Source organism: Mytilus californianus, unplaced genomic scaffold (assembly GCF_021869535.1).
Source record: "Mytilus californianus isolate M0D057914Y unplaced genomic scaffold, xbMytCali1.0.p SCAF_46, whole genome shotgun sequence".
Lineage (NCBI taxonomy): Eukaryota > Metazoa > Mollusca > Bivalvia > Mytilida > Mytilidae > Mytilus > Mytilus californianus.
The window spans coordinates 13,811-74,758 of record NW_026262697.1 but is presented as its reverse complement, the minus strand read 5'-3'; the positions used below and the strand labels follow the sequence as shown (position 1 = coordinate 74,758).

The 60,948-nt window shown below is 31.1% G+C and overlaps 1 protein-coding gene across 6 annotated transcripts; it reads right to left on the bottom strand.

Moving 5' to 3' along the window:
* Positions 1-7,297: 7,297 nt before the first annotated feature.
* LOC127699979 (uncharacterized) lies at positions 7,298-23,275 on the bottom strand. Of its 6 annotated transcripts, XM_052203350.1 has the most exons (13): positions 22,641-23,275; positions 17,656-17,808; positions 16,794-16,994; positions 15,959-15,997; positions 15,258-15,415; positions 14,872-15,052; positions 13,700-13,836; positions 13,102-13,265; positions 11,970-12,240; positions 11,642-11,693; positions 10,892-11,011; positions 10,577-10,657; positions 7,298-9,859 (listed from the first exon to the last, which is right to left on the bottom strand). In XM_052203350.1, exons 8-13 carry the CDS (start codon positions 13,103-13,105, stop codon positions 9,854-9,856), a joined length of 534 nt encoding a protein of 177 aa, XP_052059310.1. In that variant the 5' UTR covers positions 13,106-13,265; positions 13,700-13,836; positions 14,872-15,052; positions 15,258-15,415; positions 15,959-15,997; positions 16,794-16,994; positions 17,656-17,808; positions 22,641-23,275; the 3' UTR covers positions 7,298-9,853. The 6 variants fall into 6 exon arrangements, 1 of the variants encoding a protein (XP_052059310.1); XR_007981328.1 differs by lacking the exons at positions 7,298-9,859; positions 10,577-10,657; positions 10,892-11,011; positions 11,642-11,693; positions 11,970-12,240 and having other exon boundaries at positions 13,107-13,265; positions 22,641-23,268; XR_007981330.1 differs by lacking the exons at positions 7,298-9,859; positions 10,577-10,657; positions 10,892-11,011; positions 11,642-11,693; positions 11,970-12,240 and having other exon boundaries at positions 13,107-13,265; positions 23,092-23,268.
* Between the last annotated feature and the right edge of the window lie 37,673 nt (positions 23,276-60,948).

The window sequence follows — 60,948 nt, the reverse complement described above, 5'->3', positions numbered from 1 at the left end:
GGTATAAACCTTATTTTACATTCATACACCAATGAGACGGAGTTATACGATGGGTATAAACCTTATATAACATTCATACACCAATGAGACAGAGTAATTGGGGGGGTATAAACCCTATATAACGTTCATACACCAATGAGACAGAGTAATTCGATGGGTATATACCCTATATAACATTCATACACCAATGAGACAGAGTTATTCGATGGGTATATACCCTATATAACATTCATACACCAATGAGACAGAGTTATTCGATGGGTATATACCCTATAAACCATTTATACACCAATGAGACAGAGTAATTCAATTGGTATATACCCTATATAACATTCATACACCAATGAGACAGAGTTATTCGATGGGTATAAACCTTATTTTACATTCATACACCAATGAGACGGAGTTATACGATGGGTATAAACCTTATATAACATTCATACACCAATAAGACAGAGTTATTCGATGGGTATAAACCCTATATAACATTTATACACCAGTGAGACAAAGTTATTCGATGGCTATATACCCTATATAACATTCATACACCAATGAGACGGAGTTATTCAATGGGTATAAACCCTATATAACATTCATACACCAATGAGACAGAGTTATTCGATGGGTATAAACCCTATATAACATTTATACACCAATGAGACAGAGTAATTCAATTGGTATATACCCTATATAACATTCATACACCAATGAGACAGAGTTATTCGATGGGTATATACCCTATATAACATTCATACACCAATGAGACAGAGTTATTCGATGGGTATATACCCTATATAACATTCATACACCAATGTGACAGAGTTATTCGATGGGTATATACCCTATAAACCATTTATACACCAATGAGACAGAGTAATTCAATTGGTATATACCCTATATAACATTCATACACCAATGAGACAGAGTTATTCGATGGGTATAAACCTTATTTTACATTCATACACCAATGAGACGGAGTTATACGATGGGTATAAACCTTATATAACATTCATACACCAATGAGACAGAGTAATTGGGGGGGTATAAACCCTATATAACGTTCATACACCAATGAGACAGAGTAATTCGATGGGTATATACCCTATATAACATTCATACACCAATGAGACAGAGTTATTCGATGGGTATATACCCTATATAACATTCATACACCAATGAGACAGAGTTATTCGATGGGTATATACCCTATAAACCATTTATACACCAATGAGACAGAGTAATTCAATTGGTATATACCCTATATAACATTCATACACCAATGAGACAGAGTTATTCGATGGGTATAAACCTTATTTTACATTCATACACCAATGAGACGGAGTTATACGATGGGTATAAACCTTATATAACATTCATACACCAATAAGACAGAGTTATTCGATGGGTATAAACCCTATATAACATTTATACACCAGTGAGACAAAGTTATTCGATGGCTATATACCCTATATAACATTCATACACCAATGAGACGGAGTTATTCAATGGGTATAAACCCTATATAACATTCATACACCAATGAGACAGAGTTATTCGATGGGTATAAACCCTATATAACATTTATACACCAATGAGACAGAGTAATTCAATTGGTATATACCCTATATAACATTCATACACCAATGAGACAGAGTTATTCGGTGGGTATAAACCCTATATAACATTCATACACCAATGAGACAGAGTTATTCGATGGGTATATACCCTATATAACATTCATACACCAACGAGACAGAGTTATTCGATGGGTATATACCCTATATAACGTTTATACACCAATGAGACAGTTATTCGATGGCTATATACCCTATATAACGTTCAAACACCAATGAGACAGAGTTATTCGATTGGTATAAACCCTATATAACATTTATACACCAATGAGACAGAGTAATTCAATTGGTATATACCCTATATAACATTCATACACCAATGAGACAGAGTTATTCGGTGGGTATAAACCCTATATAACGTTCATACACCAATGAGACAGAGTTATTCGATGGGTATATACCCTATATAACATTCATACACCAATGAGACAGAGTTATTCGATGGGTATATACCCTATATAACATTCATACACCAATGTGACAGAGTTATTCGATGGGTATATACCCTATAAACCATTTATACACCAATGAGACAGAGTAATTCAATTGGTATATACCCTATATAACATTCATACACCAATGAGACAGAGTTATTCGATGGGTATAAACCTTATTTTACATTCATACACCAATGAGACGGAGTTATTCAATTGGTATATACCCTATATAACATTCATACACTATTGAGACGGAGTTATTCGATGGGTATATACCCTATATAACGTTCATACACCAATGAGACAGAGTTATTCAATTGGTATATACCCTATATAACATTCATACACTATTGAGACGGAGTTATTCGATGGGTATATACCCTATATAACGTTCATACACCAATGAGACAGAGTTATTCGATGGGTATAAACCCTATTTTACGTTCATACACCAATGAGACGGAGTTATACGATGGGTATATACCCTATATAACATTCATACACCAATGAGACAGAGTTATTCAATGGGTATATACCCTATATAACATTCATACACCAATGAGACAGAGTTATTCGATGGGTATAAACCCTATTTTACGTTCATACACCAATGAGACGGAGTTATACGATGGGTATATACCCTATATAACATTCATACACCAATGAGACAGAGTTATTCAATGGGTATATACCCTATATAACATTCATACACCAATGAGACAGAGTTATTCGATGGGTATAAACCCTATTTTACGTTCATACACCAATGAGACGGAGTTATTCGATGGATATATACCCTATATAACATTCATACACCAATGAGACAGAGTTATTCGATGGGTATAAACCCTATATAACGTTCATACACCAATGAGATAAAGTGAGACAGAGTTATTCGATTGGTATTTGTAAACCCTATATAACATTCATACACCAATGAGACGGAGTTATTCAATTGGTATAAACCCTATATAACATTCATACACCAATGAGACAGAGTTATTCGATGGGTATATACCCTCTATAACATTTTTACACCAATGAGACAGAGTTATTTAATTGGTATAAACCCTATATAACATTCATACACCAATGAGATGGAGTTATTCAATTGGTATAAACCCTATATAACATTCATACACCAATGAGACAGAGTTATTCGATGGGTATATATTGTTCAATGTGGTATTATGCTAATCTGTAGTTGACGTTTTGCACCTGGTACAATATAGTTTCATTTGATACCATGTCATACATATAGAATATTGGCATTTTTGTTTCATGCCCCACTTAGGGGCATTATGTTTTTTCGGTTGTGCGTCCTTTCATTTTTTTGTACCGCTTCAGGTTTAAGTTTTTGGTCAAGGTAATTTTTGTTGAAGTTGAATAATAGTAGGTTTGACACCTGTCAAGTGAAGCCATATAATTATACTGAGTTCTTTGCTTTACAGATAAAAATTAACTTCATCATTGACACAAAAACTTTATTATGTTGACATCGATGGGTATAAAACAAGAGACTCTCAAGAGCCTGAATCGCTCACCTGTATTTCAGACGAGAAGATTTTTAAATGTTAGCAAACTTGATGAACAAATTGTGTAAAATTGTCTTTAAAGGGCAATAACTCCTTAAGGGGTCAATTGACAATTATGGTCATATTCACTTTTTTGTAGATCTTACTTTGCTGAACATTATTGCTGCTTACAGTTTATATATATCTATAATAATATTCAAAATAATAACAAATAAAATGCTTCGCTGGGCGCAGCTTGATACGACCGCAGAGGTCGAACCCTGAACAGTTGGGGCAAGTATGGACACAACATTCAAGCTTGATACAGCTCTGAATTTGGATTGTGATTAAATATTTGACACAGCATAGGTTTCTGACACAGAAAGAATGTGGTCTAAGAACTTCAATTTTTTTAATTTACCTATTATGGTCCAATGTCCAAAATCAAAATACATGGTTAGATTCAGCATATCAAAGAACCCCATATATTCAATTTTTGTTGAAATCAAACAAAGTTTAATTTTGGACCCCAACTTGGACAAACTTGAAAACTGGTCCCATAATCAAAAATCTAAACACATGTTTAGATTCAGCATATCAAAGTACCCCAAGAATTCAATTTTTGTTAAAATCAAACTAAGTTTAATTTTGGACCCTTTGGACCTTAATGTAGACCATTTTAAAAAACGGGACCCAAAATTAAAAGTCTAAAAACACGGTTAGATTTGGCATATCAAAGAACCCCAATAATACAATTTTTGATGAAATCAAACAAAGTTTAATTTTGGACCCTTTTGACCTCAATATGAACCAATTTGATAGCGGGCCCACAAAATAAAAAATCTAAATACATGGTAAGATTCAGCATATCAAAGAACCCCATATATTCAATTTTTGTTGAAATCAAACAAAGTTTAATTTTGGACCCCAATTTGGACCAACTTGAAAACTGGGCCAAAAATCTAAAATCTAAATACATGTTTAGATTCAGCATATCAAAGAACCCCATATATTCAATTTTTGTTGAAATCAAACAAAGTTTAATTTTGGACCCCAACTTGGACCAACTTGAAAACTGGGCCCATAATCAAAAATCTAAACACATGTTTAGATTCAGCATATCAAAGAACCCCAAGAATTCAATTTTTGATGAAATCAAACAAAGTTTAATTTTGGACCCTTTTGACCTCAATGTGGACAAAGTTGATAACGGGGCCCAAAACTCAAAAATCTAAATACATGGTTAGATTCAGCATATCAAAGAACCCCATATATTCAATTTTTGTTGAAATCAAACAAAGTTTAATTTTGGACCCCGATTTGGACCAACTTGAAAACTGGGCCCATAATCAAAAATCTAAATACATGTTTAGATTCAGCATATCAAAGAACCCTAAAAATTTAATTTTTGTTAAAATCAAACTAAGTTTAATTTTGGACCCTTTTGACCTTAATGTAGACCAATTTGAAAACAGAACCAAAAATTAAGAATCTAAATACACGGTTAGATTCGGCATATCAAAGAACCCCAATAATTCAATTTTTGAAGAAATCAAACAAAGTTAAATTTTGGACCCTTTTGACCTCAATATGGACCAATTTAAAAACGGGGCCCAAAATCCAAAAACTTAATACTTGGTTAGATTCAGCATATTAAAGAACCCCAAGAATTCAAGAATAAAACCCCATTGAAATTGATCAAGAAATAAGCAATTTATACGAAGTATCTTCTTTTGAACAATACTGTGTAATTGAATATTTCTTGCTATTGTGCAATACTGTACAATTGACAATTTCTTGCTATTGCGCAATATTGTGCTATTGGATATTTCTTGCTATTGCGCAATACTGTGCAATTGAAGATTTCTTGCTATTGCGCAATACTGTGCAATTGAAGATTTCTTGCAATTGTGCAATACTGTGCAATTGAAAATTTCTTGCTATTGCACAATACTTATTATATAATAATTTACACATCCTGTTTGGTGTGTATCTCCTACCATATCATTATTATTTGCTTTTAAATATTAATCAGAAATAACCAACTTAAAATGGAAAATTTTAAAAGAAAAAAAAAAGGAAAAAAAGAAAAAAAAAGAAAAAAAAAAAATCCCCCCCCCCCCCCCCCCAAATTTTTTGAACCCCCTTATGATTCATCACCCCCAAACTCAATCCCAGCCTTCCCTTTGTGGTATGGTACCTTGCAGTACAATTTCAGAGAGATCCATACACTTGAACACAAGTTATTGTCTGGAAACTAGAAAAATGCTTACTTTTGGCCCCTTTTTGGCCCCCTATTCCTAAATGTTTCGGGCAATTACCCACAAACTCAATTCCAGCTTTCCCTTTGTGATATGGAACCTTGTAGTACAATTTCAGAAATATCCAAACACTTACACACAAGTTATTGTCATGAAACTAGAAAAATGCTTGTTTTTTGCCCCTTTTTTTGCCCCTAATTCCTAAAATTTTGAGGCAATTACCCCCAAAATCAATTACAGCCTTCCCTTTGTGATATGGAACCTTGTGGTACAATGTCAGAGAGATCCATACACTTACACACAAGTTATTGTCTGGAAGTTACAAAAATGCTTATTTTTGGCCCCTTTTTGGCCCCTAATTCCTTAACTGTTGGTACCATAACCCCCAAAATCAATCCCAACCTTCCTTTCATGGTATTGAACCTTATGGTAAAATTTCATGGAGATCCATTCACTTAAACTAAAGTTAGAGTGCGAAAACCAATGTGTCTTCGGACGACGCCGGACGACGACGACGACGACGACGACGCCAACGTCATACCAATATACGACCAAAAAATTTTCAATTTTTGCGGTCGTATAAAAACTGCAAAATTTTGTTAAAACTACCGATTCGGTGGCAGCAACCCAACAATGGGTTGTTCGATTCGTCTGAAAATTTCAGAGCTGATAGATCTTGACCAATTGAACAATTTTACCCCATGTCAGATTTGCTCTAAAAGCTTTAGTTTTTGAGATATAAGCCAAAAACTGCATTTGACCCCTATGTTCTATTTTTAGCCATGGCGGCCATGTTTGTCGATGGATCAAAACTTCGGATACAATTTATAAACTAGATACCCTAAGGAACATTTAGTTAAAGTTTGAAGGTATTTGGCCCAGTAGTTTCAGAGGAGAAGATTTTTGAAATAGTCTACGATGACAGACGACGGACACCAAGTGATGGCATAAGCTCACATAGGGCCCTTTGGGCCCCGGTGAGCTAAAAAGGGACTGACAAATTTTTTGGGGCTGAAATTTTGAAAAAAAAAAGAAGATTTGATTTACATCTGCTTAACTGTAGTTTTTTTTTGGTTGAGAATATAAAGTAAAAAGAAATGGTCGTTTGGTTGTATGAATGAAGTTGAATGCATTTCATTGAATTTTTGGTGCGATGAACGCTTAAGACATGAATTTGATGCACTGATTCATGAAGTCATTGGCTTTTATTTTCAAGTATGGAGTCCTGTCCATGTTCTTAAGAATATTATGACATGCAGTATTTTAATTTTGGTAAATACATGTATATTTACCACCATTTTTGGAATATTTGGAGCGATCTGCCAGTTTGTAATTGATAGAAAGAACAGATGAAAAAGATATCTGTAAATGATGTTGCCCTTTTCATAACTTATTATGTAAGGTTATCTTCTTTACATTTGGATACATTTGCAGCACAAATAATAAACAAATAAATTTAAAAAATATTTATTCATAATTATAAAAAAAAAAAAGTTTATACATGCCCAACAGATGAACTAACAGTCCTAAACTTAAAATTCAATATTTTACAAAGAAATATAATTAATTAAATATAATTAATCATGTTTGATGGAAAAAAATTGATTAAAACATTTCCAACAAATTTTCTTATGTTATTGTAGTTGATGGATTCCTATTAGGAATAACAGTAATAAGATCTAAGCTTCTGATGTTTATTAATAGTTATATTATAAATAAAACAAATTTGAATAGCAATATAACATATGTAAATAACTAGTTATTTCATAAAACATTGGTGTGTACTTGTATGATATATCACTGATTGTATAATATATGGTCAATATAAATGAGATACCACTGTCAATTTCAACTATTTCAACGATTGTAGACATTGAACAATACATATTACTTAGTTAATAACAGGTAAAACATATTTTCTGTATTATTCATGGTAAAATAGTAATTAGACAAATGATTTTTACAATTAAAAAATAGACATAAACTTTAATATATACACGCACATATGACTCCTACCTTGTAAATTTAAACTGAATATGAATGAATGAATGAATGAATGAATGAGTTTATTTGCAAAAAACATTTACATGCTATGGCAATCAAAACATATATTACACAATGATAAACAGCAGAAAACAACACAAATGATACAATGTTAAGAAATAATTTGACATCTCATTTTCCATGCTGCATTTAGATAATTACTTAATTTTATAGTCAAGAGTTTTAACAATTATATTTTTAACTATAATGGAAATCAAAGCATCGTTGATGTTGTGATCCAGCCATTGTATTTATAGCTAGTCTGATATTCTTTCTGACCATACTTTTTTCAATATTTTCTTCTCTTTTCATTTTCAATCTTACTGTAAAATTTCTATGTTATTTTCCAAAGGAAAAAAAAATATTAATGCAAATATTGATATATATATTGATATTTCAATTTTAGACTCTGTCAGATTTTTTTTGACAAGAATGGAAAGGGAAATCGTCAAATAATATATTTTTTTATATGCCATTTATAATAACTGGCTTTATAATTTCCAGAAAGAGGCCTTAGAAATGCACTTTCTCAACAACAAAAATTAAAAAAAATAACTATTTTTTTATCTTAATTGGTGTTCATTCTTCATTAAGAAAAAATACATTTCCTGTATTCAAATCTGAATGTACAAATACCTAATGATGAGATATTTCCAATTACTGTTAAATAGCAATATAATGGGATATAAATGGAGAACAAACAAATAAATTTTATTGCAGAAAATGCTCAAGTAAGAGTTATGCAATTTTGTATATTATTTCAACCAAATTTCTGATAATTGCAACTAATTAATTTGAACTTGATTATTGACTTATGTCAGATGATAATGACACTCTGATATTACAAGTGAAATAAAATTAGCTTGCATTTTGATACATATTTTTTTGAATTTTTTGTCTTTTCTTTGAAAAAAACCCACATCTGATTAATCATTCAGCTAGCTAGCATAAACTAACAGAATATTTTATTGTAGATTAAAATAAATATACATTTTTAGGTTTACTATTGAGAATGTGTGTATTCAGTTAGGTGTGTAATAAATTGTGTCTATTTAATTATGTAACAGGTCATGAGACATTAACTGTGGTGAATTAAGGCTGGGGTCGTTTCCATTTAATACTTACACCTTTGATTGTAATTATTTAAAATTCATGACAGTTGATAATCATACTGACTCTTACTTGCCTTTGGAAAAATTGGAGTAATACCATTTCAAAAAAAGTGTGGGAATCAACTGATATATATTAATACAGATGTTGACCTACATTTCATTGAACAACAACTTACACAAGCATAAGATACTAATATAATACTTTCAAAATTCTTATCAACTGATTCAATTGATGTACAAATACTTTTTCAAATTAATTCATAACTAGTAAATCATTATAAATTTTGATTTACAAAGGAACTATATGCAAGTGTATATCTAAAATAAAAGGGTTGTTCGACCAATCTTTTCCTGATTTAAGAACAGTTCATGATTAAAATGGTGCAGAAAATTTCTGCAAGTCATAAAAACACATAATTAGTTTTATATCATGTCTTCAACTTAGTAGTCTTCACCATCTACAAAAACAGAGTGATCGCATAGATCCAGCATGGCTGAATCAAAAATGAGTCATATATATGTTATCAATTATTGGGTTCCCAAAAAGGTTTTGTGTGAAAAATTTGAGTGACATTTTCAGCTAAGGATTAATATTTTCGAATAAAAAAGTAGATATTAGAGATTAAAAATCATAAAACAAATTTAAACATATGGATCGTCACTTTAGATATAGGTTTTTCATCAATATGTTTTGCTACAAATATCTACAGATAAAAAGTTTTTTGAAGAAAAAAAAATGAAAATGAAAATGGAAGTAACAATGATATACAGTGGTTATCATGATTTATGTCTCAGAAGAACAAGGTTCATCCACAAGCCTGTTTACTTCTTCTTTTTCACATAGAACTTGTATCAAACCTAAAAAAAAATAACAAGAATAATATGCTAAATAAAATACGTCTAAAATTAAGCCAAAAGAAAATAATATCAACACAATCATTTGATTTAAAATAAAATGCTCCGCTGGGGCGCAGCTTGATACCACCGCAGAGGTTGAACCCTGAACAGTTGGGGCAAGTATGGACACAACATTCAAGCTTGATACAGCACTGAATTTGGATTGTAATTAAATATTTGACACAGCATAGGTTTCTCACACAGAATGAAAGTGGTCTAAGAACTTAAAAAATTTTAATTTACCTATTCAAACCATATCATTATTATTTGCTTTTATATATAAATCAGAAATAACCAATTTAAAATGGAAAATTTTAAAGAAAAAAAAGGAAAAAAAAATCTGACAACGACGATGACGACGCCAACGTCATACCAATATACAACCACAAAAATTTTTTTGCAGTCGTATAAAAATAAGAATTTCCAATTCTAACCTAACAAATCAATTATACTTTGATTTTCCCATAGTAACAATTCTAAATATTCCTTTAAGTCTGACTTAAAATTGAAATAATAAATGAATGTTCTAGTTTTGTATATATCAACTCATTTTGTATCTACATATAAACAAGCAAGCCTCATTTACTCAAAAGATTATTTTGTTCAAGATTTTACAATTGAATAAGAGATGAATATAATTAAAGCATACTTTTCATATGTAAAACAAATGTTATTTACCTCAGGCATATATAAATTCGGTATAAGGTGGAGCTTTTCTACTCCAACATTTGTGATCAAACTGGTATTCACAGTGTCAACCTGAAGAAAATGAAAAATACAACAATCAGATTTTGTAGCTACCTTCAAATTAATTTTTTTCTCATTTTTCAGAAACATTTGAATACAATTATTATAAAAATGATTTCTTAAAACTTTTTATTGCTGAGGTAAAAACATTGTTATCAAATGGCATGACTTTGAAGATAAAAGTAACTACAACTTTTTTTATACCATTTGATATATACTGCAATAACATTAATTACTAAAACTTACAAACTCGTCTGTAAATGGACCAAACCGACCACTTCTCAAAGCCCATTTGTTTTTTCCATTTGCTTCCCTGGAAAACTCTTTTCTCAGGCTGTGCATTTGTGCCACTTTGTCGACTATCATCTGAAAGTATCAGTTTGAAAATATCACATTTCAACATGTATTCCTCTTTGATTTAGAAGTTTACATGTCAACAGAATGTTCTAATATTGAAATTTCATCTAAAATCAGTACTCTGTGGACCTTAAAAATGCCTTTTTAAGGTGGCACATAACACAACAGGGAGATAACTCTGTAAAAATCAGCTGAACGTTTAAATCACGTTTTATTGTAAGGAAATAATAAGCTTTTGAATGATCAAAATTAGTGTATGTCAAACTGCTATAGATCCAATGAATTTTTCTGATAAACTGTGTGGTTCAAGTTTTTTGAAATTTTTATATTTTTGTCAAAGGCTCAAAGTAATTTTTTTGTCCAAATTTTATGAAAATTAAACGAGCCAAATTAATTTTAGTCAAGGGGTTTGGTACCACATTTATCTAATATTTCATCACCTGTAGAACTGTAGCACAGAAAGTATGGCATACTGTTTAACAAAAAAATCATATTTTGACTATTTACTAGATACAAAAGACAAAATACAAAATATTTGCATAACTTGTCTTTCTTCTCATTTTAGTTTTCATTTGTAGTGGTCTGAGTCAGCATCATTCAATAAATGGTCATGTTTGTTCTTTCATAATATACACTTACATTGAAATCCATATCCAGGTCTTTAACCTGCAAAGTTGTGTAGTATTCAATGCTGAAATATAAAAAAAAAATAAGTATGCAATGTAGAATAGCTAACACAATACAAAATACTTTTCCAATAGCATAAAACTTATCTCTAAATGGTGTACATAAAAATAAAACCAACTTACATTCAACAAAAAATATAGAAAAAAATTTTAGAAACATTTTGGTACAATTTCCGTAAAAATGAAAATACTAAGTATTGAAAACACAGAATTTTATATTTGGGTAAATTAGACCGGATAAAGGAAGAGTTTTTTTTATGAGAACTAGGTATTTTTTTTACCTTTTCAGTTTTAACTCTCCATTTTGCAGGCAATCACATTCACATGGGAAATCATCCTGCAAGCTAAAGGCTGCTGCAGTGACACCCATGCATGTGTCATGAACCCACTGTCCACAAAGGGTACATTCCACCCAGCCTGGGGTTATATCCTTGTGGTGGCTGACCATAAAACAGCACAACCCAAGGCCAAGGAACACACAATCCTCAATACTGCTTCCATAAGGTCCCAAATGAGCAGACAGCTGGAACCACATGGTTGATAGATGCAAAACTGTATGAAGAAAATAATAAAAAAATTATCATACAAGTATAACTAAATTCAAAAGTAAAAAAAATATGCATTTAGGTGTCTATAAATATATTTCATTTTACTCCAAAATGCTTTTTGATGTAGTATGTAATTAGGTTGAATTCAAGTCAGATGAATTAAAAAAAATTCTTCAGAAAATTTGCTGAACTCCCTAGAACATAATATATTTTTTAGTCACTCCTAAGGAACATGAAAATCACACTTTACAGCAACCTTAATGAAATTGTAAGCCTTAGTTTTGACATTAGAGATACATAGCCATTTCACACACTATATATTTATTGGTAAATGATGTGAGTGATCATGGAAATAACTTTACAAATGTAATACACAGACATTGTTAACATGATATATTTTGAGTGAATATCTTTGGAATGAGCATGATAAATATACAAAATATATGTACATTGTTGGAAAATATCAAATTTATTTGTATGAGCTTTAGAAACAGGATTAAAAGAGAGGCTCTCAGAGCTTTTCTCCTGTTTCGTACTGATTACAAATAAATTTGATATTTTCTGACAATGTACATATATTGTTTTTATCCTGCAATTTACACCGACACTTGAAACTTTAGTTGTTAAAATCCAAATCCAAATCTATTTTTTTCTAAGAAATCGCAGACTGCGAAGAGGACCCCAAAATGAACTGTTACGCCAAAAGAATTATCCCCATTACAGCTTGCTCAACATGGAAGTGGGGTAACTGTAGACTTTATTTGTACATGTACAAATAAAGCAAAAATTTATTTGTGTACCTGTTATTTGTACAATAGTTAACTGATTGCAGGATAAAGTGAGGCATACAACTTTGATATCTTACGCATTTCTTGGATTGGCAGGCACCCAAACCAAGTGTGAAAATGATGGTCTAGCTGGGGGTGTCAACGGTGGCAGGATCAGTCGCAGGTACTGCTGGTATTTTTTTGCAGTGCTGTTGTATTGGACGTGACAATAAATGGGACAATAGATGTAGATGGAAAACAGCTGAATGGAAAATAACAAAGATATTATACATAGGTAGCAAAATTAAAAACAGAATACTTGGTCTACTATTACATACATTGATCATCAAAAAAAGTCACACAGTAATGATATACAGAACAGAACTATAACTATTGGTGCTAAATAAATATGTGCATTTTTCATTCATTATTTTGTACATCAATCAGGCTGTTAGTTTTCTTGTTTGAATGGTTTTAGATTTGTCATTTTGGAGCCTTTTATGGCCGATTATGCAATATGAGCTTTGCTCATTGTTGAAGATTGTGCGGTGACCTGTAGTTGTTAATTTCTGTGTCATTTGGTCTCTTGTGGGGAGTTGTCTCATTGGAAATCATACCACATTTCCTCATTTTTGTATTAATATATTTTTTAAACATTTGAATGATAAAAATTATTTTAAGAAACATTATACTTACTTCCTTCCCTGTATGGATGTTGAATAGTCGAGACCAGCTCTTTTCGGCATCCATACTCTACCTCCTCTGCTGTTGAGGCTGCATTCACCTGCAGCAGGGTAGATTTAACCCACAGATAGTTTTCTCTTTAAATTCTTCTATAATTAAAATAACTGTTTCCTATAGGCAATTCTGTCAGTGCTCAAATTTAAAAAAATAAAATTAACATTGCCAAGCACAATCATAGATAACCCCTTAATGGTAACCTGTGATTTACATAATTTTGTTAATATATGTCCTTTTTGTCTACATTTGTATACTTATGTGCTACTCTTTTATCATACTACATTATTTTGATATTGATTGTAACACCAGATTGTGATCATATAAATGGTTTGTGAATTGCAAATATAAAATCTTTTCAAACAAGCATTCTGAGAGTATTGCATGGCAATACATGTACATAGTCCCCTACCGGTTAAAAATTAATTGTACTGGAACAAAATGCTAACTTGATCTATAACTGGTCATGGTGTAAACTATACAACTAATATCGTCAATATCTTCAAGCATGACGAAAAAAAGTGTGGAAAACTGATAATTTAAGTGAATTTTCTAAGTCCAAGGACCATAACTCTGCAAAAAATCATCAAACAGAAACGAAATTCAAACTTGGTCTGTAACTTGTCATGATAAAACAACGTACCAATTATCAAATCAAAATCTTCAAGAATGACGAAAAAAAGTGCAGAAAACTGAATATTTGAGGGAATTTTTTAAGTCCAAGGACTATAACTCTGCACAAAATTATCAGACCGGAACAAAATTCGAACTTGATCTGTTACTTGTTATGATAAAACTACATACCAAATATCAAATCAATATCTTCAAGCATGAAGAAAAAAAGTGTGGAAAACTGATTTGCCGGACTGACAGAAGGACTGACAAACAGACAGACGGACGGAGTGCAAACCTAAAGTCCCCTTCGACTTCGTCGATAGGGGACTAATAAACAGGTTGAATTTTATACTTGCTTTATAATGATTTAACATATAGAACTGTTTAGCAAAAAGGATTTCCAGTAGGGAACCTCATTAGGTTGGATTTAGAGCAAAAACAATTCTATATTCTATCTGTAATAGAATGGTATAAAATGATGAAAAAACAAATAAATGAATATATTGTATTCTTACATATTTTGAAAATGGTACTATATCGTCCACCATTTTCAGCACTGAAGCCAGCTTCAGTACCACAGCCATATCTTCATTTCCATAGAGGATAATGGACACTGCATTATAAATGCAATTTCCATTTGCTGTGGACTGGTAAGCTGTACGTTCCCCTATGGAAAGTGGTATAAAGTCTTTATACCTGAAAAAAAAGGACATCTCTAATATTATCTGATTTTCAAAGAATATTAACTATAAACAAAGCAAGATAAACAAGGATTTATTTCTAATCTTGATGTAGGATTTAATTAAGGCTATATTGAAAAATCATTTTAAAACCAGCACTTACATGTAGGTTATCAACTCAAATTCTATGCCCACTAGATGAAACTAGATTAATAACTTACTTTTTGTTGGTATCTATTAAGGTGTTGGGCCTCCAAGTATTTGACAGGGTGTCTGGAAAAACAGGAATGTAATCCCAAATAACTTCTGCCAAACCCCACAAATCAAACCACAATGTAATCAAACACCTCACTTTTAAACATTTTTCTTCTAATGTAATCTAAATAAATATAAATGAAAACAATTGTTAAATGAAGGAAACAAATCTAAAAAAAAAACAACTGTTTGTTACTATATATGTGATCAATAAGTTTTAGCAATTAAAAACATTTCAGACATTTCAAAATTAAAACCAAGGAATTTTATAAGCGCAGCAAGAAACAAGGAAATGTTTTACAGTTATACACAAATGACTTTTTCAAATAGGTGAAGTACTTGTAAGATCTCAGAATATACATGATACCATTTTTCAAGTGTGTCTCTTATAAACATGCATCATTTATTATATTTGTCATTTATTTTGTCATCCTGAACATGCATGAAATATTCAACACTGGATGTTTAACAACCAATTTTCAATCAATCAATCATTTTTTTGTGTTAATGGTATATACCCAACATTTATGTTTCAACTGACCAATTTACAGCTTTCTTTGTACATTGTATTTAGTTAAAGTATAAGGCCATAACAGTGGCCTCTATGTGTAATGGTTTAAAATAAACTTCAATTTGTGCATTATAAAAAATTTAAGTTATATTTTACCTCTTCCATGAAAATTGAGTGTATTCTTTCTCTTTTCACCTATAAAATACACTTCAATATTTAAATGTTTTCAGTGCATATACTTTTATATAAAAAAAACCCCACACATTTTGTAATATAAACAGAAACATAATAAAAAAAAAAGAAAAATTTTCCTGCTTCTTAATATCTCCTGTTGCTGAAAAGTTAAAGACTTCCTTAAAAATAATGTGACTGTTCATATTGATTTTCCTACTTTACCTTGTTGTTTACCGAGCCTGGAAAATTTAGGTATGCTCTGGGTGAAGTTATCAATCGTTAAATAAACTTATTCTAAAAGGATAACAATTTAACACTGTAATTAGATCTTTAAATATTGTTTATATTGGAATAAATATTGACTATTCCATCAGTAAATTAAAATCACACTAAATATATACGCACATCTTTTGATGCCTGGATCGAGTTATTTCACAAGGTCATGTTTTTCTCTAAATGTTAATGACTGTTAATGATGTATTTACACTAAATCCAGTGTAATTCATTGGTTCTCGTTTGTTATCATAATTGTATATTGTTTTGTACACGAATCAGGCTGTTAGTTTTCAAATTTAATTTGTTTAACATTTGTTATTTCAGGGCCTTTTATGGCTTGATAAGCGGCATGGGTTTTGCTCATTGTTGAAGGCTGAACAGTAAACTATAGTTGTTAACTTCTATGGCATTTGGTCTCTCGAAAGTTGTCTCATTGGCAATCATACAACATATTTAATTTTTTTTTAATATATACAATGAATGACTTTAATTATATATGAAAAATTAAAAGTTCCTAAACATAAACAGACATAAAAAACACCTGTATCGAATGATCTTCATAACTTACGTGTGTTTCCCCCTCCGGCTCTTGCCCTTTCTCCTGTCCTGTCTCTTGAACTATTACTCCCCCTTGTTCTTCATCGGTCTCCTGCACTACCTTGTCCCCTTCCCCTGTTTCCTGAGGCTCTATTTGATCATGGTGGCCAGTTTCTATACATTCTTCTTCTGTACCATTCATATACTAAAAGATATTCAAAAGCAAGTTGCATTACAACTGATTGAGGAGACTACAAAAGTTGATGGATGGTGTAAAAGATAAGTAAAATAATGATTGTTAATTTTAACACTGTTCCATCAAAAGATTATGCCCATGGAATACACCAATTTTAAAATAGTTAAGTGTGTTGCTGAAAGAACAATTAAACCCAAAGAGCCTGTATCTTAAAAGAAATATGTAAATAACATAAATATAAGCAAAAGGCATTACAAAGAATTAACTGCCCAAGGGAAAAGAAATGGGTCAACATGCTGATGTTTTCTAAGCCAAAGGCTTTCAATATTACAATACACAAGACCAATAATCACTGTACATTAATAACAAAACAATGTTATACAAAATGGCATATAATACAATAATTCAACACTGTAGGGATATATATATTCAGTAATCTGATGACAAGTCCATCAAAGTTTTGATGTATGACATGTCATTTACTCTTGCGTCATAGCCCCCTTTATCAAGGTTAAATAGAAACTTACTATATCCTATCAGTAAGTTATAATGGTAAACCATTAAGAATGTGCTATTATAAATGTTTTCAACTTACAAGGATATAACAATGGAAACCATACGTTATTAATATTAAAGAAAGGAAAATACATAAAAATATATTGTGTCATACTAGATAGAGAAGTCAGTGGTCCAGCTGATTGGGATATCAGCGATCTCATGATGCCAACATCCAAATCATAGACCTGAGTTTCCAGCACAGAAGAGGATGGTATTGAAACAATATTATTATCATCTGGAGCCTGATCTGGAGTGTTGTCTGCCTCTGAAAAACAAACACTTTATCAGTATCATAAAATTATGGTTTAACAGCTTTAAGTTACAATATGCCCCTTTTCCCTCCCACTAAAAAGATTTATAAATACAGGTAAATATTTATATGTGTGATTATAAATACAGATATAACATAAGAGTTTTACTACAATAATTTCAGTAATTTTACACATTACTAATTGAGGTAAAAATACTTATCGTCCATGCAGAAAATCTAAATAAAACAATTGTATACTTAAATCTTCCATATTAAAACATTACATTATGAAACATAAGAAATATATATAAATAAAGAAAAATTACTTCCTTTTGTCAATAGTAGACTGGTTCTATGCTGGACAAAGTAGCTTTTGACCACTCAGCATAAGTTGAAAGTGATATATCAGCGTTTTAACAAATTTTTATTGAAAAATAACTTCAGTTATCAAAAGTATTTAGCTTAAAAAAATTATTAAATGATTTGAAATACTTAGAGGTTACACACATAACGCATAGATACATTTGCTCTTTCCACTAGATCTCCATTGTCATTAAAAATTAATGTCCCTCCTAAGGGAGACAACCAAAAAAGTTCTCTAATTACAGGAATTGGCAAACAGACTAGTGGTCCATGGTCTTCTGTTTCATTGTGGTATAAGAGTCTATGATGTGTTACTTACAGATATATAGGTCCATGGTCTCATGTGTAATATGCATATAAGACCATGGCATGTTTATGAGTCTAATTGGTCCATGGTCTTATGTTTCATTGTGGTATAATAGTCCATGATGTGTTAATAACTTATGTATAGGTCAATGGTCTCATGCTTAATATGTATTAAAGAGACCATGGCATGTTACTTACAGTCTAGTTGGTCCAGGGTCTTCTGTTTCATTGTGATCCAGGAAGTGTTAATAGATATATAAATTATAAGTCCATGGTCTCATGTGTAAAATGCATAAAAAGAGACCATGGAATGTAACTGACAGTCTTATTGGCCCACACTCTACTGTTTCTTTGTGGTATAAGATTCCATGATATGCTTATAACAGATATATAGGTCCATGGTCTCATGTGTAATGAGTATAAAATAGACCATGGCTTGTTAATGACTGTCTAATTGGTCCATTGTGTTCTGTTCCATTGTGGTATAAGAGTCCATAATGTGTTACTAACAAATATATAGGTCCATGGTCTCATGTGTGATATGTATAAAAGAGAAAATGATATGCTTATAACAGATATACAGGTCCATGGTCTCATGCGAAATATGTATAAAAGAGGCCACAGCATGTTGTTCTAATTGGTCCATGGTCTTATGTTTCATTGTGGTATAAGAGTCCATGATGTGTTAATAACATTTGTATAGGTCCATGGTCTAATGTGTAATATGTATAAAAGAGACCATGGTAAGTTACTGACAGTCTAATTGGTTCAATGTCTTCTGTTTTATTGTGGTTTAAGAGTCCATGATGTGTTGATAACAGATATATAGGTCAATGGTCTCATGTGTAATATGTATAAAAGAGACCAGGGTATGTTACTGACAGTCTTATTGGTCTTTGGTCTTCTGTTTCATTGTGGTATAAGAGTCCATGTGTTAATAACATATGTATAGGTCCATGGTCTCATGTGTAGTGTGTATAAAAGAGACCATGGCATGTTACGGTCTAATTGGTCCATGGTCTTATGTTTCTTTGTGTGTTGAAAACAGATACATAGGTCGATGGTCTCATTTGTAATGTGTATAAAAGAGATCTTGGCATGATACAATCTAATTGGTCCATGGTTTTATGTGTTATTGTGGTATAAATGTCCATGATGTGTTAATAACATATGTATAGGTCCATGGTCTCATGCGTAATATGCGTAAATGAGACCATGACATGTTACTGACAAGTCTAATTGGTCCATGGTCTTCTGTTGCATAGCTTTATAAGAGTCCATGATGTGTTAATAACAGATATATATGTCCATGGTCCATGGTCTCATGTGTAATATGCATAAATGAGACCATGACATGTTACTGACAGTCTATGGTCCATGTTTTTATGTTTCTTTGTGGTTTAAAAGTACATGATGTGTTATTAACGTATATATATGTCCATGGTCTCATGTGTAATATGTATAAAAGAGACCATGGCATGCTACTAACAGTTTAATAGTTCTATGGTCCTATGTTTCGTTGTGGTAAAAAAGTCCTTCATGTGTTTCTAACAGAAATATAGATCCATGGTCTCATGTGTAATTTGCATAATAGCGGAAATGGCAGAGTCAACAATATCTAGTCTGATTAACCATTTGACAGTCTTAATAAAAAAAAAAGTGCAAGTAAGGGGGGCGTACGCCCTCTACGCCCCCCTCTGGATCCGCCACTGACCAGTGCTGATTATTCCCTCTCAAGGTTATAAACTGTTTTTTTAAATTTGAAAATGTTATCATCATGATTATTCACAATCCTAACCACAGCCCAGTAAAATTTTCCTCAAAAAAGCCATCATTAATTTATAGCAGACAAATTTTCTGTGTTTATTCATTCTGGATCTTACAAACACTTTTAGTTGTTGTAATTAATCATCTCAGAGTTCTCGAAATCTTTTTTTTCCTGGTGGTCATTGGGACCACCAAGACTAAAAATCTGGTGGTCCTGTAATTTTACTTGAATTTATCAAACACCTATTAGTTAAATGAAAGTCATTGCTCAATATATATAAACTCCATCCTAGTTTCTATGTTATATATTTGGTGGTTTTCAATGAAATTTTGAACTTTGCATTGTTCACTAATTTTTATACTTTGTCAGTTTGATAACATGTTTGATTTCATTTTTGTGTTAGTCTCATGCATAGTACTACCTGTAGAATACCTGTAGAGTCGTTTAAGGGCTCAAGTGTAAAGAATTTCAATAAAAATTTGTAATAAAAATAATTTATCACTAGAACTGGTACATAACATCTTCCCAATGATGATCAAGTTGTAATTTAAAGTTATCAACGGTCTTTGCAGACACAACATTTTGGGTAAACTGTTCCAATTGTTTATAATTCGTTAGGAAAAATGTCTTTTACGAAATGATGAATTACATCGAGGCTTAATAAGTTTAACAGGTTGGGTGGACTCAAGTAAGGAAAAGTGGGGTATTCCCTGTTTTCATGTTACACCCCAGTTTTCTGGTGTTAAAAAAAAACCAGTATATAGGGACTTCTTTTTTCCTATTTTATGGTATGAAATCTACAAAAGTGCACCTTTTACATCTGATAACAATGTTTTATGTTAGCAGGTGTTTTTATAAGTTCAAAAATCAAACTAATTTCAAGTCTATTTGGTACTCAACTCACAACAAAACAACTCCTTTGTTCACCAATTCATACCTTGATCATCAATAATTCAATTATGAGATGACAAAAAGATAGGTTAATCAATTGGGCATTTAAATTCAATGAATAGAAACTTTCAATAGAAGTGAACATAATTCAGTAATGGTCAGTTACACCTGGAGCATGCATCTTGGTCAGTTGATTCCTAAACAAAAGATTTGTATGTTTTTGAGTTCTAGAAAAAGAAAGGCCTCACTTATTCATGCTTTGTTGTTCATGAAATACTCTAAGTATTTACAAATACTACTGATTCATGCCATAAATTGAAATAGAAATTGGAAGTCCCTGTAAACTGGGATGTCCCTGAAAACAGTGAATACCCCACTTTTCCTGACTTGTTCCCAACCTGTGTCCACTACAATCATTTACAGTGAAAAGTGCATTAAAATTAAGAAATAAAAGAAGTCTGATGTTTATTCCTCAGCTGCAATTTTTGTAATATAGAAAAAAATGTTCAGTCTCTGTCTGTTCAAATACAAAGTCCTCTGGTTTAGCACCCCCTTTGAACGAAATGAGCCATGTGGATGCCATGATGACTTTTATGTCTGGTTATTTTTCAAAAGTATTACCGTAATTTTAAGCTAGAGGCTACAAAAGTTAAATTACAGTAGTAACCAGTTCAAAAACTATCTGAATACCAAAGAAACCGACGACTGGTTCTTTTTCAAAAGTAGTACCGTAATTTTGACCTATACAGTTAAAAGTTTGTTTACATTAGCAACCAGTTCAAAAGCTATCTGAATACCGAAATGATGTGAAAACAAAAGTGAACAACCACCAAAATATTGTCGGTCATCAGGACTGCCACTACACATGCAATTTTCGGTCCTGGCTGATTTTTGGCGGTCAGGACCGACGATTTTCGAGAACACTGTCATCTTACAAGTTACATAGAAGATATATATAACTGCCCTCCATTAGTTAAGCTTACTTAACTCAGTTTGTATAGCAGTGGCTTACTATGCCAGGTGTTTTAGGTTCAAATCAAGGCTGAATCAGTAATTTACTTTATCAGACAAATCATGCTTTCCGGTTACAATCGGTGTCTAACTAAAAAACCAAGGGTGTTTAAAAGTAAAACCTACAGCCAGAGTAAGTGTTGTTGATATTGCCCGTATGTCATTAGGTATGTTGACGCGGGGGAGTGTAGCCGTGCTTCCCCTTCGGTACCTCGAATGACCAAATAACACTTGAAATTTTAATATTAGCACATATTGATGACTTTTAAACATTGATTATTAAATGATATTATATTTATAAGTGTATTTTATAACTTAAAAATGATTTACAGAAAGCAGGTAATTTCATAAAGATCATTATAAATATAGTGTGTACATCCAACATGGCGACCAAGGAAATCACAAATAAAAGAATGATTGCATAGGATCCCTCAATGTGTTCATTTTAGACCACAAAAGTGGAGCCCTCACGCCACTTCATGGCATTACCCCTTCCCCTTAGTCTCACCTTGTCAATACTTAACCATGTGCTTGTAGATTACTGTTTAGCTGAGTTGGTAGTGCAGCGACTTTCTTCTGTGCAATGGGTCACAGGTTCAAATCACGATTGGTTCAGTAATTCATTTTGAAAAGCAAATAATGATCTCTGGGTTACGTATTATTACTATTAATCATAGTGAAGTTAATCATATTAAGTTAAAAGTCATGTACAGCTGTGGGAGCGGTACAGCCTCTTTAAAAGGAAAATCCTATTTATTGTCGCGCGATCTTTTTATGCCTTATCCTAGTCTTTTCTTATATTTCTTCAATTCATTTATGTCATTGTTTGGGGTATCTGTAGCCGTAGATAACTTCAGTAGGCGACGGTATAAAACTATGCAAATAACTTTTGTAAGTGCTTTTTAGAGAAATCCAATTAAAAAAAACATCACTGTAAGTTTCCTCTGCCACTAAAATACATAATTGTTCTCCTTCTTCTGACTTGGCACCGCTTAAAAACACAGGGGTTTCGATGCAGGACCGTCGCCATCTTAATTACAGCTTCACCATAATGCATAAGTATCTGCATCTCCGATTGGCTCCCTGAAAGTGACGTATTAGATATCTTTATTTGGCATTTGCAGGATATTTCCCAACTATCTAGTGATTCACATGGCCTTGTTTACAAACACTGTAGATTCGCACTTAATTCCTTCACTGACCCCCATTACTTTTCAACCCTGTAGTAAAAAAATTTAGTACATTCAGCATTTATTTTTTTTTTTTTTCAACTCTAGTTTTTATCCATCTATCAAAAAATATTTATTACAAACATTATCTACCAATCAGAAGAGCACATGACTTCAGTTTTATACAGAAAGCTCTCCCCCAAATGGGCGGTCCCTGATGACGTATATTTATTTACTGAATTTACCCCTATAAGGGACTTTTTAGTAGCTTTTCCCTCTTTTTTTGTAATAATCATGTAATGTATCCAATTTTAAAGTTCCAGTTTCAATACAACATTCATAAATGCTGAACTTGTAAAGATAGAGGAAAATTTATACTACAGCCCATACTGCGGCCAATGTATATTTGGTATATAAAGTTGCATATTGACTGTTTGTAAAAGAATGGTGTAAAATACTATGCTTAATAAATATGAATTGTTTTCTGTGTTTGCTTTGACCAGTATTGCAAGTACATCTAGAAACTAAAGTCTTGATGTACTCTTAGTTAAATTTTGCCTTATATGGAAGTTTTTGATTAAATACCCTGAAAAGACCACAAAAACACTTTTCAAAGGCTTTTTTAAGCAGTTTCATACAAAAAAAACAAACAATTATGTTTCATTTTACTAAATTTGTGTTTTAATTACTTGTAAAGTTCACAAAATGTCATTGACAATCACTCTGCAGAAATTCCTGTTACCCCAACATCAGGATGGTTTCTTCGCCAAAACTAGACAGACAAAACTGAAGTAGAAAAAAGTGCCAAATATGAAAAAATAAGACTGGGTATGACCAAACTTTGCATTTGGAAGATTAAAGCAACAATTTAGAATATTTAAAAGCAGTTATTTAACATAGTAATCCAATTACAAACATTTCAACACTAGTTTCATAGATGATGGGCATGTAATCATAAAAGTTATCTACAATTTTTTTTAAATAAAGAAACGCAATGCGTTATGTAAAAATAAATGAATATCTTCATGCGGTCAGATTATTCAAGTGTTAAAATACTTGAAAAGTGCTTATTTACAACTTGTTCTACGACTTAACATGGTGAAACACAGCTAAAAAAAATACACTGTCAAAGGGAGGTAATTCTGATTTTCCATATGATTTTACACATAATGAGGAGAAATATGTGCAAAATGTGTTGTAAAATGTGGGGAATATTTATGCCTTTCATTGATATCATAACTCTCAAGTGTAATTTCTATTGTTTCTTTCAATCTGGACACAAAAACTGATTTTTACCATATACCCCATGCTTCCTCTCACAGTACACTCAGTGCATCTTGGATAGCCGAGTTAAACATAGAAATTTGTGTAAAAAACAACTTCAAATGGTTCCAAAATGCTTCCATTACATTAATATACACAGGAAATAAGTTTTGTGATTATTGTGTGGCCTTGGACAAGTACAGTGACAGAATGCATATTTTCCTATAGGGGTAAATTCAGTAAAAAATCTCCCATTGACTGTAATGCTAATCTATGTCTTGAATTAAATTTATACCTGATTTACTTTTAGAAATTAGAAAAATTCATATATCATTCATGAAAGTACAAATGTAGCCCTATCATTTGCAACAATAAAAACATAGGGTCATGCGGCATTTTTGGGCATTCACATGGCCTTGTTTACAAACACTGTAGATTCGCACTTAATTCCTTCACTGACCCCCATTACTTTTCAACCCTGTAGTAAAAAAATTTAGTACATTCAGCATTTATTTTTTTTTTTTTTCAACTCTAGTTTTTATCCATCTATCAAAAAATATTTATTACAAACATTATCTACCAATCAGAAGAGCACATGACTTCAGTTTTATACAGAAAGCTCTCCCCCAAATGGGCGGTCCCTGATGACGTATATTTATTTACTGAATTTACCCCTATAAGGGACTTTTTAGTAGCTTTTCCCTCTTTTTTTGTAATAATCATGTAATGTATCCAATTTTAAAGTTCCAGTTTCAATACAACATTCATAAATGCTGAACTTGTAAAGATAGAGGAAAATTTATACTACAGCCCATACTGCGGCCAATGTATATTTGGTATATAAAGTTGCATATTGACTGTTTGTAAAAGAATGGTGTAAAATACTATGCTTAATAAATATGAATTGTTTTCTGTGTTTGCTTTGACCAGTATTGCAAGTACATCTAGAAACTAAAGTCTTGATGTACTCTTAGTTAAATTTTGCCTTATATGGAAGTTTTTGATTAAATACCCTGAAAAGACCACAAAAACACTTTTCAAAGGCTTTTTTAAGCAGTTTCATACAAAAAAAACAAACAATTATGTTTCATTTTACTAAATTTGTGTTTTAATTACTTGTAAAGTTCACAAAATGTCATTGACAATCACTCTGCAGAAATTCCTGTTACCCCAACATCAGGATGGTTTCTTCGCCAAAACTAGACAGACAAAACTGAAGTAGAAAAAAGTGCCAAATATGAAAAAATAAGACTGGGTATGACCAAACTTTGCATTTGGAAGATTAAAGCAACAATTTAGAATATTTAAAAGCAGTTATTTAACATAGTAATCCAATTACAAACATTTCAACACTAGTTTCATAGATGATGGGCATGTAATCATAAAAGTTATCTACAATTTTTTTTAAATAAAGAAACGCAATGCGTTATGTAAAAATAAATGAATATCTTCATGCGGTCAGATTATTCAAGTGTTAAAATACTTGAAAAGTGCTTATTTACAACTTGTTCTACGACTTAACATGGTGAAACACAGCTAAAAAAAATACACTGTCAAAGGGAGGTAATTCTGATTTTCCATATGATTTTACACATAATGAGGAGAAATATGTGCAAAATGTGTTGTAAAATGTGGGGAATATTTATGCCTTTCATTGATATCATAACTCTCAAGTGTAATTTCTATTGTTTCTTTCAATCTGGACACAAAAACTGATTTTTACCATATACCCCATGCTTCCTCTCACAGTACACTCAGTGCATCTTGGATAGCCGAGTTAAACATAGAAATTTGTGTAAAAAACAACTTCAAATGGTTCCAAAATGCTTCCATTACATTAATATACACAGGAAATAAGTTTTGTGATTATTGTGTGGCCTTGGACAAGTACAGTGACAGAATGCATATTTTCCTATAGGGGTAAATTCAGTAAAAAATCTCCCATTGACTGTAATGCTAATCTATGTCTTGAATTAAATTTATACCTGATTTACTTTTAGAAATTAGAAAAATTCATATATCATTCATGAAAGTACAAATGTAGCCCTATCATTTGCAACAATAAAAACATAGGGTCATGCGGCATTTTTGGGCATTCACATGGCCTTGTTTACAAACACTGTAGATTCGCACTTAATTCCTTCACTGACCCCCATTACTTTTCAACCCTGTAGTAAAAAAATTTAGTACATTCAGCATTTATTTTTTTTTTTTTTCAACTCTAGTTTTTATCCATCTATCAAAAAATATTTATTACAAACATTATCTACCAATCAGAAGAGCACATGACTTCAGTTTTATACAGAAAGCTCTCCCCCAAATGGGCGGTCCCTGATGACGTATATTTATTTACTGAATTTACCCCTATAAGGGACTTTTTAGTAGCTTTTCCCTCTTTTTTTGTAATAATCATGTAATGTATCCAATTTTAAAGTTCCAGTTTCAATACAACATTCATAAATGCTGAACTTGTAAAGATAGAGGAAAATTTATACTACAGCCCATACTGCGGCCAATGTATATTTGGTATATAAAGTTGCATATTGACTGTTTGTAAAAGAATGGTGTAAAATACTATGCTTAATAAATATGAATTGTTTTCTGTGTTTGCTTTGACCAGTATTGCAAGTACATCTAGAAACTAAAGTCTTGATGTACTCTTAGTTAAATTTTGCCTTATATGGAAGTTTTTGATTAAATACCCTGAAAAGACCACAAAAACACTTTTCAAAGGCTTTTTTAAGCAGTTTCATACAAAAAAAACAAACAATTATGTTTCATTTTACTAAATTTGTGTTTTAATTACTTGTAAAGTTCACAAAATGTCATTGACAATCACTCTGCAGAAATTCCTGTTACCCCAACATCAGGATGGTTTCTTCGCCAAAACTAGACAGACAAAACTGAAGTAGAAAAAAGTGCCAAATATGAAAAAATAAGACTGGGTATGACCAAACTTTGCATTTGGAAGATTAAAGCAACAATTTAGAATATTTAAAAGCAGTTATTTAACATAGTAATCCAATTACAAACATTTCAACACTAGTTTCATAGATGATGGGCATGTAATCATAAAAGTTATCTACAATTTTTTTTAAATAAAGAAACGCAATGCGTTATGTAAAAATAAATGAATATCTTCATGCGGTCAGATTATTCAAGTGTTAAAATACTTGAAAAGTGCTTATTTACAACTTGTTCTACAACTTAACATGGTGAAACACAGCTAAAAAAAATACACTGTCAAAGGGAGGTAATTCTGATTTTCCATATGATTTTACACATAATGAGGAGAAATATGTGCAAAATGTGTTGTAAAATGTGGGGAATATTTATGCCTTTCATTGATATCATAACTCTCAAGTGTAATTTCTATTGTTTCTTTCAATCTGGACACAAAAACTGATTTTTACCATATACCCCATGCTTCCTCTCACAGTACACTCAGTGCATCTTGGATAGCCGAGTTAAACATAGAAATTTGTGTAAAAAACAACTTCAAATGGTTCCAAAATGCTTCCATTACATTAATATACACAGGAAATAAGTTTTGTGATTATTGTGTGGCCTTGGACAAGTACAGTGACAGAATGCATATTTTCCTATAGGGGTAAATTCAGTAAAAAATCTCCCATTGACTGTAATGCTAATCTATGTCTTGAATTAAATTTATACCTGATTTACTTTTAGAAATTAGAAAAATTCATATATCATTCATGAAAGTACAAATGTAGCCCTATCATTTGCAACAATAAAAACATAGGGTCATGCGGCATTTTTGGGCATTCACATGGCCTTGTTTACAAACACTGTAGATTCGCACTTAATTCCTTCACTGACCCCCATTACTTTTCAACCCTGTAGTAAAAAAATTTAGTACATTCAGCATTTATTTTTTTTTTTTTTCAACTCTAGTTTTTATCCATCTATCAAAAAATATTTATTACAAACATTATCTACCAATCAGAAGAGCACATGACTTCAGTTTTATACAGAAAGCTCTCCCCCAAATGGGCGGTCCCTGATGACGTATATTTATTTACTGAATTTACCCCTATAAGGGACTTTTTAGTAGCTTTTCCCTCTTTTTTTGTAATAATCATGTAATGTATCCAATTTTAAAGTTCCAGTTTCAATACAACATTCATAAATGCTGAACTTGTAAAGATAGAGGAAAATTTATACTACAGCCCATACTGCGGCCAATGTATATTTGGTATATAAAGTTGCATATTGACTGTTTGTAAAAGAATGGTGTAAAATACTATGCTTAATAAATATGAATTGTTTTCTGTGTTTGCTTTGACCAGTATTGCAAGTACATCTAGAAACTAAAGTCTTGATGTACTCTTAGTTAAATTTTGCCTTATATGGAAGTTTTTGATTAAATACCCTGAAAAGACCACAAAAACACTTTTCAAAGGCTTTTTTAAGCAGTTTCATACAAAAAAAACAAACAATTATGTTTCATTTTACTAAATTTGTGTTTTAATTACTTGTAAAGTTCACAAAATGTCATTGACAATCACTCTGCAGAAATTCCTGTTACCCCAACATCAGGATGGTTTCTTCGCCAAAACTAGACAGACAAAACTGAAGTAGAAAAAAGTGCCAAATATGAAAAAATAAGACTGGGTATGACCAAACTTTGCATTTGGAAGATTAAAGCAACAATTTAGAATATTTAAAAGCAGTTATTTAACATAGTAATCCAATTACAAACATTTCAACACTAGTTTCATAGATGATGGGCATGTAATCATAAAAGTTATCTACAATTTTTTTTAAATAAAGAAACGCAATGCGTTATGTAAAAATAAATGAATATCTTCATGCGGTCAGATTATTCAAGTGTTAAAATACTTGAAAAGTGCTTATTTACAACTTGTTCTACAACTTAACATGGTGAAACACAGCTAAAAAAAATACACTGTCAAAGGGAGGTAATTCTGATTTTCCATATGATTTTACACATAATGAGGAGAAATATGTGCAAAATGTGTTGTAAAATGTGGGGAATATTTATGCCTTTCATTGATATCATAACTCTCAAGTGTAATTTCTATTGTTTCTTTCAATCTGGACACAAAAACTGATTTTTACCATATACCCCATGCTTCCTCTCACAGTACACTCAGTGCATCTTGGATAGCCGAGTTAAACATAGAAATTTGTGTAAAAAACAACTTCAAATGGTTCCAAAATGCTTCCATTACATTAATATACACAGGAAATAAGTTTTGTGATTATTGTGTGGCCTTGGACAAGTACAGTGACAGAATGCATATTTTCCTATAGGGGTAAATTCAGTAAAAAATCTCCCATTGACTGTAATGCTAATCTATGTCTTGAATTAAATTTATACCTGATTTACTTTTAGAAATTAGAAAAATTCATATATCATTCATGAAAGTACAAATGTAGCCCTATCATTTGCAACAATAAAAACATAGGGTCATGCGGCATTTTTGGGCATTCACATGGCCTTGTTTACAAACACTGTAGATTCGCACTTAATTCCTTCACTGACCCCCATTACTTTTCAACCCTGTAGTAAAAAAATTTAGTACATTCAGCATTTATTTTTTTTTTTTTTCAACTCTAGTTTTTATCCATCTATCAAAAAATATTTATTACAAACATTATCTACCAATCAGAAGAGCACATGACTTCAGTTTTATACAGAAAGCTCTCCCCCAAATGGGCGGTCCCTGATGACGTATATTTATTTACTGAATTTACCCCTATAAGGGACTTTTTAGTAGCTTTTCCCTCTTTTTTTGTAATAATCATGTAATGTATCCAATTTTAAAGTTCCAGTTTCAATACAACATTCATAAATGCTGAACTTGTAAAGATAGAGGAAAATTTATACTACAGCCCATACTGCGGCCAATGTATATTTGGTATATAAAGTTGCATATTGACTGTTTGTAAAAGAATGGTGTAAAATACTATGCTTAATAAATATGAATTGTTTTCTGTGTTTGCTTTGACCAGTATTGCAAGTACATCTAGAAACTAAAGTCTTGATGTACTCTTAGTTAAATTTTGCCTTATATGGAAGTTTTTGATTAAATACCCTGAAAAGACCACAAAAACACTTTTCAAAGGCTTTTTTAAGCAGTTTCATACAAAAAAAACAAACAATTATGTTTCATTTTACTAAATTTGTGTTTTAATTACTTGTAAAGTTCACAAAATGTCATTGACAATCACTCTGCAGAAATTCCTGTTACCCCAACATCAGGATGGTTTCTTCGCCAAAACTAGACAGACAAAACTGAAGTAGAAAAAAGTGCCAAATATGAAAAAATAAGACTGGGTATGACCAAACTTTGCATTTGGAAGATTAAAGCAACAATTTAGAATATTTAAAAGCAGTTATTTAACATAGTAATCCAATTACAAACATTTCAACACTAGTTTCATAGATGATGGGCATGTAATCATAAAAGTTATCTACAATTTTTTTTAAATAAAGAAACGCAATGCGTTATGTAAAAATAAATGAATATCTTCATGCGGTCAGATTATTCAAGTGTTAAAATACTTGAAAAGTGCTTATTTACAACTTGTTCTACAACTTAACATGGTGAAACACAGCTAAAAAAAATACACTGTCAAAGGGAGGTAATTCTGATTTTCCATATGATTTTACACATAATGAGGAGAAATATGTGCAAAATGTGTTGTAAAATGTGGGGAATATTTATGCCTTTCATTGATATCATAACTCTCAAGTGTAATTTCTATTGTTTCTTTCAATCTGGACACAAAAACTGATTTTTACCATATACCCCATGCTTCCTCTCACAGTACACTCAGTGCATCTTGGATAGCCGAGTTAAACATAGAAATTTGTGTAAAAAACAACTTCAAATGGTTCCAAAATGCTTCCATTACATTAATATACACAGGAAATAAGTTTTGTGATTATTGTGTGGCCTTGGACAAGTACAGTGACAGAATGCATATTTTCCTATAGGGGTAAATTCAGTAAAAAATCTCCCATTGACTGTAATGCTAATCTATGTCTTGAATTAAATTTATACCTGATTTACTTTTAGAAATTAGAAAAATTCATATATCATTCATGAAAGTACAAATGTAGCCCTATCATTTGCAACAATAAAAACATAGGGTCATGCGGCATTTTTGGGCATTCACATGGCCTTGTTTACAAACACTGTAGATTCGCACTTAATTCCTTCACTGACCCCCATTACTTTTCAACCCTGTAGTAAAAAAATTTAGTACATTCAGCATTTATTTTTTTTTTTTTTCAACTCTAGTTTTTATCCATCTATCAAAAAATATTTATTACAAACATTATCTACCAATCAGAAGAGCACATGACTTCAGTTTTATACAGAAAGCTCTCCCCCAAATGGGCGGTCCCTGATGACGTATATTTATTTACTGAATTTACCCCTATAAGGGACTTTTTAGTAGCTTTTCCCTCTTTTTTTGTAATAATCATGTAATGTATCCAATTTTAAAGTTCCAGTTTCAATACAACATTCATAAATGCTGAACTTGTAAAGATAGAGGAAAATTTATACTACAGCCCATACTGCGGCCAATGTATATTTGGTATATAAAGTTGCATATTGACTGTTTGTAAAAGAATGGTGTAAAATACTATGCTTAATAAATATGAATTGTTTTCTGTGTTTGCTTTGACCAGTATTGCAAGTACATCTAGAAACTAAAGTCTTGATGTACTCTTAGTTAAATTTTGCCTTATATGGAAGTTTTTGATTAAATACCCTGAAAAGACCACAAAAACACTTTTCAAAGGCTTTTTTAAGCAGTTTCATACAAAAAAAACAAACAATTATGTTTCATTTTACTAAATTTGTGTTTTAATTACTTGTAAAGTTCACAAAATGTCATTGACAATCACTCTGCAGAAATTCCTGTTACCCCAACATCAGGATGGTTTCTTCGCCAAAACTAGACAGACAAAACTGAAGTAGAAAAAAGTGCCAAATATGAAAAAATAAGACTGGGTATGACCAAACTTTGCATTTGGAAGATTAAAGCAACAATTTAGAATATTTAAAAGCAGTTATTTAACATAGTAATCCAATTACAAACATTTCAACACTAGTTTCATAGATGATGGGCATGTAATCATAAAAGTTATCTACAATTTTTTTTAAATAAAGAAACGCAATGCGTTATGTAAAAATAAATGAATATCTTCATGCGGTCAGATTATTCAAGTGTTAAAATACTTGAAAAGTGCTTATTTACAACTTGTTCTACAACTTAACATGGTGAAACACAGCTAAAAAAAATACACTGTCAAAGGGAGGTAATTCTGATTTTCCATATGATTTTACACATAATGAGGAGAAATATGTGCAAAATGTGTTGTAAAATGTGGGGAATATTTATGCCTTTCATTGATATCATAACTCTCAAGTGTAATTTCTATTGTTTCTTTCAATCTGGACACAAAAACTGATTTTTACCATATACCCCATGCTTCCTCTCACAGTACACTCAGTGCATCTTGGATAGCCGAGTTAAACATAGAAATTTGTGTAAAAAACAACTTCAAATGGTTCCAAAATGCTTCCATTACATTAATATACACAGGAAATAAGTTTTGTGATTATTGTGTGGCCTTGGACAAGTACAGTGACAGAATGCATATTTTCCTATAGGGGTAAATTCAGTAAAAAATCTCCCATTGACTGTAATGCTAATCTATGTCTTGAATTAAATTTATACCTGATTTACTTTTAGAAATTAGAAAAATTCATATATCATTCATGAAAGTACAAATGTAGCCCTATCATTTGCAACAATAAAAACATAGGGTCATGCGGCATTTTTGGGCATTCACATGGCCTTGTTTACAAACACTGTAGATTCGCACTTAATTCCTTCACTGACCCCCATTACTTTTCAACCCTGTAGTAAAAAAATTTAGTACATTCAGCATTTATTTTTTTTTTTTTTCAACTCTAGTTTTTATCCATCTATCAAAAAATATTTATTACAAACATTATCTACCAATCAGAAGAGCACATGACTTCAGTTTTATACAGAAAGCTCTCCCCCAAATGGGCGGTCCCTGATGACGTATATTTATTTACTGAATTTACCCCTATAAGGGACTTTTTAGTAGCTTTTCCCTCTTTTTTTGTAATAATCATGTAATGTATCCAATTTTAAAGTTCCAGTTTCAATACAACATTCATAAATGCTGAACTTGTAAAGATAGAGGAAAATTTATACTACAGCCCATACTGCGGCCAATGTATATTTGGTATATAAAGTTGCATATTGACTGTTTGTAAAAGAATGGTGTAAAATACTATGCTTAATAAATATGAATTGTTTTCTGTGTTTGCTTTGACCAGTATTGCAAGTACATCTAGAAACTAAAGTCTTGATGTACTCTTAGTTAAATTTTGCCTTATATGGAAGTTTTTGATTAAATACCCTGAAAAGACCACAAAAACACTTTTCAAAGGCTTTTTTAAGCAGTTTCATACAAAAAAAACAAACAATTATGTTTCATTTTACTAAATTTGTGTTTTAATTACTTGTAAAGTTCACAAAATGTCATTGACAATCACTCTGCAGAAATTCCTGTTACCCCAACATCAGGATGGTTTCTTCGCCAAAACTAGACAGACAAAACTGAAGTAGAAAAAAGTGCCAAATATGAAAAAATAAGACTGGGTATGACCAAACTTTGCATTTGGAAGATTAAAGCAACAATTTAGAATATTTAAAAGCAGTTATTTAACATAGTAATCCAATTACAAACATTTCAACACTAGTTTCATAGATGATGGGCATGTAATCATAAAAGTTATCTACAATTTTTTTTAAATAAAGAAACGCAATGCGTTATGTAAAAATAAATGAATATCTTCATGCGGTCAGATTATTCAAGTGTTAAAATACTTGAAAAGTGCTTATTTACAACTTGTTCTACAACTTAACATGGTGAAACACAGCTAAAAAAAATACACTGTCAAAGGGAGGTAATTCTGATTTTCCATATGATTTTACACATAATGAGGAGAAATATGTGCAAAATGTGTTGTAAAATGTGGGGAATATTTATGCCTTTCATTGATATCATAACTCTCAAGTGTAATTTCTATTGTTTCTTTCAATCTGGACACAAAAACTGATTTTTACCATATACCCCATGCTTCCTCTCACAGTACACTCAGTGCATCTTGGATAGCCGAGTTAAACATAGAAATTTGTGTAAAAAACAACTTCAAATGGTTCCAAAATGCTTCCATTACATTAATATACACAGGAAATAAGTTTTGTGATTATTGTGTGGCCTTGGACAAGTACAGTGACAGAATGCATATTTTCCTATAGGGGTAAATTCAGTAAAAAATCTCCCATTGACTGTAATGCTAATCTATGTCTTGAATTAAATTTATACCTGATTTACTTTTAGAAATTAGAAAAATTCATATATCATTCATGAAAGTACAAATGTAGCCCTATCATTTGCAACAATAAAAACATAGGGTCATGCGGCATTTTTGGGCATTCACATGGCCTTGTTTACAAACACTGTAGATTCGCACTTAATTCCTTCACTGACCCCCATTACTTTTCAACCCTGTAGTAAAAAAATTTAGTACATTCAGCATTTATTTTTTTTTTTTTTCAACTCTAGTTTTTATCCATCTATCAAAAAATATTTATTACAAACATTATCTACCAATCAGAAGAGCACATGACTTCAGTTTTATACAGAAAGCTCTCCCCCAAATGGGCGGTCCCTGATGACGTATATTTATTTACTGAATTTACCCCTATAAGGGACTTTTTAGTAGCTTTTCCCTCTTTTTTTGTAATAATCATGTAATGTATCCAATTTTAAAGTTCCAGTTTCAATACAACATTCATAAATGCTGAACTTGTAAAGATAGAGGAAAATTTATACTACAGCCCATACTGCGGCCAATGTATATTTGGTATATAAAGTTGCATATTGACTGTTTGTAAAAGAATGGTGTAAAATACTATGCTTAATAAATATGAATTGTTTTCTGTGTTTGCTTTGACCAGTATTGCAAGTACATCTAGAAACTAAAGTCTTGATGTACTCTTAGTTAAATTTTGCCTTATATGGAAGTTTTTGATTAAATACCCTGAAAAGACCACAAAAACACTTTTCAAAGGCTTTTTTAAGCAGTTTCATACAAAAAAAACAAACAATTATGTTTCATTTTACTAAATTTGTGTTTTAATTACTTGTAAAGTTCACAAAATGTCATTGACAATCACTCTGCAGAAATTCCTGTTACCCCAACATCAGGATGGTTTCTTCGCCAAAACTAGACAGACAAAACTGAAGTAGAAAAAAGTGCCAAATATGAAAAAATAAGACTGGGTATGACCAAACTTTGCATTTGGAAGATTAAAGCAACAATTTAGAATATTTAAAAGCAGTTATTTAACATAGTAATCCAATTACAAACATTTCAACACTAGTTTCATAGATGATGGGCATGTAATCATAAAAGTTATCTACAATTTTTTTTAAATAAAGAAACGCAATGCGTTATGTAAAAATAAATGAATATCTTCATGCGGTCAGATTATTCAAGTGTTAAAATACTTGAAAAGTGCTTATTTACAACTTGTTCTACAACTTAACATGGTGAAACACAGCTAAAAAAAATACACTGTCAAAGGGAGGTAATTCTGATTTTCCATATGATTTTACACATAATGAGGAGAAATATGTGCAAAATGTGTTGTAAAATGTGGGGAATATTTATGCCTTTCATTGATATCATAACTCTCAAGTGTAATTTCTATTGTTTCTTTCAATCTGGACACAAAAACTGATTTTTACCATATACCCCATGCTTCCTCTCACAGTACACTCAGTGCATCTTGGATAGCCGAGTTAAACATAGAAATTTGTGTAAAAAACAACTTCAAATGGTTCCAAAATGCTTCCATTACATTAATATACACAGGAAATAAGTTTTGTGATTATTGTGTGGCCTTGGACAAGTACAGTGACAGAATGCATATTTTCCTATAGGGGTAAATTCAGTAAAAAATCTCCCATTGACTGTAATGCTAATCTATGTCTTGAATTAAATTTATACCTGATTTACTTTTAGAAATTAGAAAAATTCATATATCATTCATGAAAGTACAAATGTAGCCCTATCATTTGCAACAATAAAAACATAGGGTCATGCGGCATTTTTGGGCATTCACATGGCCTTGTTTACAAACACTGTAGATTCGCACTTAATTCCTTCACTGACCCCCATTACTTTTCAACCCTGTAGTAAAAAAATTTAGTACATTCAGCATTTATTTTTTTTTTTTTTCAACTCTAGTTTTTATCCATCTATCAAAAAATATTTATTACAAACATTATCTACCAATCAGAAGAGCACATGACTTCAGTTTTATACAGAAAGCTCTCCCCCAAATGGGCGGTCCCTGATGACGTATATTTATTTACTGAATTTACCCCTATAAGGGACTTTTTAGTAGCTTTTCCCTCTTTTTTTGTAATAATCATGTAATGTATCCAATTTTAAAGTTCCAGTTTCAATACAACATTCATAAATGCTGAACTTGTAAAGATAGAGGAAAATTTATACTACAGCCCATACTGCGGCCAATGTATATTTGGTATATAAAGTTGCATATTGACTGTTTGTAAAAGAATGGTGTAAAATACTATGCTTAATAAATATGAATTGTTTTCTGTGTTTGCTTTGACCAGTATTGCAAGTACATCTAGAAACTAAAGTCTTGATGTACTCTTAGTTAAATTTTGCCTTATATGGAAGTTTTTGATTAAATACCCTGAAAAGACCACAAAAACACTTTTCAAAGGCTTTTTTAAGCAGTTTCATACAAAAAAAACAAACAATTATGTTTCATTTTACTAAATTTGTGTTTTAATTACTTGTAAAGTTCACAAAATGTCATTGACAATCACTCTGCAGAAATTCCTGTTACCCCAACATCAGGATGGTTTCTTCGCCAAAACTAGACAGACAAAACTGAAGTAGAAAAAAGTGCCAAATATGAAAAAATAAGACTGGGTATGACCAAACTTTGCATTTGGAAGATTAAAGCAACAATTTAGAATATTTAAAAGCAGTTATTTAACATAGTAATCCAATTACAAACATTTCAACACTAGTTTCATAGATGATGGGCATGTAATCATAAAAGTTATCTACAATTTTTTTTAAATAAAGAAACGCAATGCGTTATGTAAAAATAAATGAATATCTTCATGCGGTCAGATTATTCAAGTGTTAAAATACTTGAAAAGTGCTTATTTACAACTTGTTCTACAACTTAACATGGTGAAACACAGCTAAAAAAAATACACTGTCAAAGGGAGGTAATTCTGATTTTCCATATGATTTTACACATAATGAGGAGAAATATGTGCAAAATGTGTTGTAAAATGTGGGGAATATTTATGCCTTTCATTGATATCATAACTCTCAAGTGTAATTTCTATTGTTTCTTTCAATCTGGACACAAAAACTGATTTTTACCATATACCCCATGCTTCCTCTCACAGTACACTCAGTGCATCTTGGATAGCCGAGTTAAACATAGAAATTTGTGTAAAAAACAACTTCAAATGGTTCCAAAATGCTTCCATTACATTAATATACACAGGAAATAAGTTTTGTGATTATTGTGTGGCCTTGGACAAGTACAGTGACAGAATGCATATTTTCCTATAGGGGTAAATTCAGTAAAAAATCTCCCATTGACTGTAATGCTAATCTATGTCTTGAATTAAATTTATACCTGATTTACTTTTAGAAATTAGAAAAATTCATATATCATTCATGAAAGTACAAATGTAGCCCTATCATTTGCAACAATAAAAACATAGGGTCATGCGGCATTTTTGGGCATTCACATGGCCTTGTTTACAAACACTGTAGATTCGCACTTAATTCCTTCACTGACCCCCATTACTTTTCAACCCTGTAGTAAAAAAATTTAGTACATTCAGCATTTATTTTTTTTTTTTTTCAACTCTAGTTTTTATCCATCTATCAAAAAATATTTATTACAAACATTATCTACCAATCAGAAGAGCACATGACTTCAGTTTTATACAGAAAGCTCTCCCCCAAATGGGCGGTCCCTGATGACGTATATTTATTTACTGAATTTACCCCTATAAGGGACTTTTTAGTAGCTTTTCCCTCTTTTTTTGTAATAATCATGTAATGTATCCAATTTTAAAGTTCCAGTTTCAATACAACATTCATAAATGCTGAACTTGTAAAGATAGAGGAAAATTTATACTACAGCCCATACTGCGGCCAATGTATATTTGGTATATAAAGTTGCATATTGACTGTTTGTAAAAGAATGGTGTAAAATACTATGCTTAATAAATATGAATTGTTTTCTGTGTTTGCTTTGACCAGTATTGCAAGTACATCTAGAAACTAAAGTCTTGATGTACTCTTAGTTAAATTTTGCCTTATATGGAAGTTTTTGATTAAATACCCTGAAAAGACCACAAAAACACTTTTCAAAGGCTTTTTTAAGCAGTTTCATACAAAAAAAACAAACAATTATGTTTCATTTTACTAAATTTGTGTTTTAATTACTTGTAAAGTTCACAAAATGTCATTGACAATCACTCTGCAGAAATTCCTGTTACCCCAACATCAGGATGGTTTCTTCGCCAAAACTAGACAGACAAAACTGAAGTAGAAAAAAGTGCCAAATATGAAAAAATAAGACTGGGTATGACCAAACTTTGCATTTGGAAGATTAAAGCAACAATTTAGAATATTTAAAAGCAGTTATTTAACATAGTAATCCAATTACAAACATTTCAACACTAGTTTCATAGATGATGGGCATGTAATCATAAAAGTTATCTACAATTTTTTTTAAATAAAGAAACGCAATGCGTTATGTAAAAATAAATGAATATCTTCATGCGGTCAGATTATTCAAGTGTTAAAATACTTGAAAAGTGCTTATTTACAACTTGTTCTACAACTTAACATGGTGAAACACAGCTAAAAAAAATACACTGTCAAAGGGAGGTAATTCTGATTTTCCATATGATTTTACACATAATGAGGAGAAATATGTGCAAAATGTGTTGTAAAATGTGGGGAATATTTATGCCTTTCATTGATATCATAACTCTCAAGTGTAATTTCTATTGTTTCTTTCAATCTGGACACAAAAACTGATTTTTACCATATACCCCATGCTTCCTCTCACAGTACACTCAGTGCATCTTGGATAGCCGAGTTAAACATAGAAATTTGTGTAAAAAACAACTTCAAATGGTTCCAAAATGCTTCCATTACATTAATATACACAGGAAATAAGTTTTGTGATTATTGTGTGGCCTTGGACAAGTACAGTGACAGAATGCATATTTTCCTATAGGGGTAAATTCAGTAAAAAATCTCCCATTGACTGTAATGCTAATCTATGTCTTGAATTAAATTTATACCTGATTTACTTTTAGAAATTAGAAAAATTCATATATCATTCATGAAAGTACAAATGTAGCCCTATCATTTGCAACAATAAAAACATAGGGTCATGCGGCATTTTTGGGCATTCACATGGCCTTGTTTACAAACACTGTAGATTCGCACTTAATTCCTTCACTGACCCCCATTACTTTTCAACCCTGTAGTAAAAAAATTTAGTACATTCAGCATTTATTTTTTTTTTTTTTCAACTCTAGTTTTTATCCATCTATCAAAAAATATTTATTACAAACATTATCTACCAATCAGAAGAGCACATGACTTCAGTTTTATACAGAAAGCTCTCCCCCAAATGGGCGGTCCCTGATGACGTATATTTATTTACTCAATTAGGGGTAAATTCAGTAAATAAATATACGTCATCAGGGACCGCCCATTTCCCCCAAATGGGCGGTCCCTGATGACGTATATTTATTTACTGAATTTACCCCTATACCGCCCATTTGGGGGAGAGCTTTCTGTATAAAACTGAAGTCATGTGCTCTTCTGATTGGTAGATAATGTTTGTAATAAATATTTTTTGATAGATGGATAAAAACTAGAGTTGAAAAAAAAAAAAAATAAATGCTGAATGTACTAAATTTTTTTACTACAGGGTTGAAAAGTAATGGGGGTCAGTGAAGGAATTAAGTGCGAATCTACAGTGTTTGTAAACAAGGCCATGTGAATGCCCAAAAATGCCGCATGACCCTATGTTTTTATTGTTGCAAATGATAGGGCTACATTTGTACTTTCATGAATGATATATGAATTTTTCTAATTTCTAAAAGTAAATCAGGTATAAATTTAATTCAAGACATAGATTAGCATTACAGTCAATGGGAGATTTTTTACTGAATTTACCCCTATAGGAAAATATGCATTCTGTCACTGTACTTGTCCAAGGCCACACAATAATCACAAAACTTATTTCCTGTGTATATTAATGTAATGGAAGCATTTTGGAACCATTTGAAGTTGTTTTTTACACAAATTTCTATGTTTAACTCGGCTATCCAAGATGCACTGAGTGTACTGTGAGAGGAAGCATGGGGTATATGGTAAAAATCAGTTTTTGTGTCCAGATTGAAAGAAACAATAGAAATTACACTTGAGAGTTATGATATCAATGAAAGGCATAAATATTCCCCACATTTTACAACACATTTTGCACATATTTCTCCTCATTATGTGTAAAATCATATGGAAAATCAGAATTACCTCCCTTTGACAGTGTATTTTTTTTAGCTGTGTTTCACCATGTTAAGTTGTAGAACAAGTTGTAAATAAGCACTTTTCAAGTATTTTAACACTTGAATAATCTGACCGCATGAAGATATTCATTTATTTTTACATAACGCATTGCGTTTCTTTATTTAAAAAAAATTGTAGATAACTTTTATGATTACATGCCCATCATCTATGAAACTAGTGTTGAAATGTTTGTAATTGGATTACTATGTTAAATAACTGCTTTTAAATATTCTAAATTGTTGCTTTAATCTTCCAAATGCAAAGTTTGGTCATACCCAGTCTTATTTTTTCATATTTGGCACTTTTTTCTACTTCAGTTTTGTCTGTCTAGTTTTGGCGAAGAAACCATCCTGATGTTGGGGTAACAGGAATTTCTGCAGAGTGATTGTCAATGACATTTTGTGAACTTTACAAGTAATTAAAACACAAATTTAGTAAAATGAAACATAATTGTTTGTTTTTTTTGTATGAAACTGCTTAAAAAAGCCTTTGAAAAGTGTTTTTGTGGTCTTTTCAGGGTATTTAATCAAAAACTTCCATATAAGGCAAAATTTAACTAAGAGTACATCAAGACTTTAGTTTCTAGATGTACTTGCAATACTGGTCAAAGCAAACACAGAAAACAATTCATATTTATTAAGCATAGTATTTTACACCATTCTTTTACAAACAGTCAATATGCAACTTTATATACCAAATATACATTGGCCGCAGTATGGGCTGTAGTATAAATTTTCCTCTATCTTTACAAGTTCAGCATTTATGAATGTTGTATTGAAACTGGAACTTTAAAATTGGATACATTACATGATTATTACAAAAAAAGAGGGAAAAGCTACTAAAAAGTCCCTTATAGGGGTAAATTCAGTAAATAAATATACGTCATCAGGGACCGCCCATTTGGGGGAGAGCTTTCTGTATAAAACTGAAGTCATGTGCTCTTCTGATTGGTAGATAATGTTTGTAATAAATATTTTTTGATAGATGGATAAAAACTAGAGTTGAAAAAAAAAAAAAATAAATGCTGAATGTACTAAATTTTTTTACTACAGGGTTGAAAAGTAATGGGGGTCAGTGAAGGAATTAAGTGCGAATCTACAGTGTTTGTAAACAAGGCCATGTGAATGCCCAAAAATGCCGCATGACCCTATGTTTTTATTGTTGCAAATGATAGGGCTACATTTGTACTTTCATGAATGATATATGAATTTTTCTAATTTCTAAAAGTAAATCAGGTATAAATTTAATTCAAGACATAGATTAGCATTACAGTCAATGGGAGATTTTTTACTGAATTTACCCCTATAGGAAAATATGCATTCTGTCACTGTACTTGTCCAAGGCCACACAATAATCACAAAACTTATTTCCTGTGTATATTAATGTAATGGAAGCATTTTGGAACCATTTGAAGTTGTTTTTTACACAAATTTCTATGTTTAACTCGGCTATCCAAGATGCACTGAGTGTACTGTGAGAGGAAGCATGGGGTATATGGTAAAAATCAGTTTTTGTGTCCAGATTGAAAGAAACAATAGAAATTACACTTGAGAGTTATGATATCAATGAAAGGCATAAATATTCCCCACATTTTACAACACATTTTGCACATATTTCTCCTCATTATGTGTAAAATCATATGGAAAATCAGAATTACCTCCCTTTGACAGTGTATTTTTTTTAGCTGTGTTTCACCATGTTAAGTTGTAGAACAAGTTGTAAATAAGCACTTTTCAAGTATTTTAACACTTGAATAATCTGACCGCATGAAGATATTCATTTATTTTTACATAACGCATTGCGTTTCTTTATTTAAAAAAAATTGTAGATAACTTTTATGATTACATGCCCATCATCTATGAAACTAGTGTTGAAATGTTTGTAATTGGATTACTATGTTAAATAACTGCTTTTAAATATTCTAAATTGTTGCTTTAATCTTCCAAATGCAAAGTTTGGTCATACCCAGTCTTATTTTTTCATATTTGGCACTTTTTTCTACTTCAGTTTTGTCTGTCTAGTTTTGGCGAAGAAACCATCCTGATGTTGGGGTAACAGGAATTTCTGCAGAGTGATTGTCAATGACATTTTGTGAACTTTACAAGTAATTAAAACACAAATTTAGTAAAATGAAACATAATTGTTTGTTTTTTTTGTATGAAACTGCTTAAAAAAGCCTTTGAAAAGTGTTTTTGTGGTCTTTTCAGGGTATTTAATCAAAAACTTCCATATAAGGCAAAATTTAACTAAGAGTACATCAAGACTTTAGTTTCTAGATGTACTTGCAATACTGGTCAAAGCAAACACAGAAAACAATTCATATTTATTAAGCATAGTATTTTACACCATTCTTTTACAAACAGTCAATATGCAACTTTATATACCAAATATACATTGGCCGCAGTATGGGCTGTAGTATAAATTTTCCTCTATCTTTACAAGTTCAGCATTTATGAATGTTGTATTGAAACTGGAACTTTAAAATTGGATACATTACATGATTATTACAAAAAAAGAGGGAAAAGCTACTAAAAAGTCCCTTATAGGGGTAAATTCAGTAAATAAATATACGTCATCAGGGACCGCCCATTTGGGGGAGAGCTTTCTGTATAAAACTGAAGTCATGTGCTCTTCTGATTGGTAGATAATGTTTGTAATAAATATTTTTTGATAGATGGATAAAAACTAGAGTTGAAAAAAAAAAAAAATAAATGCTGAATGTACTAAATTTTTTTACTACAGGGTTGAAAAGTAATGGGGGTCAGTGAAGGAATTAAGTGCGAATCTACAGTGTTTGTAAACAAGGCCATGTGAATGCCCAAAAATGCCGCATGACCCTATGTTTTTATTGTTGCAAATGATAGGGCTACATTTGTACTTTCATGAATGATATATGAATTTTTCTAATTTCTAAAAGTAAATCAGGTATAAATTTAATTCAAGACATAGATTAGCATTACAGTCAATGGGAGATTTTTTACTGAATTTACCCCTATAGGAAAATATGCATTCTGTCACTGTACTTGTCCAAGGCCACACAATAATCACAAAACTTATTTCCTGTGTATATTAATGTAATGGAAGCATTTTGGAACCATTTGAAGTTGTTTTTTACACAAATTTCTATGTTTAACTCGGCTATCCAAGATGCACTGAGTGTACTGTGAGAGGAAGCATGGGGTATATGGTAAAAATCAGTTTTTGTGTCCAGATTGAAAGAAACAATAGAAATTACACTTGAGAGTTATGATATCAATGAAAGGCATAAATATTCCCCACATTTTACAACACATTTTGCACATATTTCTCCTCATTATGTGTAAAATCATATGGAAAATCAGAATTACCTCCCTTTGACAGTGTATTTTTTTTAGCTGTGTTTCACCATGTTAAGTTGTAGAACAAGTTGTAAATAAGCACTTTTCAAGTATTTTAACACTTGAATAATCTGACCGCATGAAGATATTCATTTATTTTTACATAACGCATTGCGTTTCTTTATTTAAAAAAAATTGTAGATAACTTTTATGATTACATGCCCATCATCTATGAAACTAGTGTTGAAATGTTTGTAATTGGATTACTATGTTAAATAACTGCTTTTAAATATTCTAAATTGTTGCTTTAATCTTCCAAATGCAAAGTTTGGTCATACCCAGTCTTATTTTTTCATATTTGGCACTTTTTTCTACTTCAGTTTTGTCTGTCTAGTTTTGGCGAAGAAACCATCCTGATGTTGGGGTAACAGGAATTTCTGCAGAGTGATTGTCAATGACATTTTGTGAACTTTACAAGTAATTAAAACACAAATTTAGTAAAATGAAACATAATTGTTTGTTTTTTTTGTATGAAACTGCTTAAAAAAGCCTTTGAAAAGTGTTTTTGTGGTCTTTTCAGGGTATTTAATCAAAAACTTCCATATAAGGCAAAATTTAACTAAGAGTACATCAAGACTTTAGTTTCTAGATGTACTTGCAATACTGGTCAAAGCAAACACAGAAAACAATTCATATTTATTAAGCATAGTATTTTACACCATTCTTTTACAAACAGTCAATATGCAACTTTATATACCAAATATACATTGGCCGCAGTATGGGCTGTAGTATAAATTTTCCTCTATCTTTACAAGTTCAGCATTTATGAATGTTGTATTGAAACTGGAACTTTAAAATTGGATACATTACATGATTATTACAAAAAAAGAGGGAAAAGCTACTAAAAAGTCCCTTATAGGGGTAAATTCAGTAAATAAATATACGTCATCAGGGACCGCCCATTTGGGGGAGAGCTTTCTGTATAAAACTGAAGTCATGTGCTCTTCTGATTGGTAGATAATGTTTGTAATAAATATTTTTTGATAGATGGATAAAAACTAGAGTTGAAAAAAAAAAAAAATAAATGCTGAATGTACTAAATTTTTTTACTACAGGGTTGAAAAGTAATGGGGGTCAGTGAAGGAATTAAGTGCGAATCTACAGTGTTTGTAAACAAGGCCATGTGAATGCCCAAAAATGCCGCATGACCCTATGTTTTTATTGTTGCAAATGATAGGGCTACATTTGTACTTTCATGAATGATATATGAATTTTTCTAATTTCTAAAAGTAAATCAGGTATAAATTTAATTCAAGACATAGATTAGCATTACAGTCAATGGGAGATTTTTTACTGAATTTACCCCTATAGGAAAATATGCATTCTGTCACTGTACTTGTCCAAGGCCACACAATAATCACAAAACTTATTTCCTGTGTATATTAATGTAATGGAAGCATTTTGGAACCATTTGAAGTTGTTTTTTACACAAATTTCTATGTTTAACTCGGCTATCCAAGATGCACTGAGTGTACTGTGAGAGGAAGCATGGGGTATATGGTAAAAATCAGTTTTTGTGTCCAGATTGAAAGAAACAATAGAAATTACACTTGAGAGTTATGATATCAATGAAAGGCATAAATATTCCCCACATTTTACAACACATTTTGCACATATTTCTCCTCATTATGTGTAAAATCATATGGAAAATCAGAATTACCTCCCTTTGACAGTGTATTTTTTTTAGCTGTGTTTCACCATGTTAAGTTGTAGAACAAGTTGTAAATAAGCACTTTTCAAGTATTTTAACACTTGAATAATCTGACCGCATGAAGATATTCATTTATTTTTACATAACGCATTGCGTTTCTTTATTTAAAAAAAATTGTAGATAACTTTTATGATTACATGCCCATCATCTATGAAACTAGTGTTGAAATGTTTGTAATTGGATTACTATGTTAAATAACTGCTTTTAAATATTCTAAATTGTTGCTTTAATCTTCCAAATGCAAAGTTTGGTCATACCCAGTCTTATTTTTTCATATTTGGCACTTTTTTCTACTTCAGTTTTGTCTGTCTAGTTTTGGCGAAGAAACCATCCTGATGTTGGGGTAACAGGAATTTCTGCAGAGTGATTGTCAATGACATTTTGTGAACTTTACAAGTAATTAAAACACAAATTTAGTAAAATGAAACATAATTGTTTGTTTTTTTTGTATGAAACTGCTTAAAAAAGCCTTTGAAAAGTGTTTTTGTGGTCTTTTCAGGGTATTTAATCAAAAACTTCCATATAAGGCAAAATTTAACTAAGAGTACATCAAGACTTTAGTTTCTAGATGTACTTGCAATACTGGTCAAAGCAAACACAGAAAACAATTCATATTTATTAAGCATAGTATTTTACACCATTCTTTTACAAACAGTCAATATGCAACTTTATATACCAAATATACATTGGCCGCAGTATGGGCTGTAGTATAAATTTTCCTCTATCTTTACAAGTTCAGCATTTATGAATGTTGTATTGAAACTGGAACTTTAAAATTGGATACATTACATGATTATTACAAAAAAAGAGGGAAAAGCTACTAAAAAGTCCCTTATAGGAAAATATGCATTCTGTCACTGTACTTGTCCAAGGCCACACAATAATCACAAAACTTATTTCCTGTGTATATTAATGTAATGGAAGCATTTTGGAACCATTTGAAGTTGTTTTTTACACAAATTTCTATGTTTAACTCGGCTATCCAAGATGCACTGAGTGTACTGTGAGAGGAAGCATGGGGTATATGGTAAAAATCAGTTTTTGTGTCCAGATTGAAAGAAACAATAGAAATTACACTTGAGAGTTATGATATCAATGAAAGGCATAAATATTCCCCACATTTTACAACACATTTTGCACATATTTCTCCTCATTATGTGTAAAATCATATGGAAAATCAGAATTACCTCCCTTTGACAGTGTATTTTTTTTAGCTGTGTTTCACCATGTTAAGTTGTAGAACAAGTTGTAAATAAGCACTTTTCAAGTATTTTAACACTTGAATAATCTGACCGCATGAAGATATTCATTTATTTTTACATAACGCATTGCGTTTCTTTATTTAAAAAAAATTGTAGATAACTTTTATGATTACATGCCCATCATCTATGAAACTAGTGTTGAAATGTTTGTAATTGGATTACTATGTTAAATAACTGCTTTTAAATATTCTAAATTGTTGCTTTAATCTTCCAAATGCAAAGTTTGGTCATACCCAGTCTTATTTTTTCATATTTGGCACTTTTTTCTACTTCAGTTTTGTCTGTCTAGTTTTGGCGAAGAAACCATCCTGATGTTGGGGTAACAGGAATTTCTGCAGAGTGATTGTCAATGACATTTTGTGAACTTTACAAGTAATTAAAACACAAATTTAGTAAAATGAAACATAATTGTTTGTTTTTTTTGTATGAAACTGCTTAAAAAAGCCTTTGAAAAGTGTTTTTGTGGTCTTTTCAGGGTATTTAATCAAAAACTTCCATATAAGGCAAAATTTAACTAAGAGTACATCAAGACTTTAGTTTCTAGATGTACTTGCAATACTGGTCAAAGCAAACACAGAAAACAATTCATATTTATTAAGCATAGTATTTTACACCATTCTTTTACAAACAGTCAATATGCAACTTTATATACCAAATATACATTGGCCGCAGTATGGGCTGTAGTATAAATTTTCCTCTATCTTTACAAGTTCAGCATTTATGAATGTTGTATTGAAACTGGAACTTTAAAATTGGATACATTACATGATTATTACAAAAAAAGAGGGAAAAGCTACTAAAAAGTCCCTTATAGGGGTAAATTCAGTAAATAAATATACGTCATCAGGGACCGCCCATTTGGGGGAGAGCTTTCTGTATAAAACTGAAGTCATGTGCTCTTCTGATTGGTAGATAATGTTTGTAATAAATATTTTTTGATAGATGGATAAAAACTAGAGTTGAAAAAAAAAAAAAAATAAATGCTGAATGTACTAAATTTTTTTACTACAGGGTTGAAAAGTAATGGGGGTCAGTGAAGGAATTAAGTGCGAATCTACAGTGTTTGTAAACAAGGCCATGTGAATGCCCAAAAATGCCGCATGACCCTATGTTTTTATTGTTGCAAATGATAGGGCTACATTTGTACTTTCATGAATGATATATGAATTTTTCTAATTTCTAAAAGTAAATCAGGTATAAATTTAATTCAAGACATAGATTAGCATTACAGTCAATGGGAGATTTTTTACTGAATTTACCCCTATAGGAAAATATGCATTCTGTCACTGTACTTGTCCAAGGCCACACAATAATCACAAAACTTATTTCCTGTGTATATTAATGTAATGGAAGCATTTTGGAACCATTTGAAGTTGTTTTTTACACAAATTTCTATGTTTAACTCGGCTATCCAAGATGCACTGAGTGTACTGTGAGAGGAAGCATGGGGTATATGGTAAAAATCAGTTTTTGTGTCCAGATTGAAAGAAACAATAGAAATTACACTTGAGAGTTATGATATCAATGAAAGGCATAAATATTCCCCACATTTTACAACACATTTTGCACATATTTCTCCTCATTATGTGTAAAATCATATGGAAAATCAGAATTACCTCCCTTTGACAGTGTATTTTTTTTAGCTGTGTTTCACCATGTTAAGTTGTAGAACAAGTTGTAAATAAGCACTTTTCAAGTATTTTAACACTTGAATAATCTGACCGCATGAAGATATTCATTTATTTTTACATAACGCATTGCGTTTCTTTATTTAAAAAAAATTGTAGATAACTTTTATGATTACATGCCCATCATCTATGAAACTAGTGTTGAAATGTTTGTAATTGGATTACTATGTTAAATAACTGCTTTTAAATATTCTAAATTGTTGCTTTAATCTTCCAAATGCAAAGTTTGGTCATACCCAGTCTTATTTTTTCATATTTGGCACTTTTTTCTACTTCAGTTTTGTCTGTCTAGTTTTGGCGAAGAAACCATCCTGATGTTGGGGTAACAGGAATTTCTGCAGAGTGATTGTCAATGACATTTTGTGAACTTTACAAGTAATTAAAACACAAATTTAGTAAAATGAAACATAATTGTTTGTTTTTTTTGTATGAAACTGCTTAAAAAAGCCTTTGAAAAGTGTTTTTGTGGTCTTTTCAGGGTATTTAATCAAAAACTTCCATATAAGGCAAAATTTAACTAAGAGTACATCAAGACTTTAGTTTCTAGATGTACTTGCAATACTGGTCAAAGCAAACACAGAAAACAATTCATATTTATTAAGCATAGTATTTTACACCATTCTTTTACAAACAGTCAATATGCAACTTTATATACCAAATATACATTGGCCGCAGTATGGGCTGTAGTATAAATTTTCCTCTATCTTTACAAGTTCAGCATTTATGAATGTTGTATTGAAACTGGAACTTTAAAATTGGATACATTACATGATTATTACAAAAAAAGAGGGAAAAGCTACTAAAAAGTCCCTTATAGGAAAATATGCATTCTGTCACTGTACTTGTCCAAGGCCACACAATAATCACAAAACTTATTTCCTGTGTATATTAATGTAATGGAAGCATTTTGGAACCATTTGAAGTTGTTTTTTACACAAATTTCTATGTTTAACTCGGCTATCCAAGATGCACTGAGTGTACTGTGAGAGGAAGCATGGGGTATATGGTAAAAATCAGTTTTTGTGTCCAGATTGAAAGAAACAATAGAAATTACACTTGAGAGTTATGATATCAATGAAAGGCATAAATATTCCCCACATTTTACAACACATTTTGCACATATTTCTCCTCATTATGTGTAAAATCATATGGAAAATCAGAATTACCTCCCTTTGACAGTGTATTTTTTTTAGCTGTGTTTCACCATGTTAAGTTGTAGAACAAGTTGTAAATAAGCACTTTTCAAGTATTTTAACACTTGAATAATCTGACCGCATGAAGATATTCATTTATTTTTACATAACGCATTGCGTTTCTTTATTTAAAAAAAATTGTAGATAACTTTTATGATTACATGCCCATCATCTATGAAACTAGTGTTGAAATGTTTGTAATTGGATTACTATGTTAAATAACTGCTTTTAAATATTCTAAATTGTTGCTTTAATCTTCCAAATGCAAAGTTTGGTCATACCCAGTCTTATTTTTTCATATTTGGCACTTTTTTCTACTTCAGTTTTGTCTGTCTAGTTTTGGCGAAGAAACCATCCTGATGTTGGGGTAACAGGAATTTCTGCAGAGTGATTGTCAATGACATTTTGTGAACTTTACAAGTAATTAAAACACAAATTTAGTAAAATGAAACATAATTGTTTGTTTTTTTTGTATGAAACTGCTTAAAAAAGCCTTTGAAAAGTGTTTTTGTGGTCTTTTCAGGGTATTTAATCAAAAACTTCCATATAAGGCAAAATTTAACTAAGAGTACATCAAGACTTTAGTTTCTAGATGTACTTGCAATACTGGTCAAAGCAAACACAGAAAACAATTCATATTTATTAAGCATAGTATTTTACACCATTCTTTTACAAACAGTCAATATGCAACTTTATATACCAAATATACATTGGCCGCAGTATGGGCTGTAGTATAAATTTTCCTCTATCTTTACAAGTTCAGCATTTATGAATGTTGTATTGAAACTGGAACTTTAAAATTGGATACATTACATGATTATTACAAAAAAAGAGGGAAAAGCTACTAAAAAGTCCCTTATAGGGGTAAATTCAGTAAATAAATATACGTCATCAGGGACCGCCCATTTGGGGGAGAGCTTTCTGTATAAAACTGAAGTCATGTGCTCTTCTGATTGGTAGATAATGTTTGTAATAAATATTTTTTGATAGATGGATAAAAACTAGAGTTGAAAAAAAAAAAAAAATAAATGCTGAATGTACTAAATTTTTTTACTACAGGGTTGAAAAGTAATGGGGGTCAGTGAAGGAATTAAGTGCGAATCTACAGTGTTTGTAAACAAGGCCATGTGAATGCCCAAAAATGCCGCATGACCCTATGTTTTTATTGTTGCAAATGATAGGGCTACATTTGTACTTTCATGAATGATATATGAATTTTTCTAATTTCTAAAAGTAAATCAGGTATAAATTTAATTCAAGACATAGATTAGCATTACAGTCAATGGGAGATTTTTTACTGAATTTACCCCTATAGGAAAATATGCATTCTGTCACTGTACTTGTCCAAGGCCACACAATAATCACAAAACTTATTTCCTGTGTATATTAATGTAATGGAAGCATTTTGGAACCATTTGAAGTTGTTTTTTACACAAATTTCTATGTTTAACTCGGCTATCCAAGATGCACTGAGTGTACTGTGAGAGGAAGCATGCACTACAAACCAGTAAAAGTCTGAAATGGCCTATATCTGTACTCGACTGTACTGATTTTTACTCGACCAGTCTGAATTGGTCTGAAATTTACTTAATAATACTCGACTGTAGTCTGAACCATACGTAACAGTCTGAACTTGTACTCGACCTTTACTCGACTAGTACTTAACCATTTTATACGTGTCTGAACCATGCTCGACCTAGTCTGAACCATACTCGACCTAGTCTGAACCATACTCGACCTAGTCTGAACCATTCTTGACCTAGTCTGAATCATACTCGACCTAGTCTGAACCATATTCGACCAAATTAGTCTTAACCAACCTAGACCTATTTTTTGTATCTATCTATTGTTTTTCATCAATTTAGGAACTGTTTTTAACAACAGCTATTTCCCCTGGCTAGAAATTTGAACAACAATTTGAAATTACAAATGTATTCAATATAGCATTGAAACCAAAATTTCACAATAAACATAATATAACTTCAACACCATATTCATCAACACTTACATATATGTATCACCTTTAAAATAAAGATAAAACAAGCTTATCAAATAATCTCAAAACTGAATTGTGACTTATATTTTCAATGTTATTCAAAATTTTTTGAATGTTTCAGATATATTTTATTGTTACTGGACAGTATTAAGTTAAACCATTAACTTAAGCCTAGTACATGTATAGATTTATGGTGTCAGTTGAGTTTAGTTAATAATGCAGTGAACTTTTTTTTATTAAAATATATATAAAATAGTATATAAAGCAACTTAATAAATTTAAAAAATGACACCCTTGTTTTGTAAAACCAAGAATTTAATATCATGATAATAGAACTTCCATAGTAATCCTTGATAACCTTTTAAAAAAGGAAATGTGATCAATGTTGCAGTAAAAAATTATTTCAATTAAATATAAATAATTTTTGTCAAAATTAAAGACATGGCATACAAGAAGCACTTAAATAAGGTTTAATTACCTCAGTACATGTGTGTTTTACAGGTAAAAAGAAAGCCCTATTTTTCTTAAACTCGTGTATTACTTATCTAGTGAATTCAAAAGGCCTTGCGATTTAAGTTAAACAGGATGTTGCAATTTTGAATGAATGTTATTTAGAATGTTATTTTAATACTCTCTGACCAGGTGTGATCTTTTTAATGAGTTTGCCCCAAGCAGGAGGTATTACTTAATACTTCACCACTAATCAGAAGAACAATTTTATTAATTTCTTTAATTTTTTATCCCTTTTTGATATATATTATATAATATCCCAAATTATAATAAAATATATATTTCTAATATAAGGTTTAACAATTGTGATTTTCTTGGCTGTTGTTGCCTCATTAAAAAGATAATTATATAACTATTGTATGTAACCATGAAACCTATGTAGTTTTTATTTAGGAATTTAGAAAAATTAAGTTTAAAAAAAAAAACACATGCCAAACAAGAAGCACCTTAATAAGGTTTTATTACCCTCAGTATAGGTGTGGTTTTTAGGTAAAAAAAAATCTTTTTTTTTAACAAAACTCTAAAACTTTAGAATTAATATAATTAAATTATTATATAAGATAATTTGATTTAACTATCTCTATTTGATAAATCTGAGAATCATGTAAGGATGAAAAAATCTGTTTATATATATATATATCTTTATTTTATTGTGGCTGTTGTCATGTCAGTTAAAAAGAAATTTATTTTAACAGTTAAAATTAAAAAAAAAGTAACGGTTATTTGGTCAAGTATGGTTCAGACTGGTCGAGTACTGTTCAGACCTTTGGTCGAGTATGGTTTAGACTGAAAAAAATAGGTCGAGTACAGGTCGAGAATGGGTTAAGACTGTTTCAGACTGGTCGAGTAATAGTTCAGACTATTTTCAATGGCAAAGATAAGGGTCAAGTACAAATCAGTACAGTCGAGTATGGTTAAGACTGGGGTCGAGTAATGTCGAGTAAAATTCAGACCAATTCAGACTGGTCGAGTAAAAATCAGTACAGTCGAGTACAGATATAGGCCATTTCAGACTTTTACTGGTTTGTAGTGATGGGGTATATGGTAAAAATCAGTTTTTGTGTCCAGATTGAAAGAAACAATAGAAATTACACTTGAGAGTTATGATATCAATGAAAGGCATAAATATTCCCCACATTTTACAACACATTTTGCACATATTTCTCCTCATTATGTGTAAAATCATATGGAAAATCAGAATTACCTCCCTTTGACAGTGTATTTTTTTTAGCTGTGTTTCACCATGTTAAGTTGTAGAACAAGTTGTAAATAAGCACTTTTCAAGTATTTTAACACTTGAATAATCTGACCGCATGAAGATATTCATTTATTTTTACATAACGCATTGCGTTTCTTTATTTAAAAAAAATTGTAGATAACTTTTATGATTACATGCCCATCATCTATGAAACTAGTGTTGAAATGTTTGTAATTGGATTACTATGTTAAATAACTGCTTTTAAATATTCTAAATTGTTGCTTTAATCTTCCAAATGCAAAGTTTGGTCATACCCAGTCTTATTTTTTCATATTTGGCACTTTTTTCTACTTCAGTTTTGTCTGTCTAGTTTTGGCGAAGAAACCATCCTGATGTTGGGGTAACAGGAATTTCTGCAGAGTGATTGTCAATGACATTTTGTGAACTTTACAAGTAATTAAAACACAAATTTAGTAAAATGAAACATAATTGTTTGTTTTTTTTGTATGAAACTGCTTAAAAAAGCCTTTGAAAAGTGTTTTTGTGGTCTTTTCAGGGTATTTAATCAAAAACTTCCATATAAGGCAAAATTTAACTAAGAGTACATCAAGACTTTAGTTTCTAGATGTACTTGCAATACTGGTCAAAGCAAACACAGAAAACAATTCATATTTATTAAGCATAGTATTTTACACCATTCTTTTACAAACAGTCAATATGCAACTTTATATACCAAATATACATTGGCCGCAGTATGGGCTGTAGTATAAATTTTCCTCTATCTTTACAAGTTCAGCATTTATGAATGTTGTATTGAAACTGGAACTTTAAAATTGGATACATTACATGATTATTACAAAAAAAGAGGGAAAAGCTACTAAAAAGTCCCTTATAGGGGTAAATTCAGTAAATAAATATACGTCATCAGGGACCGCCCATTTGGGGGAGAGCTTTCTGTATAAAACTGAAGTCATGTGCTCTTCTGATTGGTAGATAATGTTTGTAATAAATATTTTTTGATAGATGGATAAAAACTAGAGTTGAAAAAAAAAAAAAAATAAATGCTGAATGTACTAAATTTTTTTACTACAGGGTTGAAAAGTAATGGGGGTCAGTGAAGGAATTAAGTGCGAATCTACAGTGTTTGTAAACAAGGCCATGTGAATGCCCAAAAATGCCGCATGACCCTATGTTTTTATTGTTGCAAATGATAGGGCTACATTTGTACTTTCATGAATGATATATGAATTTTTCTAATTTCTAAAAGTAAATCAGGTATAAATTTAATTCAAGACATAGATTAGCATTACAGTCAATGGGAGATTTTTTACTGAATTTACCCCTATAGGAAAATATGCATTCTGTCACTGTACTTGTCCAAGGCCACACAATAATCACAAAACTTATTTCCTGTGTATATTAATGTAATGGAAGCATTTTGGAACCATTTGAAGTTGTTTTTTACACAAATTTCTATGTTTAACTCGGCTATCCAAGATGCACTGAGTGTACTGTGAGAGGAAGCATGGGGTATATGGTAAAAATCAGTTTTTGTGTCCAGATTGAAAGAAACAATAGAAATTACACTTGAGAGTTATGATATCAATGAAAGGCATAAATATTCCCCACATTTTACAACACATTTTGCACATATTTCTCCTCATTATGTGTAAAATCATATGGAAAATCAGAATTACCTCCCTTTGACAGTGTATTTTTTTTAGCTGTGTTTCACCATGTTAAGTTGTAGAACAAGTTGTAAATAAGCACTTTTCAAGTATTTTAACACTTGAATAATCTGACCGCATGAAGATATTCATTTATTTTTACATAACGCATTGCGTTTCTTTATTTAAAAAAAATTGTAGATAACTTTTATGATTACATGCCCATCATCTATGAAACTAGTGTTGAAATGTTTGTAATTGGATTACTATGTTAAATAACTGCTTTTAAATATTCTAAATTGTTGCTTTAATCTTCCAAATGCAAAGTTTGGTCATACCCAGTCTTATTTTTTCATATTTGGCACTTTTTTCTACTTCAGTTTTGTCTGTCTAGTTTTGGCGAAGAAACCATCCTGATGTTGGGGTAACAGGAATTTCTGCAGAGTGATTGTCAATGACATTTTGTGAACTTTACAAGTAATTAAAACACAAATTTAGTAAAATGAAACATAATTGTTTGTTTTTTTTGTATGAAACTGCTTAAAAAAGCCTTTGAAAAGTGTTTTTGTGGTCTTTTCAGGGTATTTAATCAAAAACTTCCATATAAGGCAAAATTTAACTAAGAGTACATCAAGACTTTAGTTTCTAGATGTACTTGCAATACTGGTCAAAGCAAACACAGAAAACAATTCATATTTATTAAGCATAGTATTTTACACCATTCTTTTACAAACAGTCAATATGCAACTTTATATACCAAATATACATTGGCCGCAGTATGGGCTGTAGTATAAATTTTCCTCTATCTTTACAAGTTCAGCATTTATGAATGTTGTATTGAAACTGGAACTTTAAAATTGGATACATTACATGATTATTACAAAAAAAGAGGGAAAAGCTACTAAAAAGTCCCTTATAGGGGTAAATTCAGTAAATAAATATACGTCATCAGGGACCGCCCATTTGGGGGAGAGCTTTCTGTATAAAACTGAAGTCATGTGCTCTTCTGATTGGTAGATAATGTTTGTAATAAATATTTTTTGATAGATGGATAAAAACTAGAGTTGAAAAAAAAAAAAAATAAATGCTGAATGTACTAAATTTTTTTACTACAGGGTTGAAAAGTAATGGGGGTCAGTGAAGGAATTAAGTGCGAATCTACAGTGTTTGTAAACAAGGCCATGTGAATGCCCAAAAATGCCGCATGACCCTATGTTTTTATTGTTGCAAATGATAGGGCTACATTTGTACTTTCATGAATGATATATGAATTTTTCTAATTTCTAAAAGTAAATCAGGTATAAATTTAATTCAAGACATAGATTAGCATTACAGTCAATGGGAGATTTTTTACTGAATTTACCCCTATAGGAAAATATGCATTCTGTCACTGTACTTGTCCAAGGCCACACAATAATCACAAAACTTATTTCCTGTGTATATTAATGTAATGGAAGCATTTTGGAACCATTTGAAGTTGTTTTTTACACAAATTTCTATGTTTAACTCGGCTATCCAAGATGCACTGAGTGTACTGTGAGAGGAAGCATGGGGTATATGGTAAAAATCAGTTTTTGTGTCCAGATTGAAAGAAACAATAGAAATTACACTTGAGAGTTATGATATCAATGAAAGGCATAAATATTCCCCACATTTTACAACACATTTTGCACATATTTCTCCTCATTATGTGTAAAATCATATGGAAAATCAGAATTACCTCCCTTTGACAGTGTATTTTTTTTAGCTGTGTTTCACCATGTTAAGTTGTAGAACAAGTTGTAAATAAGCACTTTTCAAGTATTTTAACACTTGAATAATCTGACCGCATGAAGATATTCATTTATTTTTACATAACGCATTGCGTTTCTTTATTTAAAAAAAATTGTAGATAACTTTTATGATTACATGCCCATCATCTATGAAACTAGTGTTGAAATGTTTGTAATTGGATTACTATGTTAAATAACTGCTTTTAAATATTCTAAATTGTTGCTTTAATCTTCCAAATGCAAAGTTTGGTCATACCCAGTCTTATTTTTTCATATTTGGCACTTTTTTCTACTTCAGTTTTGTCTGTCTAGTTTTGGCGAAGAAACCATCCTGATGTTGGGGTAACAGGAATTTCTGCAGAGTGATTGTCAATGACATTTTGTGAACTTTACAAGTAATTAAAACACAAATTTAGTAAAATGAAACATAATTGTTTGTTTTTTTTGTATGAAACTGCTTAAAAAAGCCTTTGAAAAGTGTTTTTGTGGTCTTTTCAGGGTATTTAATCAAAAACTTCCATATAAGGCAAAATTTAACTAAGAGTACATCAAGACTTTAGTTTCTAGATGTACTTGCAATACTGGTCAAAGCAAACACAGAAAACAATTCATATTTATTAAGCATAGTATTTTACACCATTCTTTTACAAACAGTCAATATGCAACTTTATATACCAAATATACATTGGCCGCAGTATGGGCTGTAGTATAAATTTTCCTCTATCTTTACAAGTTCAGCATTTATGAATGTTGTATTGAAACTGGAACTTTAAAATTGGATACATTACATGATTATTACAAAAAAAGAGGGAAAAGCTACTAAAAAGTCCCTTATAGGGGTAAATTCAGTAAATAAATATACGTCATCAGGGACCGCCCATTTGGGGGAGAGCTTTCTGTATAAAACTGAAGTCATGTGCTCTTCTGATTGGTAGATAATGTTTGTAATAAATATTTTTTGATAGATGGATAAAAACTAGAGTTGAAAAAAAAAAAAAATAAATGCTGAATGTACTAAATTTTTTTACTACAGGGTTGAAAAGTAATGGGGGTCAGTGAAGGAATTAAGTGCGAATCTACAGTGTTTGTAAACAAGGCCATGTGAATGCCCAAAAATGCCGCATGACCCTATGTTTTTATTGTTGCAAATGATAGGGCTACATTTGTACTTTCATGAATGATATATGAATTTTTCTAATTTCTAAAAGTAAATCAGGTATAAATTTAATTCAAGACATAGATTAGCATTACAGTCAATGGGAGATTTTTTACTGAATTTACCCCTATAGGAAAATATGCATTCTGTCACTGTACTTGTCCAAGGCCACACAATAATCACAAAACTTATTTCCTGTGTATATTAATGTAATGGAAGCATTTTGGAACCATTTGAAGTTGTTTTTTACACAAATTTCTATGTTTAACTCGGCTATCCAAGATGCACTGAGTGTACTGTGAGAGGAAGCATGGGGTATATGGTAAAAATCAGTTTTTGTGTCCAGATTGAAAGAAACAATAGAAATTACACTTGAGAGTTATGATATCAATGAAAGGCATAAATATTCCCCACATTTTACAACACATTTTGCACATATTTCTCCTCATTATGTGTAAAATCATATGGAAAATCAGAATTACCTCCCTTTGACAGTGTATTTTTTTTAGCTGTGTTTCACCATGTTAAGTTGTAGAACAAGTTGTAAATAAGCACTTTTCAAGTATTTTAACACTTGAATAATCTGACCGCATGAAGATATTCATTTATTTTTACATAACGCATTGCGTTTCTTTATTTAAAAAAAATTGTAGATAACTTTTATGATTACATGCCCATCATCTATGAAACTAGTGTTGAAATGTTTGTAATTGGATTACTATGTTAAATAACTGCTTTTAAATATTCTAAATTGTTGCTTTAATCTTCCAAATGCAAAGTTTGGTCATACCCAGTCTTATTTTTTCATATTTGGCACTTTTTTCTACTTCAGTTTTGTCTGTCTAGTTTTGGCGAAGAAACCATCCTGATGTTGGGGTAACAGGAATTTCTGCAGAGTGATTGTCAATGACATTTTGTGAACTTTACAAGTAATTAAAACACAAATTTAGTAAAATGAAACATAATTGTTTGTTTTTTTTGTATGAAACTGCTTAAAAAAGCCTTTGAAAAGTGTTTTTGTGGTCTTTTCAGGGTATTTAATCAAAAACTTCCATATAAGGCAAAATTTAACTAAGAGTACATCAAGACTTTAGTTTCTAGATGTACTTGCAATACTGGTCAAAGCAAACACAGAAAACAATTCATATTTATTAAGCATAGTATTTTACACCATTCTTTTACAAACAGTCAATATGCAACTTTATATACCAAATATACATTGGCCGCAGTATGGGCTGTAGTATAAATTTTCCTCTATCTTTACAAGTTCAGCATTTATGAATGTTGTATTGAAACTGGAACTTTAAAATTGGATACATTACATGATTATTACAAAAAAAGAGGGAAAAGCTACTAAAAAGTCCCTTATAGGAAAATATGCATTCTGTCACTGTACTTGTCCAAGGCCACACAATAATCACAAAACTTATTTCCTGTGTATATTAATGTAATGGAAGCATTTTGGAACCATTTGAAGTTGTTTTTTACACAAATTTCTATGTTTAACTCGGCTATCCAAGATGCACTGAGTGTACTGTGAGAGGAAGCATGGGGTATATGGTAAAAATCAGTTTTTGTGTCCAGATTGAAAGAAACAATAGAAATTACACTTGAGAGTTATGATATCAATGAAAGGCATAAATATTCCCCACATTTTACAACACATTTTGCACATATTTCTCCTCATTATGTGTAAAATCATATGGAAAATCAGAATTACCTCCCTTTGACAGTGTATTTTTTTTAGCTGTGTTTCACCATGTTAAGTTGTAGAACAAGTTGTAAATAAGCACTTTTCAAGTATTTTAACACTTGAATAATCTGACCGCATGAAGATATTCATTTATTTTTACATAACGCATTGCGTTTCTTTATTTAAAAAAAATTGTAGATAACTTTTATGATTACATGCCCATCATCTATGAAACTAGTGTTGAAATGTTTGTAATTGGATTACTATGTTAAATAACTGCTTTTAAATATTCTAAATTGTTGCTTTAATCTTCCAAATGCAAAGTTTGGTCATACCCAGTCTTATTTTTTCATATTTGGCACTTTTTTCTACTTCAGTTT

Coding starts and splice junctions, on each gene's coding strand:
- LOC127699979 (XM_052203350.1), bottom strand. Junction 11,694..11,969: donor GGAGAGTTAAAACTGAAAAG/GTAAAAAAAATA, acceptor TTTATATTTCAG/CATTGAATACTACACAACTT. Junction 10,658..10,891: donor GTCCATTTACAGACGAGTTT/GTAAGTTTTAGT, acceptor CATTTTCTTCAG/GTTGACACTGTGAATACCAG.